The following is a 51,400-nucleotide window of genomic DNA, read 5'->3' as shown; positions in this document are numbered from 1 at the left end:
TGAGTATCTCTGAAAGCACTGCTAATCTTAGTGTTAGACTTTTGTTTTTTTGCTCTACTTTTCCTGAAGTTTGATGATAATGTTTTCGTTAGTAAAAGCCAAGGTTTTGCGAAGCTCATTAATTAGAGTCCCAGTGAAATGTGTGCCCTGTCTTTGAAGAGCTGGGTTAGATTTCCCCACATCAGAAACAAAAAGTCAAGATTTTTGCTACCACTAGAGCCTTTCTGCCCAGTCACAAAACGTCTCAATGCATCCTGAGAACAAGCAAACAAGGACCCAAAGATGCTTACTGCCCACTTGTGGGGGTGAAGAGGGTTGGAGGTATTCAAGGAGCTCCGAGGCTTTGATTCCCACCCATGTCTTATCGTGACAGTTCTGCCAGGGTTGTGTTGTTGGCAAATAAGACACACACTGGAAATACCCTTGGCAATACCTGTCACGCAGGGTGTCATGCGGGGTCTCTGGTCCCGCTCCCCACACCAGAACTCAGGACATGGTGAGGCCAAAAAAGAACACCAGTGGAGCCATAAATAGGGGAGTCATACCACTATATTCTCGCTGGCGGCTGGGTTGGAGACACAGGGAACAAACATCCACCAGTACCCCAACAAGGGGTTTTCCTGCACCCCAGTCTCTCTGGTGGCCGGGCGAGACACAGGATGTAGGACCCACATGATCCGCAATCCGTCGTCTGCTTCTCTGCCTGCCAACCAACCAGCATAGCCACGGCTGTTATAACAGTGGCTAATTGGCTAACTGGTTACAGCTGATGGCCAAACAGTCACAGCTGATGGCCATCTACTACCCGAGCCAGCACCCCTCCACAAGAGGCCAAGAGCCTGGAAACTGCTCTCTGGGACTCTGTCCCCACAATACCCTTAAAAGCACCCACTCACGGACAGCGAGGTGACCACCTGGGCAGGGCCTCTCGGTTTTGACTGCCAGTCAAAACTACCAGTTTCGGGGGCCTTCAGACACCTCTCAATAGTTCATGCCCTATTACCAAAGTTTCCATGGATGCCTGGGGGAGAGTGCCCAGGAATGCAGGGAATGAAAAGGTAATAGTTATATTGTTAGATGATATCAGTGTGATTTCTCCATAGAATAGTTACCAGGTCAGTGGTTGAATTTTTTAGAAGTTTGCTTAATGAACTTCCTCTTTCTCTTGGTCCAAGTTGCATGAATTGTCACCCCAATGCTTCCCTTCTAAGAACCAGACTAATAAACATTTCACCCTCAGCTTCCCCTTTTAGCTTCTATGTATGTCTTCATTCAGAAGGACACAAGAGGACATCTGTACTGTCAACTTTCCTAGCACTTCCTTTTAGAGCAACCCCTGCCATCAGCTTATTGCTAGGATTCTGATTTGACCCACTATTCTTACTTGAAATCCCCCAAATCTATATCTTAGAGACAGAAAAAAACAAAAAAAAAAAACAAGCAAAGCAAAGGACAAGACCCTCCAGTGGCCTGATGACAGTGGTGTAAGGAGCTAACAGTGGTGTGGGAGCTTAGGGCCCCCACTCGTGTTTCATGCAGCCAGAGAGGCTGGGACTCACCCCAAGAGCCCTGCCGGCTTCATCTGCTCCGTTTCGTTGTTTACTTATTTTACTTTTCTTAAGTGTAGTTGGCATACAATAATATACTAGTTATATTAGTTTTGGGTGTACAATATGGTGACTTTACATTTTTATACCTTCCAATGAAGGGGATGACCCCATTAATTCTAGTAATCGTCTGTCACTGCGCCAACTTTCTCCCATGTGACTATGTTCCCCCGTCACCTGTCATCCCTCCCTCCACCCGTCCCCTGCTCTCACTCTGCAAGGGCTGGCTTCTTGGGGAGGCCCCTGCTTGATCCCACATGGGACAGCACCTGGCAGCAGTGTCCTCTCTGATCAGGCCGCCCTGCTCCTTTTGTGTTGTTTGTGGCTTGTTCTTACTTGAAAGGATGGCGGGAGGCCGTGCTTCCATGCCTACATCAGCTCTGGCATTCATTAGTCCTCACTGCCGTCAGCTCTGGAAGCAGTGTTTTCAGTTCCACCCAGAGGTTTGCAAAACAACCGGTCCCTGTAAGCTTCACACAGTTTTTTGTAATGAGGCCGGCTCCTCGGCACCTCAGTGAGAACGAGTGGTCAGGACTTGTTTTCCGAGAGAAAATAGTCTTGACCTGGCGTGGAAGGTCTCAGCGCGCAGCTGAACGGAGACCAGATTTGTAGGCCAGGCTCTCCCGTGAGTGTTTTTACTGCAAATCGGTAAATGCTGTTTCTGAAGAAAAGCTTGTGTGAGTGTTTTTAATGACCGATGTGTTTGCAAGTTGGACCCATGTAAAGGAGTAGACGCCCCTGACCGTGATGTCCACCTTTTAAACCTGAAGTGTATGTTTGCAGGGAGTTTTGACCATTGAATGGAGGAGCTAAACAAGAAAAATAGTGTAGAAGAAAAGCTCTGAGTAGGGATCGAGGAACAACCTCTGCAACTCTCTGAATCAGCTGGGTGACCTGTGTCATCACTCCAAGACTGTCGGTTTAACTTGAAACTCAGTACGTTTCAGTAGACTACCTGACAGAGCTCTTCCAGGATTCATTACCTACAGCGGTCTATAGCTCCATGGCTTAATGACTTTCTAGAAATGACTCGGTATGGAGGGGTGAGATTGTTTCCCTTCATTTCTGCATTGTTAACGAGGTATGCTGCTCGTTTCCCATTGGAGCCCATCTGTTTCATAACATTGAGATTTATAGCCCTTGTTGCAGGCACCCACATTATCTAGATTGCAAATGTGGAGAGGGTCACAGAGTGTTTTTAATAAGTTCAGACTGAAATGGCGGGACCATTACATAAGCTTCTCAGAACAGGCATGTGTTAAAGAAACTAATCACAGAAACTCAAGTCGTAACATTAAGCAGACTCCAAAGAGGGGCACGCACGTACCATCTCCTGCCAACAGCCCCTTGTAGCTGGCCCCTGGCAGTGTCATGTTTGGGTAGCACACTGAAATGGTAGTCTCTGCCAGCTCCTGAAGCACAGCTTATTATTAATACACACTCTTGCTTCTTTTATCAAAGTGATAAATTCCCCACGGGTAATACGTGATACAGGCAATGGGAAGTCATTGAATTTTCACTGTTTCAAAAAGCATGTGCTTTCCAAGACCCCGTCCTAGCTGTGTTTTCCAGGGACTCCATTCTGGTTGACAAGTAGGCAAAGGTGGTGTGACAGGAAACTTGATTAAACTCATGTCAACAAAAAGAAAAAATTCGAAGGCTAAGGTTTTCTTATCTGAAAGCAGGTTTAGTTTCAATGCAATTTCCTCTTTTGATCCTGATGTCTGCAATGGTGTCAGCAACCTTGAGTTTATTTATGGCTCCCTGATATAATCTAGCTTGTGGAAGGCCTGGTACCAGCCTCCCTAAATGCCTTGTTGACAAAGGCCAGTCCAGAGCGGAAATATGAGGGAAACAGCTATCTTTACTCTGTTCTGTCTGACGTGGCAACAACACATCCAGGCAGTGTGAGAAGGGGGCTTCTCCCACAGAGGAAAATTTAGAGGTGGGTACACGGATGTGTATTTTTAGATCTCTACGTATGTACCTAAATAGGCACTCAACTATGGCCTGGTGAATTTGGAAAGAGATGGCCAAGGTCAAAAATAGTAAAAACCAAAAGGATTGCAGTGGCCCCAAAGCAGCAATTTTCAGTTGTACCTTTGGGGCTGCAATCAAGGCTCACGCCATAACCAAGGAAAGAAAGTCAGCAACGTGAGGGAGTTCCCGCATTCTTGAGTGTCTGGTGCTTAGATTCCACATCTAGAAGAAAACTCAACTGACTCCCTGAAAATTTTGAATTAACATTTGTAAAATTTTCTTACACAATAGTCTTTACCAAAACTTGAAGATCAAATATTAAATATAGCTGAAATATCACCCTTCAAAGGTTATTTTGTTTAGTAGCATCTTGAGATATTTGCTTGGGTTTCTGAATTCCATTTGCTCTGTTAAAACAGCACTGCAGCCAAAAGACCCTAATGAAATTTTCCCGGTGACAAACCTAAACAGTGATCCAATAGGAGTGAAAAACCAAGCTAATGAGAAAATGATGTAAAAGGCCAGCTTTCTGCTCTCCCCGCAAGGATTTTAATTACAGAGAAACCAGCGCTGTGCCAGGGGTAACACAGGAGTGCTGGCCGTGCAAAATAACACCTTGGATGGAATGAATTTAAAGTCAATGGGCTGGAAATATTGGCTTTCCAAGCAATCAACAACAACACACGAGGGGAAACAGAGCTCCAACGTGGTTACGTGGGCCGATCCCAGACTCCTCTGCAGCTCTGAGTCCCGTGAGTGTCAGGTCCTCGTGGTCCTGGATTAAGTGGGAATGTAATGTTTCACATCACCTGCCCGTCACACATCTGGGAAAGCAAGGTAACGTTCAGCCCAGGACCTCGTAAGCTGTCATATGCATTCCCACTTGTCAACATAAATGTTCTCTTAACTCCATGACTCGCCATCGGATTCCGATGTTATTCTTTACCGCAGTTGCCCTTTCGTACAGGTCAATTTACACAGAATATGTTAAGTACAATTTTTTTCCTCAGTTGAGGAGGGCTTCTATCTTTTCCTTTTCCTGCTTCTTTCCATGTGAAGGTCATAACATTAAATGTTACCTAAAATGTGCTCTGATTAACCAACCCACTAACGAGAAGTCCAGATATGCCACTGAGTGCCTGAAATACCATTGTGTCAACCAAGAATGTCACAGGTTTTCTCAAATGGGTTCCACGTAGTAAATGAATGCAAAATCCAAAGGAAAAGAGAAGCCGTTTTCAGCTTTTGTGGCTACACAGGAACCCTGCGCTTTTATTATTACTTTTATTTTTACATCACTAAGGTGACCTACAGAGCCACTGCTTGAATGATCTATTACGCGTTGCAAAGTCAAAGAGGATCACTCCTGTTGAGGGAAGGAAACAAGCACTTCAGTTCACCAGTAAGGAGTGTGGCAGGGTGTGGGCCTGCTCACGCACTCTGGGCCTTCCTTTCCTGGGGAAGGACAGCTGACTGTGCATGATGACACTGCCCAACGCCCCAGGGCTCTCTGCTCAGGAAGGCAGCTTTGAGAAGTCCAGAGGCTCCGGGCCTTGGAATCAGGCTTGAGTTCAGGGCTCAGCTATATGATTTAGGCGGTTTGCATAGAACCTTTCTGAGCCTCAGTTTGCTTCAGCAAGCGAGTTGTCCAAGGTGACCTTGATAATTGGTGGAGGGGCCGGCATTGGAATGTCTGACTGTAAGTGTGTGCTAATTTAAGTATTATTTTTCCTGGTGAAGATGCATGTTTCATGTGTATGTAAACAATATAAACAGTTTAAACATATATGGATTTCGTTAGAAGCTTCTACTTCCTGAATGCTTTGCCAAATTCTGGCTGCTGCTCACTCGTAGCAAGATGGCTCTGGGGCGCCACAGCCTCGGCTGTGAGTGTCTGTGGCTGCGCTGCCTGCAGCTCCCGTCTGCTGCCACGACCCAGGTGCTGCTCTGTGCCTAAGCTGATGCGAGAAGCACGACAGAGGAAGAACTCCTAACTTTTAACATGTGTGCAAACAAAGGGTCAGGGTTCCTGTCTCCTGATTCGTGAAAATAGGGCTACTGTTGTCAGGTATTTTTACTTTCTTTTCTTATTTCAACTTATACCTGAATGATTGAAACTGCTTCTAAAGAAGTGGATGGTTTCTTCTTCCTTTCCTCCCTAGGCTAAAATATTGGGGACTCAAAGAATGTTTGGGCTTCTCTCTGTCGGCTGTGCGTGGCTGTGGCTGGAGCTAGGAGGACCCCAAGAGGCATTCGCCTCACCTCATTGTCAGATAGCTTACTGTTCACTAGACTAGACTTTCTGGGAAGGCAGTGACCACGTCTGCTTTTTCCCTGTTCTATACCCAATACCTAGCGTGGCGCCTGATCCATGGAGAGCACTCAGGAAGTACTTGCTGAATGAATGTATGAGTGAAGAACCAGTAACTTTCGTTTCAGAAGGATTATACTTCTTCATTCATCAGCAGAGGCCCAGTAGCCTCATACGATGGTGGACACATTCAGTTAGATGCTTATGGCTGTGTTTATACCCAGAACATTCTGGTGGATTCACTAGAAAACTGTAGTTTTCAACACGACACATGTGCTGGCAGTGTTTTTGAGATATTTCTAAGGACATGAGGCAACATCTACTTCTTTGAATATACTGTATTTTTTAGAACAGCTCAAGATTTACCCCCAAATTGTGAAGACAGTATAGGGGGTTCCCACATACCTCACACCCAGTTTCTCTTACTATTGGCATCATATATTAGTATGGTACATTAGTTACAATAAAGGAACCAACTTGTATACATTATTAATCAAAGCCCATAGTTTTCTGATGTTTCTTTAGTTTTTTGCTTAATGTCCTTTTTCTTTCCCTGAATCCCTGCATAATATTAGCCAAGTTCTTGGGAAGATGTTAAGAAAATAAGACACAAATAATTTTAAAAAATAATAAAGGAACTAAAACAATAAATATGTAGATTCTTTGAAGAACACAATGTGATACTATGAACAACCTTGGAGCATTGCATTTGAAAATTTAAGTGTAATGACAAACTTTAAATGAAAATATGAATGAAAATTTTGACTCAAGAAGAATTAGGAAAACTGTATAGTATACAGTCAGTAAATAACTAGAATAAGTATCATAACGCTTCGAAGGCTAATATTCAAACACCAATAACCTCTAATATACAAATTGTTTCTGAGGGTAGAGAGAAAAAGGCGTCTCCCCAATTAAGTGTGTAAGGCAAAAATAGCCTTCATGAGGAAAGCAGGCAAAGGCAGAATGAGAAAGAAAAACTTAGAATGCATTCTCATTCAGGATCGTAAGAACACAATCCTAAGACTGGTATTTTACGGTTCTATGCTATACAATGGTTTTTGTAAATAACTATATCCTCTGTGTATTTACATAACGTACATGTAATCAGGACATGTACAACAAGCCAGATGTTGGCATTAACTGTATATTTTGATCTTACACAAAGTGCAGACGCAATAACCGTTTTCACTGGATACTCTTTAAAAATACTTTTCCATTCTTAGTTTAGTCCTCTAGAGGCCCCTTGAGAGTAGTTTCATTTTCCTTTTTTTATGGTCACTTCATTTAACCAGAATTTGGAATGAGCATGAAATGGGAACTTTAAAGGTAATTGGCTCAAGCGTTTGTCAGAGAGGATGTCACGACATTTAGCCCCCAGATGACCCACTGAGGCACTGGGCCAGCGTTTCTGCCCTCTTCTGGGCTTGCCGTGTGGGGCCTCTCCCTGAACACTGCAAAGGCATCTTGCAAAGGGAAAGCCTCAGGGTGGCTTGAAGTTGCTGTCATGTCGCTGCTGACAGAATTGTCTGAGAACACTGGGAGGAAAGGTGAGGCAGGTTGTAGTTTCAAACACGTGGAGAGTGAAGACCTGCTTCGAATGGACTCGGTCTCTTGCTCTCATTGGATTCAGTGGCTGTGGGGAGGTTTGTGTGGGGGATAGTAAGAGAAGCCAACCTGCCTTTGACCCAACCTCTGTGTCACATGGACTCGGGGACAACTTCTATGTAGAATGTCAGCTTTCCTTGCCAGATGTCAGCTCGATTCGTGTGGAGCGAAAACACGGGTCACCCCAAGCAGTGCTTATTATAAATGCTAATAGAGAAAACCACTTAAACTGGGCTTTAGAGAAGTTATCATCTTTGAACTGATATTCTAATATATGTGTCTGATTCTTAGAATATCATGTGCACTAACCCCTAAGCAAAAGTCTGTATTTCGGGGTGAACCCTCCCTGAAAGATACTGAGGAGGCAGAAGACACAGTCTGGAAGCATTTGACTATGTGAAAGGAAAGACGGTCTGACACTCGTTTCAATGGTGAGCTGACTTTAATTAGCACTGTTGCTGTGGGGGGGGACCACTGCAAGTGGGGGACAGAGAATAGGCTCAACTCCAGACACAGCAAAGGAAAGGGGTGAGTTATGCCCACGGAGCTAGCAGGGTGGGGGCAGGACAGTGGATGGAGGACAGTGGTCCTTGCTGAAATGACCTCACAGGTTTTAAGCTGAAGGCGGGCCAGGGTGAGAAGCGATTGCCTGAGGATGGGAAGCGACGCGAGTTTGGTCAGATATGAAGAGTTATCAGCTATCCAGGGTGGGGATTCTGGCTAACGGACTTACCAGGACTCCTGCTGAAACTGGGTGACGGCCTACCAACGAGGGCTGCTGAGCACCCAGGCCTGGGTGGTTTCGGGGGGCCTGACCGGAGTGAGGTCAAGTAGAGAAAGCTCACATGCAACCACGGATGCAGGAGAGACAGGTGATGGGCTGCGCTGAATTTGAGGATGGCTTCAGATGTAACTGTGCGTTTCTACTGACACATACTTTGCACATCGGAGGAGAATGTCTGGGAAGAACCAATGTTGAAAAAAAAATGAGATCAAGCTCTCATGGAATGTGGACTAAAATATCAAGTTCAATGGGGGGAAAAAGCCAGTTGCAAAACTGTATTTAGTATAATTCCTTTTCTGATAAAAATGAATGATAATAAATAATTAATTTATGTTCAGAGAAGGGAGAAACATTGGAATGTAAGCAGAATGGTTAAAAATAGTTTTCTTTGGGGGTTGGAATTAGAGTGAAGGTTCAAGTTTCATGTTACGTGTTATAACAACATTACTTTAGCAATTAGGAAAAGATATTTTTAAAGTGGAGGAGGTGGGCCAGAGCCCTCGTTCCTCCTTAGCACTGCCCAGGAAAATGTTCAAGAGAAGCCACGTCAGCTAGCTCAGTGGCCTCCACAGAGATACCTGAATCCGGCCATCAGCTGCTCCTGTGCCAGGCAAGGCACAAAGATGACCCGCTTTCAGCCTGGGACTCAGGCAGTGGCTGTATGAGCTTCGTAAAGGCCATGGAAGAATGTGTGTGGGGACACAGAGGGAGTAAAGGGAACCAGAACAGTATCAGTAACAAGTACTCAACGTGCCAGCAAAGCAAGTGCATCGAGTCAACACAGGTCAACAAACTGTGAAGCAAATCTGTGCCTGTAGATTCTATGACAAGTGAGAATCCTCCCTCCTAGCACTTCCTTTACCTCAAACCCTGGACTAGACACTGGGCTGCACGCCTTACTGGCTGTGTGATGCTGCGGAAGTTACTTAACCTCTCTGGTGTTTGGTTTCTTCATCAGTAACGTGGAAAATAATAGTATCTACCTCATGAGATTGTTGTGTGGCTTAACAACATAAGACCTCAGTTTAGAATGTAACTCTCAACTCAGGGCCTGATGTATAATGAAGGCCCGGTAACTATCCGCTGCTAAAACACACACACACACACACACACACACACACGCACGCACACACACACACACACACACAAACTATAAAAAAAGAATGCAAATACATATGCATGAGGGCAAAATTGCAACAAAACCAGAAACAACCACAAACAACTCTCTACATGCTAAAACACAAAAGCACTGAATAAAGGTTTATTGGCATCAGATTCCAGACACATTATATCACATAGAAACATCAGAGCAAAGTCTACACAGTAAGGGAGTACCAAGCATAGGTAATGTGTAGTGTAAGAACCAGGAAAACGGAGAAATTCGACGCAGTCAGAGCCTTAGCAGGACTTTGTGAATGGTTTCTCTTCTGTCTCTAGTCCATATTTATCCACGTCAAAGATAATTTGGCCAGGCCAAGCTTTGAGAATATTTTAATTCCCCTCCATTTGCATCAATCTACTCCTCACATATCCTATTGTGGTGAGATTTTGCTTCACGCGTAAGCACTAGAGCTCACAACCATCCCAGTGGAAGCTGGAGTCGAGTCAGATGCACCCACTTTGTACTCACTCGGTGACCTTGAGCACTTGTAATAACTTTGTTCTTTATGTTCCATGCTGTTCAATGAGAATAACATAATGTCTTCATCTCAGAGTCCTTAGGATTAAGCAGCTGTATTTCACATGCCTGGCACTCACTCTGTGCTTAAAGGTGATTAGTTCCCTTGCTTTTCCAAAAGGGTCTTAAAGATCATCACCCGTCTCATTTTACGCACAAGAACGAGAAGCTAGAAACACACGCCCAGAGTCCTGCTTCCACGCTCATTCTACGGCTGTCCGTTCTCTTATTAGTGTGTTTAACTTCAACAAAGAAGAGAAAACTCAGTGGAACCAGAAAGTATTCTTTTCCTCTTTTTAATATAGGTAACCCACCAAGAGACTTTTAAAGTAGGAGTGAGTTTTATGAAAGGTAATAAGTAGTCTAAGAACTGTTTTAAATCCTCAGAGATATTCAAAACAGAAGTTCTGTTCTTCCAAGATTTCCATAGCAGAACCTAAGTATTCTGTATGCTTTGGCACCAAAAACCCCACGACTGAGTATTTATCTGCACATTTCAACTCCGCGCTCCCGGAATGCTTGCTCTTGGACTTGGCAAAGGAACTGGTGCTCAGTGTTTCGAGCAGTCAAATTTGCTCAGCACACAGCTGTGTGTGAAGCACAGCTCCCTGCCATCAGGCGACGGAACTTGACACAAGTCATTGGAATGTAAATGCTGTGACTTTATCCTCGTTTCATATCTTTGTCATCTTTTTCCACACCTGAAGAGCATCCGTGGACAGCCCAAGAGAACCGTGGTCATGTGCATGAGGGAAACAAGAAAATTCGGCAACCTGTAATTGAGATGTTGGCCTCGTTATTTGAGGAAGAATGGCAAGCTTTCTTTAGAAGGAAGGACATTCAATACTACCATTTAGAAACAGCCAGCCACAAGAGTCTGTGATTGCTTTAAAAACATGTTTTCAAAATGACATTTTACCACAATAAAACTGGTTGAATTTTAGTTGGTTATTTAAAACAATATATATTTACTTCTATGTCTCTCCCATGTGTCTCACTGCCTCTTTACTCATCTCAACTAAAGTTCTTACTACATCCAGAAAAGGCTGGAAACATGAAATGGCGCTAAGCTACTTGTGGCTGCCATGATACATGGACACTCCACCATGGGGCCACATCTGGGACGACACCAGAGGCTCTGAGCAAATTGCTCATATAGCAAAGTATATGTGTAGTTACAACGTGCAGTGGGTAAGCCACAATCTCATTGTTTCAGCCATAGAAATCCATAGAAGAGCCGACTGGGTCAGACAGACGCAGAGGCCCGTGGGACATTTCTGTGGCTCCTGAGGGCAGCGTGCTGCTTCTAAAAACTGTTTGCTGATGGGGCGTTGGGCAACTCTTCCAGCCTGTGTGATCAAAGCAGCCAATATATTAGTCTAATTTAGTAGGTCTGAGTGTTTTCCAGGAAGGGATGTCACTGAACAAACCTCTAACCCTGCTACATACTAATGTACTTGGTCCTGTTTATTAGAAACAGTTTTTCTCGGAAGCAAAACCCTGTCCGAGTTATAATTACATATGGACGTTTTGGGATCTTCTCAAGCACATATATCTTAAACAACTGTTTATATTATCCTGTGCTACTCTGTGTACATGAGTTAGAAGGCCTGTCTGAAGAACTAACTTAGACAAGAAATGCGTATTTGCTTATTTCCAAGTTATGGCCATTTGATTGGATGTTAAGCTTGGCAAGTATTTACACAGGAAGAGAGAGACTGAAAATACTTTGAAAGTGCTGCTGAAAACTCACCAGTTGCCGACAATAATACCGGACTCAAAAACAAAGCAACACATTCATGCCACCTCTTAGTTGTAAGGTGGTTATTTTTTCTAGACTGTTCTGTCTGAATCTCATCACCCATAACAGGAACCTATCTGTTCTGATTTCTCTGTTTTATACCTCAGTCTCAATTCAAAAATGTTATTTCAAAATCTGAAGTCTTGGGACACGTCCACATCCTGAGAGCTGTGTAATGTGTTCCTGGCCCAAAGTCTCTAGACTCTACATTTCTCACAAGTTTCAGGAAAACCTCACACTTTCCTGAAAGTTCTCCCCTGAAGCATTATGACACATGAGTTAAATTCATTCTTATTTCTATTTTTAATGGGTGTTTTACTCGGACTCAGTGACCCCCCTGCACTACTCTCCTCCCGTCTAACACCCGTGGGACAGTTGATGCCAGTCCGTCTTTATCACTATCGGAGAGCAACGTAGCAATGGGGCTTTGCGTAAGGACTCGTCGTCCTCACTCTTGGAACCAATGACTTTTCTGTGGTGGAGACCAGTAACCTTTTATTTCTTCTACACTTTGGAAGCATATTTAAAATACCTTTAAAAGAGGTATAAGGAATATGAAAAGCCGTTCATCTCTAACTTTGATGACTTGAGGAAAAGAAACAAACAGAAATGAGGGAAATCTTGCCCAGATACACGACCCACGATTCCCAGGAAATGAGAATGTCTACCAGTGGGATACAATCTTAATACAGTGGATGGTGGCCAAGGTCACATTTTCAAGAGTAAGGATGCGTGTAGGACAGAATCCAAACCTTACTGCAATTCAGATCTATTGCATCTCTCTTCCCTTGATCTCAGGTCCCTTAGAGAAAGAAATGAGACAAAACTATACTTTCTCCAAGCTCCATCTCCCCTGCTCTCCTCTCTCCCACTTTCCACCTTCAAAACAACAAAAAAGGCCCAAGTCCCAAACAACTGTCTATTTTTCTGGCCGAAACTCTGGGAAAACACAACGATGAGTGTGGCCTGATGCCGCCCAGGTCCTGCAAACAGGAGAGCTGAGGTCTGCCAGCGGCCACGTCCCTCAGTCCTGGGGAGAGCCCCAAAGGCAAGCCTCTAGCCCACTTTATCTCTGTCACAGCCTATCAAAGAGGGGAAGGAAGTGGCTGCAGATACACCATGACCTTGTTCTTCAAGGTAGATGCTAGATTTTGTTTTGCTTTGACAACAGCCAGTGAACAGAGACAAAGAAGTAAACTGGATGAGTCGCTGTAGCTTTCTGGAGTGAAGGAGAGCTTGACATGAAGTCCAGAGTGAACGTAAAACTGGAAGCGCAGGAATCTGGGTTCTGATTGTAACCGGGCCTCAATTTCCTCACCTAGAAAATGAAGCAGGAGACTAGATGATCTCTAAGAGGGGCTGGTTAGTGTTGAAAGAGATCCTGACTGGTTACATGTCCACCAGAGCCCTTGAATTGCACAAAAACTGTGTGTGTGTGTGTGTGTGTGTGTGTGTGTGTGTGTTTTCATTGAAGGTGTCTGAACCTCCCAAACTATTAAGAACCATTAAGTGGATTTCAAACACTAACGTTCATCGAAATGACTTTTTGGAAGTCATTTCGCTAGGCCTTTCCGGATTCCCAAACCATCATTTTTTCAAATGTATTCTGAGTAACAAAAGTAGAGTGCATATGCCCATTCCATCTTTATCGGTATCTGAATAAGAACAACGGAGCAATGAAACTCTGCGTGAGGCCTGGTGCTCTTCAGTCTCGGAACCAATTAGTTTTCTGTGGTGAAGACCAATAGCTGTCTCTTTTATCTAATCCTTTAATGCAGGTTTAGAAAATTAATCTAGACATTGATTTAACCAAGAAAATCACCTGCTATAATTTTTATCGGTTCTGAAAAGTTTTAGATAAAACCATACAGGGCTTATCATTAAAACAATGACTAATGATTTTATGGCCTCAAGTTTGTGTGTGCATGCATAACAAGATAAGCATACTTTGTATCACTACATTAACTATAAATTGTTTTATGACAAGTTTGGAGTTGTCAGTGATAGGTTACACACATATCCTTAACAAAATCTGAAAATGGTTCTTTAAGAATAAGTTGCTTTGAAATCATAAATAAGACAAGTTTATTTCCTTTTGGAAAATGATTCACAAGTGACTTCTTCCCCCCCACCCCCACCCCCAAGAATTGGTGATTATATTCTGGTAAGGATTTTGGAGTCTGGGCAATTCCACTACATATCTGTTTCGACTAAGAGAACTTGATTTATCTTTCTCTGGTCTTTAATGTCTTTTGACACCTGAAAAATAAAGATAGTGAACGTGAATTAAATGTGACAGACTCCTCCCTCTCAGTGACAGTCGGGGTGTCCAGCAAGGATGCCAAATGCCGTGTTCTCAGCACGGCTACCTGTGGGCTCCATGGCTCGAGGTGGTGCTCTCTAGTAGCAACTTCCTCGTTCTTTTAAGAACAGATTTTTCTTTCTAGTTGTCAGTTCACCTGAATGCTCCTAAAATCTAAACACATTAGTAAACAAAGGAGTTTTACTTTTAATAGGTTTTTCTCTTTCTTTATGAGCGATAGAAGATTTACAATGTCTTTAATTTTCCTCTAATTTTTTCAAAGGCAAATTTCACTGAGGCTGTGCAGGAATTCTCGGCTTTATCCAGACTATGTAGAAACCACCATCACCGCCAGCTGAACAGTCAAATCTCCGTTACATTGACTTGGCCTGGTTCCCAGGGTTCCCCAGGCATAGCAGCATCTGAGTGAAGTTCATCTCCTTCAGAAGCTGCAATAACTCTGACTGCAGTGAATTTAGCACATTACCATGTAATAATATATTTGTGTGTAATATGAGAAAGTGGATTATCCTTCCAGAGGCACCACATTTATAACTTAGGATAGAACATCTCTGGGATGTTGTCAGTTTTAAAGTTTTCCTTTCAACCAACAAAGTGTCTTTGGTTGGTTACATGGCCATTGGTTATGTACCTGTTCTTTTACAAAGTTATTTCAGGTGACATTACTGTCGTGTACAGATGTGCTCCATTCTGATTTGGTATCTCACCACTGATGAGTTGGACGGTACATTTCTCCTAAGGCAGCCAGAGCACCTTTCCCAAGGAGTGGTGACTGACACTGCCTGAGCCACACTGACTCTGTACCCCTTGGGGACGCCACTCGTGCACGCCCACCATATGGAGGTAGTGCCAGCACGTGGGGGACAGTGGAGAGCTTAAGGGTTATACCTCTCTGCACTTGGAGTTCCAGAAACACTTGGCAATTTAGAATCACAGAATTCTACGAAAGACAATGTCTTATGATATAAGGTATCCTACAATGTCATTGTAGCCAAATCTGTCACCGCCTAATGTTATAAATGGGAAAGGGGGACAATGGGCAACAACAGATTTTTTTTCCAAAAATCCTGTTGCTTAGATGACTGTAAATTCCAAACTCTTCTGAGTCCTGTCCAGTGTTCTCATGACACCTCATATATGGAATCCGTGGGAAAATGAAATGATCTAAAACTGCCCTTTGCGAAGAGTCTTTGATACATGGTTGCTGTTAGAATTAGCCTAAATTTTATCTTCCACCTAAATTACTTTGTAAAAATTCATGAAAAATCAAGTTAAAGGTACCAGACTGTAAACGTTACAAAATAGCGGCTTCTGTGGTTTTTCTCGTTCCCAATTACAGTCCTATTGGTGAGTTGCTAAGTGGCTTCAGCTCGGAATTAAAATAACTATTTCACTATTACTCAAGCAGATGGAAAATATTTGGAATTACACCAATTTTGTACTTAAAATAGATGCTTACTTTTAAAATAAAGGTAATATAGTTTAGGGCGTTAAGGACGATTTGTTGAACACTTACAGGGCTACTGTTTGGCTTGTCTTTTCTTTCAAAACACGCCCATCGCAGTTCTCTCAATTCTCACAACAGCCAGCTCCTATTCAGGGTCAAAATACAAGCCGTAATAATAGTCTCCAATGCCATAGTAACTTTAGAGACACGCAGCATGTCTTTTCGACTATTAAAAAAGGGGCAATTCTGGTGCCAAAGTACATAGGCGTAGTTTGGGGGACAGAACAGAAACTGAATACACCAAAGTAGCTGCTTGGGAAAATGAGCAGTGTATAGTCTAATATCTTTAATTTTATGTACATGAATATAATGTATGTCAACTTTGTACATGAGATACATACAGCATTTAAACATTTTACTCAACAGATAAGAATTTACAATATAACTGACTAGAGGCTGTCCACTTCATATACTTAGATTAGATCTGTACTTTAACAGGAAAAGAATTTAATAGTTTACAATCATAGAAACACGGACATTTAAAACAAGACTTTATAAAATAATTTATATATATATATATATCCTAGCATCTGTAGAGAGGAACGATTTGCATTTTGTGGCTGTGTGCAATGAATGGCATATTTTAAATTTTTAGGTAATAAAATAATTTAGAAGCAGTTCATGCAGTGGTCAAAGCAAGGGATGGCCGTTCCTTCGAGATGTCCTCTGTCTTCAACACGAGTGGACATCGGACGCACGCTGGTACCACTGGGGCACATGAGAACAGTCTCCTCCGACAAGGACCCACGTTGGCATCCTTCCCTCCCCAAGCACAGGTACCGGGCACAGCTTCTCTCAGCTGCCGGAGTAGTCAGTTCACACTTCAGAGTGATTTGCGGTCTGTCCTGGCCTTCTCCGGAGTCGGTCTCTACATCAGGGGACTAACAGAACTTCCTGGTCTTCACGACTTTACTCTGATACTTCACAGAGTGCCCCCCATGTCCGATGACATAGACATCCAGCAGGTAAGCTTTTCCAGGCTGAAGACCTTTAATTGTTTCTGTGGTCACTGCTTTTTGCAGGTTTTGACTGTGGAAATATTTACAGAGGACCTTCTCTGATTTCTTCCTGGTATCTGGCCCCAGGCATTGGTTTTGTTCCCTTTTCTTCTGGTCTTCATTGTACTTGCCGTCTACTTCCTTCTTGTAGATGCAAAACTTGTTCCTCTCCTGCGTGCCCAGCCAAGCCACGGTGGCCGATGAGCAGGTGCGTAGCTTGTCGAAGGCTTTGATCCTCGTGTCCTCGGGAAGAGAGGGGAAGGACTGCTTACTGGGCCGCGTGGTCGCCAGGATTTTCAACAGGGACGCCCCTTTCTTGTTTCCTTTCAGTCGGAGGAGATACTTAGCTTTAGGTTTGCCTCGAAGCTGAAACTGCCGAATGCCTTCCACGTTCTGGGACAGAATGAGTTTCCCATCTCTTCTCACCTGGATTTGTACAGCGTCCAGACAAGAGTGAATGAAGAAGGTGACTTTCTGGTGAGAGGAGACCGGGGCAAACCGCAGCAACTTGGCTCCCTTCCGTTTCACAAACACGTCTGTCACTTTGCCATCTTTCAGCTCCACCATCTTCTGCCTGGCCTCCTCCTGGGTCCTGGCAAAGGTGCCCACGTAGGCCGTGCTCATGTTGCTCCGGCTGTTGGCCACGAAGACGTCGAAGTAGTACTGGGTGTCGGGCTTCAGGTCGGACACCGTGAAGATGTTCTTGTTCCCGATGCAGATTTTCTGCATGTCCGCCTTGGGCCGCGAGTACACCGGGCGCCCCACTTTTAGGGACGGCTTGCCCAGGAAGCTGCGCTCTTGACCCGCATTGTCCGAAGGGAAGCCAAAGTGGGCAAAGTCAAAAGGGCTGAAGTCCAGACCCGGCTTCGGCGCCGTCATGAACGCGTCGTCCATGCTCAGTTTGGCCTCTGCCGCGCAGAGACTTTTGAAGTTGTGCTCTCTGTTGACCACCACGCAGTACTGAATGGGCTGTCTGAGCAGGGAGGCGGTGGGACTCGGCTTCCAGGCCAGCGTGACCGTGGTGCGGCCCAGGGACGTCACGTCCACTCGGGGGTCGTACGGCAGCTCGGGGTACGGCTGGTCGGACTCGGGCGTGGTGGTGGCGTACAGTTTGAAGTGTGTGTCTTTCTCTGTCGACAGAAGCTCCAATTGATACAAACCAGAGGGAGAACTAGACGCTACGAAAGACTCCACATCGTTGCCTTTGTAGGAGAATAAGGCCGTGCCTTCCTCGTTGGTGATCTGCTGCTTCTGCTGCTCCAGCGGCTCCGGGTCACCTGGAAGACACAGAAGCACACGGGCCGCATCAGGGCACGTGCTGCGGACCAGCCGGCCTCACGCCCTACACTGTCTCCACTGTAAACACAGGGCGTGTTCCCACTAGAAAAGCGGGCAGTAGAGCAGAACAAGATAAAAAATCATCCATTCAGTCACGGTCCAGAGACGGTCCTTCATTAACATTTTGGTTTATGTCCATCCAGTCTTTTCTGGGACATGTTTTCATGCAATTGACATTATTCTCATTTCTCTCTGAAACTTAAGAACGTTCGTTTTCATGCATCTATATACCTAGATAAACCTCCGTTTTTGAATCCTGTTTTTCTCATTTAATATTATAGCATAAAAATAATACTCTTGGTTAATTTTTGACCCTTATAAATAGTGCTGTTGTATACATGTCAGCCTTTTCTGATTTTAAGTTATTTCTTCAAGATGGACTCCCATTAGTGGAATTTGTAGGTCCAAGACTGCAAAAATTTGGAGATTAACCCATCCTGTCAATCTGTTTACCACAAAGATTCTATCAGTTGCGCTCTGATAGTCAGCCATTTCACTAATTTCCCTCATGTTAGTGGGACTGAATAACGCATTGAAATATAGACTGGAAAGCACCAGGAAGAAAGAGTACCTCCTTTTCAATGCATAGAACACATGCCCAGGGAAAGTGGTGAAAACAATCTAATTCTTTCCATCTTTTGTTACTGGGCCTATCAGGTATCACGCAGGTATCCTCTGTGTGCAGAGAAGTTGAGAGGACCCGGAGAAGGACGGGTAGCCAGAGCGGGGACGCCCTTTTCCAGTTTATCCCTGCGGGTGGAGAGTGAGCTATGTGGGATTTTGATTTCCTAAACCATGAGATTGACATGACTGTCACACAACTATTCATTTCTCTCAGCCTCATCACTGCCCGTGTGCACTTTCACTATTTTCCTAATTACAAGGGTCCCTGTGACTGGAAGTGCTGCGGCTTGGCTAGCGTCCTCTGAGCTATGAGGAGTCACCCAAAGGAGCAACAGGCTGCAGGACCCCCTGCAGACTCTTCTCCTGTCCGTGCATCTCGTTACTCTTCTGCATTTTCAGCACATTCTTTAAATGCGTCACCAACCCCTCCTGTGCCTTTCTTTTCATCCTGCACTTGCAGCGGTGCCTGGCGCCCTCCTGCTTCTCTCTGTTCTCCAGAGCAGAGAGGTTCTCAACCTTGCTGCAGGTCAGACTCACTAGGGGAGGGAGAGCTTTTAACAGTCCCGAAGTCCACACCACAGCCTTGGGCAATTAAATCAGAACCTCTGAGGGTAGAATCCAGACATCCACAGTATTTAAAGGCCCAGTGGTGATTTCAACATCCAGGTAGGGTTGCAAACCACAAGCAGACAGGTGAGTCCAAACCTCTCTCTCTTTTTTTTTCTCGCTTCTTCAGTCCCCACACCTGCTTCTCCTAACCTTTGATTTTACCGAGCTCACTGTCATCTGAGGCCATCCCCCATTTCTCTCATATTCATCACAAACTGTCCGGCTTCCCCCGTGGATCCAGTGGCTTTTCCCTTCCAGTGGGTGGCTGTGCTTCACAAGCCTTCCAGCCCTCCCTGCAGAGGTCCGGCAGGAGGCCCTGTCGTGCTGCTCACCTGAACCCTCCCCGCTGGCATCCTCTGGCAGCTCCTGCAGGCTCAGCTGCCACTCCAGGGGTGCGTCGCAGGGGGTCACTGTGACGGACAGGGGCGTGTTATCTTCCTCAACCACAAAGAAGTACCTGTGCGAAAGGGGACCATTCAGACCCAGAGCATCACCACTCGAGAAATACTTTTAAAAAGGAAAGATCTCTGTGTGTCAGTCATGGAAAGACATATTTCTCTGTCACTAAGCTTTTCTGTTGAAATAAATGACCTAGTGATTTTAAAACAAATTAAAAAAAATCAAAACGTTCTGCTCTGTGCTTTTCCCTCAGATTTTTTCATGATGCCTCAGAAGACTCTTTAAGGGGAATAAGAATATTACCTACCTATAACAACGCTATACATTCTGACTCTGAACTTAGATGATTTCATGTAATTGTCTTTCAAAGCCTATAATCTTGCAAATGAGGGAACAGTGGCTTCAGTCCTAGCAAGCCCAGAGCTGCTCGCTGGTGCCTTGGCAAAGCAGCAGCAGGTTTTACCTCCTGCAGATGGTACCTCCCGGGCATCGCTTCCTGTTTCCTCCGTATCCACACAACACCCTCTCCAAACTGACCAGCATGGCTTTCTACTGACTCAGTCTCCTCTGTGGTTCATTCTCACCTCCCCAAGCTCTACCTCCCGCCGGGACTGACGCAGGGGCCTGTCCCTGCCCACCTCTTTTCAGCCGAGGCTCACACCTTGTGACCTCCCCCAAGCTCATGGCCTCCACCACTGATACGTTGATAACTCCCAGTCTACATCATCAGCCTGCCCTCTGCCCTAATTTTTACACACGACTATCTCTTTGCCATGCTCACTTAGATACTACTGAGAACTTAAAACTGCAGGTATCGAATCCAAACTTCTGATTCTTGCCCCCAAATCAGCTTCTCCTGCCGTCTGTCTCTTCTCAGTAAGTGACACCCCTACCTTGCAGTTGCTCAGGACAAGCATGTTAGAGTCATTCTTGACTTGTTCTTTCTCTTCCACTCCACCCTCGCTGAACCAGCCAACACGCTTAGCTCACCGTTCCAATACATCCAGAATCCATCACTGTGATCCACTGTTCGTTACCCTGGTCCAAGCCACCACTACTTCCTGCCTGAGCGTTGCAATAGCTTCCCGACTGGTCTCCTCATTTCCACGTGGACCGTAGTTTATTTCCCCAATTCCAGGGGGAGAGATGCTTGTATACCTAAGTCAGAACACAGCACTCTCCCTGCTCCAGATCCCTCCAAGAGTTTCTCATTTCATTCCGAGTAAGAGCCACAGAACTGGCAATATTTTGGGTCCCCAACCAAACCTCGAAGCTCACCCCACCGACTCCCCTCGGTTCCTTGCTGTCCTTGGAACGCACATGGCACAGTCCTGCCTCGGGGCCTCTGCACTGCTGTCCCCCCACCTGAGAGGCTCTTCCTGCAGCTGTTGACCTTGACCGTCTGTCACTTCAGCAGCTCTCTCCTCTGACCCCGTATGTAAATATAACTCCCGCCCATGAAGCTCTTTTTTACTCATCTTCATTTTTCTTCAAAGCACTTATCACTCTCTGGCAGATTACGTATTTCTTTGCTTACTTTTTAAAAATTTTTCCATCTCCCCCAACTAGAATGAAAGCTTTAAGAGGGCAGAGCATTTGGTTCACTGATGAAGACTTAGAAATGAAAAACATTCTCAATAAATATGTGTTGATGAATTAATGAATAGGTTTAGATTTAGCTTTGGGGGAAAAGTCCTTAACTGTTCGCAGAATCTGAAACTTCCCCGCTGGTGGGGCCGCCACCGACCTCACTGCCGTGTCACATCCGTTTTGCTTTCTGGGCTCGAACCACATGGAGCGTCCCTCGTTTCCCAGGGTCCATCCCATCTTAGGGCCACTGTGACGTTCTTTTCTCTGCCGAAAACACAGCCTTTGCCCTTAGATGTTTCAGTGCTGCTCCTGCAGGGGTGCCTGTTCTGACTCCTCTTTCTGGGTCAGGTTCTCTAATACACCCTCAGAGTGTCCCTGTGGGCACTTATTGCAATTTGTCACTATATATTTATATTATGATTTGATTAATGTCATTTCCGCACAAAGGCCACTTAGGGTTCATTTTCCATGTCATAGTATTCCCAGCACTTAGGACAGATTTCTGCATGTAGTAGGTACTTGACATTTTTTAATGCGTGAACTACCAAATGAATGATTAGAACCTGAGAATCCTAACACCAACCTTATTGTTCTAGCCTGAGGATAGCTTGTACCGGCGGCTGCCTCCACGTGAAGAAACAAATACGAATGGAAATACATGTACATGCCCACCCCTTACTATTCAAAGGTGAATTAGGAGGGGGAGGGTGGAGACAGGGCTCTGGGAGGACAAATAAAGTGAAGACTCCATAAAAGCCAAAAGAACTTGTTCATAAAACAGTGAAGTCAGACAATCACCCAGACAAAATAATTAGACGATTGAATTGTTTACTGTATGGAAACTTTATGTAACATAAGCACCCTTAAAGACGGGTGTCAGATGCTTAATTTTTCAATTCAGTCTAATTTTTGGAGAGGAGAATTTTGTTCCTTTGGCCAGGTTGCATGGGCGATATTAACCATATAAACACAAGAGAATCTCTACGAAGAAATAGCCACAACAAAATACTTGATTTGGAATCACGTAGGTTACGAAGTATGGAAAACGTTTTGTTTTATCCGTGGGTAGCAGAGCTAACCCACCCTGAAGCATCAATATGCAGGTCTATCTACTACCTTCTACTCTCATCTCAAACAAGAAAGTAGTTTCTTTTCCAAGGGAAGCAACTATGTCTCAGTAACTTAAATACAGGCCATAGGCGACTGGTAATAAATAAAACGATGCTTGCATTTCCACAAGTAATCATTACACATACAAAACAGCAGGGAGTCCCTCTAAGTCAACATTTTCCAAGGAAGCACGTAAGATTAGGGGGAAAAGATCATCTGAATAAACTTCAACAATCTGACAAGCATTTACTGTGCTCCGTGCACGGAGCACTTGGGAAGACAGCAGCGTCAGAGATGACAGGACGTGACCTCTGGGCCCCTCGTGGTCCCTGGCCAGTGAGGGAGACAGAAATGTGATGAACACGCTGCCCATCACCACCAATGCTGAAGGATACACACTCCACGGACCACTCAGACTTTGGGATTGATGGATAAACATAAGAATAATTAATGAATTTGTTGTCTTTTGCTATTCGCTGCTGCTAAACTTTTTCTGGAACTTCATCTTTGGTTGTAATCTCAACAATGTCCAAGTGTGCCTCCCCTAGAAATGATGTTTCTATTTTGGTTACAAATCTTAACTAAGTAACTTAAAATTTCATCCAAATGTAGGTATAAAATCCCCCAGTCATTATTTGTGGAAGAAGAGACAGAAAGAAAGAATAAACAAATGGAAAACATAAAAATGAAGGGAGGAAAGAGCATGTGCTGGGTGTTTTGAAATGTCTTGTAATGACAACGTGTTGTTTTAAAGAAAAAAATGTAATCTAATTTTGAAGACAACTCTTAGGCTCAAAACTTATTTAATTTTTAAGAGACTGAAAGATCAAGGCTGAACTACTTATTTGACTCAGTGCCATGAGTGCACAACATGGAATGCTGTATTTAAAGTATACTGCAAAGCAGCACACATGTGCATTTGGGAAATCACAATAATTTTTAAAGACAAATTTCAAGAGACAAAATAATATGAAAAGCAAGATGTGTCTGGTAAGAATTCAGCTGACATTTAAGACTGATTTGAATTACTGGGCTTGCCTCCTATGTCCTTTCCTGTTTTCATCGACTTATCCTCAGTAAATGGTAGGATATCAAGTTCTTCCAAGGTCATCATCCTTGCATTTTGTGCCTTCACTCCTAGTCTTCATTGAACGATTCATAATTATTTCATATATTACTGAAAAGTCAGTTCCTAATCTGTTACATGCATTCAAACAAATAATTTCATTCAGGCAGTGCTGAAATGATGGCCAAACCATAGGGCATGTCAGTCAAGACAGGAAAACCAATCCCCTCCTCTGCTTCACTGACCAGATGGTGACACACTAGGCCACGGAGTAGGAGGGAGCACCACCTTCCATTATCGCTGTCAAAACTGGAGTGACGAGAGAAGGATGACCTAAGGATCTGATGTACCTCAGTCTTGGGAAAAGGGATTATTGATGACGTGACATTGTTTTATCCTCCAGAATGTCAATGTGTCCCAGGTTAAAAGGAGAAATGGTTTTTGAAATATGGTAGAGAGGGGTTTGGGCACTGCAAAGTAAGTAACTTTAAATATAATTAGTTTCTATGATACATACATCATGTGCATAGTTATTTATTCATAGAATATATGCAATTTTTTAAAGTCATAAAATTTAGAAGCATCATGTGAGCCCAATTTGTTGATGTTAGCACGAAGGTTGATGAGCAGTGTCAGTTTTTATCACTGGTTTGATTCTCTCAGAATCTCATCACATGGGTCAAAGAAATTTTACCCTTAGAAGACTTAATGCAAACCCTTCAAGAATCATATGTATTCAATTAATATCATTTTAATCCTAGAGAGTCCTTAGAAATTTCCTACTGTCCTGAAGAAAAGAAACTAATCATTCCAAAATGTAAGAAATGCAAGGATCACCCTCTCCACCCCAAAGGAGGTCACCATCAGCAAGAACCACAGTGCCTGTATTTAAGGATTAGAAATTGTGCTGCCATTTTTTTCTCAACTTAGAGAAAATAGGCAATGCTACTCCAAGGTCGATTGCAAATTATCTAAACGCAGTGTAAAAGGTGACTTCCGTTTCTGGAGGCATCCTTTATGAGCTCATTGATAAAGAAAGTACCATAGGGAGAGTACCTTTTAGGTGTGTCTCTAAAGAGATAACTGCTAATTTCAGCTCCATCTGGAATTACCGATGAATCATGAAAAAACGCCTTGTCCCGGATCTGCATCTGAAAGAGTTCCTCATCTCGAGTGGGGAACTTCTGGGTCCATGAGCTGAGTGGAAAGAGCAGCCACAGCAGACACCACTGGAGAGGAACCATCCTGTGTGACAAACAATTGCTTATGTCAGTTCTGCAGGCAGACACGTGGGTAAGTTGCCAATTTTCTACACCATTGAGGTATTGACAGAAAGACCCATATTAGGTATTTTGGATACACGCACGTGATGTTGAAAACAACAACTTTTTTTTCAAAGCATTTCATGGAGTTGATAACGAATTCACTAGAATGTCAGATATTCAAAAGACTTTGGTATGAAAGGACTCCTGGTGCATTAACCTCCCTGGGTGTTGAGAGGAAATCCCACTTCTAATGGCGGAAGGCAATGTGGCCATTGTAGATACCTGTATATAAATGTCCCAGAGCTTGATCCATAACAGAAGTCACAGAGACCCACTGAGAGCCAGAAAATGACCACTGCACAATTTTGTTTTTATCCTCCCTTGAAATTTGACTAAGCATTATACATGAGTTGTGGTATTCTTATTTCCCAAATCATATTTCCATACATCAGAGATTTTTAGAGACTATGAAGTTTAAATTTTTCATAGGTTAAGCAATTTGTCCAAAGTCACAAGGTGAGTTATTTGTCGATGTCTAATTCTTATAGATTACCAGACTCTTCAACACACCCTTATACAGACGCCTTTGCTGCACTAGAAAACGGGCTTGGAGTCCCACTCTCAGATCAAGGGAGAGCACCGGACACTAGTGTGCAGTTGGGTCAGTTTGTGGCATTCGTCATTGCCTTTCATCAACGATCCTACATGTCATGGATCACTGTGTACATCGCTGTAGGGATGTTGTCAATGACACCACCTTCTACGTGTCACCACGTCCCCAACGGGGAGCCTCAGACAGGCGAGCGCTACTGAAAGGCTCTGCTTCCTCTGAGGCTTGGCTGCCTTTTTCCTCACAGAAAGAACCACATCAGTTGTTGCCCCTTATCTCTGACAACATACATCAGAGAATTCAAACATTTAAGGAAAGACAGTGTTTTCCCATTCAAGTACTTTAAATAGTGAGGAAGTCAAATGCCAGTGTTTGTGGTAATTTGAAATGAAGTGAAAGCCAGTTCCATTTCTCAGCAGTTATCACTATAGCTCTGAGGTCACTGCTACTTAAACCATCACTTGACTTTAATTTTATCTTTCTTTGAGTACTATCAGAAATAGATTCATACAACTAAAAATATTTTTGAAAGGCATAAGCTTTTCTTTTTTTTTTTATAATGAGGTATAAAAGGTAGTTTTTTTCACAGTGAGCTTGCTCAAAAAGTTCATTTAACTTTTTTCCAGTTTTTCCTTCTATGTGTTCTGCAGTTTTCCATACAAAGTATTTGTAGTGTTTGAGTTACTATGTGCAAAACATGGTGCTAAGTTCACTCACTGCATTACTGCATTTAGTCCTCACAATAACCTTGCGAAGTAGGTACAAGAATAAACCTCCTTTTACATGAGCAGAGAGAGGATATAAATCCAGGGGGATATGACTGCAGAGCCCAAACATTTATCCACTCTAATCCCTCTCAAGAAAGCCATAATAATTTCCCACCAAAGGCACTTGTTTCCCGTCTTTTCTCTCTACTGCATTGTAATTGAAAGAAAACATGACTGAGAGCTAAGAAACTTGACTTTTTAGGTTCAGCTCCTAACTAGATGTATAATCTTAGGCAATTCACTTAACCACTCTGGACCGTCATTTTCTGAAGAGTTTGGATAGATGATCTCTAAACTCTGAAAACGAATGATGACGCTGAGACTAATAATACTAATCTCCTCTTCCCAACTAGGTAATAGTTTGGGAATAAGACCAGGCTTCCTTCAATTTTCTTAAATAACCTGTCCCTCAGCTACCCGGATGATTGTCAAGGTGAAATCCAAGGGAAGTCGGGGCTGTAAGTGGGAGCGCATGTGACTCACCACCAGCAGACAAGGGTTACATCTACAAAAGATGGATCAAATTCAAAAGTCAGTGAACCTGGGAACAAATAGGACACACATGGTGGCTGACAGTGGGCGGGACCTCCACTCCGGTCCTTAATCCCTCCCCTCTGAGGCCCCCCACCTATAGCTCACAGAAATGGAAAATCTGAATAGGATTTGATATGCTGCTCCTGTTAAGAAATATTTATTATTTCACCACAATAAAACATACTCAGTTTACTTTGGAAGAGCATCCCTGAAACTTTGCCTCCTGAGAGCAGAGGAAGCCAGACAATAGAATATACCTTTTTAGGAAAGGTGAGATTTTGCCTTTCCACACTTATTAGGAACTTAAATTGAGCCACAGCAGAAAGTGTGAAATACGCAGGCGTATTTGCCCTAGAACCACTAAGTGCAGCCTTGCCTCATTAGGCCCCACGTTTGCCCATGGAGCTGTCAGTTGCATTGCACCACTGAGCAGGCCACGCTGCCCAGTGCCGCAGGATATCAGGGATATGTAGGTCAGCCCCAGAGCTAGAGCTAGCTAGTTCTGGGTGGTGGGAATTTTCCCGGCATCCTCTGCTGCCCATGGAAAGAACCTTCTCTTTATTAAGTCAGCTCATTATGAGATATGAATTTTGAGTTAATAACAACAATATGAATAAATTGTGCTGTGTACATGCTGCACGCCAGGCACTCTTCTAAGTGCTTTACGTACATTATCTCGTGGAATGCTAGAACAACACTATGGTGTGGGCACTTACTATTTTTCTCCTTTCAAAAATGATCAAACGGAGGCTTAGACAAGTACGATCACAGAGTGAATACAATACGAACTATTTACCATGAGTGACTTTAAAAAATATTGTAACTATGATTATTATATATGCCCCAATCAGCGACTTAGCAAGGTAGCATTTGGTAACACGCACATCAGATGTAAGTGTTGGGACAGTTCTCTATGGGTCTCTGTGCTGGTTTTGCATCTCTTGGGAGAAGAACTGACTACCTTTGGTTGAGGTTACCTTTCCAAGGATGTCTGTGTGGTGAACAGCCTTGGGCAATAAAGCCTCTGGAGCAAGAGCAGGCATGGTCACTACCCATTATAAAATATCTGGGTTCCCTAAGCTTGGGGCCCTTCTCTCGCAATAAGCTCCACTACATGAGCTACTGCCCTCTGGCCTCTTTGCATCACCCTGTGGAGTTGGGGGTCAGGGTGCCAGGGGGAGAAGATGATACTGTGGGTTCTGCCATTGCCCTGAGCTCCAAAGTCTTTTATCTTTGACCCACGAGTCTTGTGCCCTCGAGCATAGAAAATAATGGCAGACTGTCTTACTAGCTTGCAAGGAGGGTGAAATCCCAAACTTCTCACAGTTCTTGACACCAAGTGCTTACTTATTAAATGATTGTACTAGCTTATCTACATTACTGGTTCAGGTACATAGTTTGATTTAAATTACCATCAGTAGGGAACAGATTCAACTGTATCTTGTCCTTCTTTATAAAAAATATCAGATTTGCCAAGCTAAAATTCTATCAGGTCACTTTTGTCTCTGAAACCATTTTAACCATTTTAATTGCTGCATCAATTATGAGCAAAACAGACACTTTTCATAGAAGGCTTAAAATTAGTATGACCCCTTTTTTATTTTCTTCTAATAGTATTTATATGAAAAAATAGACGTTAGCTGAATCTATTGTAATCATTTCACAATATACATAAGTCAAACCATATAGTTTAAGGCTGTATGCCTTAAACTTATACAGTGATATATGTCAATTACATTTCAATAAAACTGGAAGAAAAATTAGTATAATCCCAATACACAGCACTTTATATTCTGTAGGACTATAGTTTCCAAAATGTTATCTAATAACATTCATTATTTGTTGGGGAAAATTTAGTTAGTTATTAGTGAAAGTTAATCATTGATTCAATTCGATCAGCTAACAGACCAGAATTTTCTTTAAGAAATGTATTTTTAAAGTATTATGTAGACATATTGTGCACAGTTTTACAACTTCTATTCAATGATCCAAATTTAAATCTTTACTTAGATATTGCTTAAAGGGTAGTTTTAAGATTTTATAGATTCTCTCCCTGCCAATAAAACATTCTGTTTCATTCAACTTAATAATCAGTCCTTTAAATAAATAACTAAAAATATGTCTTCTAAAGAATAAGCCTTGGGTAAGCCAGTCCATAAGAATAGAATTTTCTTCTAAGATTACAAAAGTGCCCTCTAATGGCATAACTTTTCCTCTCATTCTTTTTGTTACTTTTAGGTATCCAGAACTTATCTAGATGTAAAGTTTAAATTAAGTAACATTTCTCAGAACTTTCTTTCAGCATTGTTTCTTCTGTCTTGAGCATCTGGTGGATAAATCGGGAATCTGTACAGCAAGAAATCTTGCTGTCTTTTTACAATCAAGATCTACTTCCAACAGAAGTAGAAAGTTGCTAAGATGAATCCAATCATTTCATTTCTCTAGGCAGGTCAGTCAACTTGGTTGCACAATTATCCACAGTCAAGCAAAACTAGGCGGTGTTGTCCTAGTACTGAGAAAGTTGACTTTGACTGTTCCAACTGCAAAGTTCTGCTAAATCAGGTCTATAGACGCTAACCTGAAACCCTGGTAGCGTTCTCGTCATCAGGCGACTCCCTCATAGTTGCACATACCTTCAGACCCCATCAAGACGGAAGCGAGAAAAGGAAAATGGCTTCATACACCTCACTCTTTAATCTAGATGATCCATCATCTAGATTATTGGTGGATGTGAGTTAGTTGTATCCTTTGGAATGCCAATGTATCCTCGAGTAAAATGGAGAAATTGATTTTGAAATATAATTGTCCAAGGATTAACCACGTGTTCTACAGTTACGAAGAGAGAGGTTTGGGCACTGAGAATTAAATAATTTTAAATATGATTTGTTTATGTCACACACACACACACACACACACACACACACACACACACACTTAAAGCCAAACTACTTAGAAACATTACATGAATCCAATTCGTTGATGTGTTAGAATAAAGTTACATGAGCAGTGGTTCCAGAAGAAGACACTTTACGTGTACACTTTTATTTTCATATTTGCTGCGCCCTTTCTGGACAGCAGATAAACACTACCGCTCAAAAGGAGTGGACGGTGGTTTTGTTTTGCATGTTTGGGGACTGTGCTAATGGGGCTGTTTCTCCCACTCATCTCGTCACTTTCTCGGCTCACCTCTCTGCTCCCCACCCCACAGGGAAAGTGGGGGCATATGGAATGCAGGGGATAAATTAGGCCCGTGTTAGAGAAATGCCAGTGAAGCGTCTGGAAGCATTTGTCTTGTCCCGCAAGGGGGAGGGGCAGAGCAGCTGATACACAACTGAAAACACACAAACAATTCTAGGACTTTCAGCTTTAACTCGAGGTTTGTATTCTATGGAGCATTCAGTGCAGTTAAAATAGATAGTTTGACTGACCTGGCATAGCCTTTCCCCACAAACCTGTGGCAATGCTTGACAATTGTCAAATGGTACAATGGCAGGCAAGAAAAAAAAAAGAAAGGGAGCTTGAATAATGTACCAATGTATCGACTAACCCCCCAGGATGACCTCTAGGACCACGGAAAACACAATACTCCTGAAAGCAAATCACAGTTGCCCTGCAGTGTCTGCCGCAACCCCACTACTGGCCCACTTTGCCAAATGGACCTTCAATTACGTAAGATCGGCCGGCCAGTTTACCGTCTTGATTAATCCACTGCTACACTTAGGAAAATAAAAATGTATTATTTGAAATTCTGTGAACAATGATAATAGATAAATGAATATGGTTTACTTTTTACTTTTTAAAAATTATATTACACATTTTAAAATATATTAAATTTCAGTATATTAAATGAAAAATAAATTAAATTATATTCACCACAAGTCCTAACTGAGAATCTTAAGAGTAGGGAAGTATTTCAACTGCTAAAAAGCTTGCCTTTAATATTTACACACTGCTGTTTATTTATATTATCTCATTAATACAAGGAATTTGCAAATCTGGTAAATAAAAAGTTCTTTCAGATTCTCATGTAACTGTCCCAGGCTCTTTGAATAGGTGTCTCATGAATTCCAGGCTCTGTGACCTACCTCAGCGCTCTGCAGTCCTCAGCAGAGCAGCCAACAGCTCTCACCTACCTGGGAAGAATATGATCAAAGCTAATCCTGCCTTCCCTCTACAAACCCACCACCAAGGTCCTGCAAGATCCTTGCAGAAACATGTGAATATATTTACAAAAACTGTCATCAAGCTCTTCTAGACATTTCATGTTATATAACTCAATGTGATCAGTCATCAGTAAAAATATGCCACACAAAGTATACAATTAAAACAAAAGCATAGTGTCATTAAGATTCACTTACAAAATATCTAGTCAGTCATTTATAGGCTACAAACAGGAAATAGATTTATAATGACCAAAAAGAAGGATAGGCATTCCGAATTTACTTGAGGCAAATGCATCTGGAATAAATGAAATCTAATGTTTAATTACAGGGATTGGAAAATGCATGATTATAATTTGGTGAGGATCATTTCAAGGAATGGTTTGCCGCAGAGATTTCTGGTATTTTCTTTTCGTTTTTTAAGGGCAAATATTTAGTCTTTTAACTTCCATTTTTTTAAACTCGAGGGCACTTGTTACTGTTTGAATCGGCCATGCCACATCTGATTGTGAATCTGAAGCATCTGATCTAGTTGTAAGAGGAAAAGTGTAACCTTGATGCGAGGAACCCCCGTGTCTGCTGGGACCTGCTCTGCGAGTCTGGGATCTAGTACTAAAAATGCCCAGCTTGCGTGTACAGGGTCCCTTCCTCCAGGCAGAAACTCCACCACAGAAAAAGTGAATTCCAAGAAACTGTTGTGTTTTGTGGTCTTTTGCAAACAATGAAAATCTTAACTGAAATTAGTTGATCATTCTTATTGACACAGAAATATCATCTGCTGTGGTTGAAAATTTGAGGGAAATAGCGCATACTGTGATTAGGTAGGTTTCTATACTTGAAAAGGGTGGGTAAAGCAGCTGGCAGTAACGGGCTTCTGATAGATCTGCCCTAAGGAGGGGTCTCCCGCATATGCCTGGTGAACTCCTGCTCCACACTCACTGTGGAGTGCAGCTGCCATATGCCAACGCCTACAGCCCAACAAAGCAGAGCCAGCGGCAAGCACAGAACCCACAGGCCGAAGCTCTCCACGTGCTGGCCGTCTTTACAGAGGACCGCCATTATTAAGCGTTTGAGAGTTCATTATGCCAATAATCTATGGATTAAGGTCTTCACATGCATTGCAACTGCAATGGTTCTAACCTCCTCTACCACTTCTCTAAATGCTTGCCAACTCTCATCCTGGAAGGAAATGAAATTAGTAAGACAAATCAATGTAAAATTAAAATTAAAACATGCCAAAGATCTGAATAAACTTTCCATTCTGCGTCCCCTGCCCTCTGGCCCTCAGGGTGTGTGGTCCACCGTGGGGCGAAGGCGAGCGCACTGCAATTGTAAAAGATGCTCAAGCCTGCAGAATAAGAACCAGCGGAAAGAGGCCCGGACTTTAAGGTTAGTCACCCTGTATTCCCATCATCATTAATGCCAATAAAAAGAATAATGAACCACAGATACGGCCAAAGTAAATGTACTTGAGTCAGGGGTAGTCTTTGATCCAGGAAGCCAGACCTATTTATTAAAGGAAGGAGTAGATATCCTAAAATGTTGCTAGAATAATAAATTCAAAGGTGGTATAGAAGATACCGCAACGTAATCCTGGAACAAAATACTGCATGTCCTCCTCCTGTGAAAAGTTCCTCTGTCTGTGCACCTGAGTGGATAACTTCCACTGTCTTAGGGAAGCCAACGAGTCCTGGAAAAAGCAAAGCCCCCAGGGAGGAATAATATGCTTGGTTGCTTTTCTTACTTTAGTTCGGCAACTAAGCCTTATTTCCTGTTGATCTGCAACAAAATGAAAATGACTTCCTGTGCAGTGTCCCCCAAAGCAGTTAACAAACGGCACACCCCACCCTCTACTGAAATTTAGCTCAGATGGAGCGTGGCAGCACGCCAGTGGCACCTAGCAACCAACACATGTCAGCCTGGAAGGTGGGATGAGAAACGTCCTGGTCAACAAATAAAAGTCCTTGCTGTGTCTAGGAGCCTAAAAATACACTGAAAGTATAGATATTTAATATGGACTCTCATTGTTTACAGTCGAGTTCAGGGGACATTAACTACACATAAAAGTCCCCTGTAGTGTAAGGTAACACATACCAAGAGGAAAAGGTTAGCTCGGATATGTGCTTCACAGAGTCGAAGAATCACCAGGAGCCGGTGAGAACTGAGCAGGACTCTGAGAGGAAGCAGGAGGGGAGGAGGAAGAACTGGATTTGGGGAAGGGAGATGGAGGTGGGAGGCCGCACTGCATCCATGAGATAAACAAGGTGAAGTGAGCACCGCTGTGGAGCAGGCGCGGGCGGTGTGCCGCCGTACACGACACCCTGTCTCCTCAAGACATGTGTGCTCTAGGACGAAGTGAGGAAGGAAAACTCGCGTACCGAGATAAGAGACATCTGCAGGGAACTATTAATAATTGTCAAGGCTCAGAAAAGCAAAATCTACCTTTAACAGGATGGGGAAACTTAGAAAGCTCAAAGATGGTTGTCTAATGGTTTTGCCAGCTAGGTTTCCCAGCAATTCCTGGGCCCTAAAGTTTCAAGTCCTGCCCCATGACCACAGGGGAAGAACTACGGAGGCGAGAACAAGGATTTCCTACAGACAGATCTCTATGTCACTCCGTCTCTTTTCCCACCCCATGGCTCAGTGGGCAAATCACAGACTGAGAGTCAAGAACCCCTGCTGTGGTCAGGAGAACGATCTGCATGGGTGACTTCTTGCCCCCATGTTCTCCAATGTGCCCTGCAGTTGGGAACCTTGAGGGCAAGGGTTAGTTCATACTCGTATGTAGCACTTTTTCTAGAATGTGTTCGCGAACTTAATTGTTAGACCTCACATGTCTCTTATGAAAGCTGGTAGCATAAGATAGAAACTAATTTCCTCCAGGATACACACCATAATTTATCTAACACCCTCTCTATCTAGTTCTAAGACAAGAAACAACAGACTAAGAACAGAAGTGGTGAAAACCCAGCCTCCTTTTATGGAAAAGCGTCCACTCAGTTCTTCATGTTTTTAAAAGCTAATTCTTACTTGCAGAAGGTGTCAGAAAAGAGGAAGGCAATCCTGGGAGAAGTTGTAGGTAATCCTGGGAGAAGCTTTGCCACACTGGTGAGAGCACCGAAGAAAACCAACATGACTTTCGGTAAGTGAGTAAACCCAGTTCTAATCCCCTTGGAAATAATCATTGAGACTCTAGTGGTGAGCTGTAGACTTGCTGGGGGTTAAGACTATAGCATGTCAGCTATTGCTTTCATATTTTCATAGTTATTTTAGCCAGGAAGGGAAATTTTCAGTAAGATATTCCATAGAGTCCTTAAGATACCAAAAGACTAAATAAGGTCAAAAGAGCTGAATATCGAGAGAATAAGGATTTTCCAAGCACTGACCGTACACTCCAAATTGAACTGGGTGACGTGAAGGCTAAAAAGAAATACCCTAGCAATTTATAATCTACTTATAAAGACAAAAATTACATACCCAGGCAACAGACTCCAATAATGTCAGTATATTCACTCATTCACTGATTTTTTTATTCCACATATAAGGTGTCCTTGCTACATACCAGGGACTCTTCTAAGGCCCATGGAGATGTCATGAAGCAACGTTCCAGTGGGGATGACAGACCGTGCACAGATAGGTACACACAAGAAAACACCACTGGCGGCTATCCACTGCTGTGCAGAGAATCAAATCAGGCCTGTTTGAAAGTGTGGTTACTGTAGATGGAACATTTCGAGAAGGCTTCTTGGAGGAAATGACATTGACTCTGAGATATGAACAAGAGGAAGCCAGTGAAACAAACGCCAGGGGAAGAGCGTTCCAGACAGAGAAGCAGCTTGTGGCCCTAGGCTTGGGTATGATGACCAGAAAGGATGTTAGCCTAGAGCAGAGTGGGGAAAAGGCACATCCGTGGAGCTCTACACACCACACGAAGGAGTTTGCGTTCTCTTCTGAGTGGGATGGAAAGCCCTCTCAGCAGCCCAGGACCACGTCTTCATCCATGTTTTCGAGGAATAACTCTATTGTGTAGAAAATGGATTTTAGGAAAGGGATAACATAAAAGCAAGAATTAATCTCATCTCTGCAAAGGTGAAAAGATTAGATGAAGGCTACTGTGGTTGCCCACGGCAGACAAGCGATGCTTCCAGTCCGTGGAAGGGATGGAGAGGAAAGCAGATTTCAGGTGTGTTTTACACTCACCAGAATGCGCAGGTGGGTTAGAGGCAGGAAGTGAGGAAAATAGAGGTGTCAGAGATCACACCTTGATTATAGGAACACTGGTACAATAAAATGACAAAACGTAAGTAACGAAGAGACAGAGGAATCTGAGAGAAATGGAATTAGTCAAGTAGACTTTCCAGGTGGCATCAAGGAATTTATAAATTGCTGGCCATCTTAGATGCAGTTTTTAAAAGCTAATTCTTACTTACATAAGGTATTGGAACAGAGGAAGGCATTCCCTTCGTGTTACGAGAAATGTAAAGGAGTACACACTATGGTGGGAAATAGAAAGGCATGTGGGTTGAAAAACAAAACTATTGATTTCAGTTGTCATGGTGGGAAATGAGATCTGCTGGATATAGGGAAGGTAGATGAGATATGCTGGGGAAAGGTGATAAATGCACACACACTCACTCACACACACACACACACACACACACACACGGAGTTGTTTCGTGGAACTTCTATTTCAAGTGAAAGATGCATAATATCTGAGGCCTGCTCATTTGTTGAAAGTACCTGGAGGAGGAAGAAGTCTGAAGCCATATGCGTATTTTAGTTCGGGTCAGGGTTTGCTTATGGTGAGCAGGGAGCCAAGAGAGACAGACATGGCAGTAATGAAGAAAATCTGAAAAGAAAGCATTGTCATCTGATAGAAGTGACCAGGACTCTTCCTAAGCTGTGTCCAGAAGGATAGGCCACGTGAAATTTACGAACGCCCTGTGAACCCACGTCTGCCCAGAACTGGCGCTACCAGGCTCTGTACTGGAGAGCAGCCCTGTCGAGGGAGGGATCGTGAAGGAGTGGCTGATGTGACAATGACGTGGGCTCTCAGGCGTGGGCAAGGCGAGGGGCAGTGAGCTCAGTGCCGGGCAAGGAACACAGGCTAGAGGACGGGGTCATCGGGACAGTCACCAAGCTGCGAAGTCTAATACTCTAAAGGAGAAAAATCAGCCATCTTTTCAGACATTTTGTAATCATCATGGTCACTAAATACTGACTGATCAACGGACCGACCTGAATAACCAGCACATCTTCTGAACTGAGATCATTACTGGTCTTGTGATAGCGAGGCTAAAACTAAGGTTTAAACAGAATACTGTAGCCGCAGCACAAGATTCTAAAGAACGATCAGTGTCTCTGCTTATCCATCAGCAACAACCGTGAACTTGCATTGACTTCCCATCTGTCTCAGGTAATACCTACTACCTTCTTAAAGGGACCTCAAAATTCAAGAGGTTTTTATTGTTCTACTCACAAACTAACAAAACCACATATGAACAACACCAGTACTTAAATTATTCAGATTCAAAGATAGTCCTGTTCTTATGACAGATCTGGTTTTAAAAATTGCTTTGAAAAAAAAATTGCTTTGATAATTCTGCCATCTGTGTCTGCTGAACACATGGGCTGCGGCTTCCACCAAATCTTGTTCGAAGAAATCTTTCGTAATCCAGCTTCTAGTGATGCAGTAAAGGCGGCACTCATCAACAGGCAGTGACAACAGAAACGTCTGCTAAAACGGCAGGTGTGAAGGATTGCAGAGGTCATTGGCTGGTTCCAGAGAGATTTACAGGGCGCGCTGCCTGGGGCCTGGAAACATGGCAGCAAACAGGCAGTCGGGGTGGTGCTGTGCTTGGGAAGCGCAAACTTCCATGGGTAAGAGATGGCGAGTGCGTGAACACTGTAGGGATTCCAGAGAACATTCCTTATGAAGCTGAAACAGGCAGAGGTAGAAGGAGATTGGGGTAAAGGAGCCCTTCCAGCTTAGGGGCAGGAGGGCCCCTCTGAGGAAGTGCCAATTCAGCAGGGACTTGCATGGAGAGCCACAGAGTATTGGGATTGGAAGGGGCTCTTCACAGATGAGGAAACTGAGGGAAGACCGCGAGGAAGTACCCATTTGGTCTACCTGGCTTCGCATCTGGGCATCTGACTCACCTGGGTGTTCACTGTGACCCTCAGCCACCAAGGGGGACACCCTGGCAAGCCAAGGGGAATGAAGACAGGCCCTGACTCACTGAGGCCGTGACATTCCATCAGGTGAGGAACAAGTGGCCAGTGCTGAGCCCAGGGGTGCTGGGTGGGCAGTGACAGTGGTGCTTGGAGGCCCCTTAGCAGACAGAAAGGGGGTGGAGGCTGCAGCCTGGCTACTGGCTGGCACCACACTACAGAGAAGGCGGTGGGACCTCAGGAAATGAAGGTTTCCTGACAAAACCTTTGCACTGGAAGGAGCAGGTTTAAAAGTAGGAGGTGTTCTGCCAGAGGAAAGAGGCTTTCTGGAGTGAGATACCAAAAAAAAAAAAAAAAAAAAGCAAAAGAAAAGAAAAAGGCGCTCTAAAATCTCGGGGCGATGCTTTAATAGGATTGCAGCAGTGTGGTGCTTCCTGAGGGGGTTTGTACCCGTTCCCTCTGTACACCGCCAGGACGTGAACCCGTGTGCTAATGCCACTGCAAGTGCCCTGGGGACCTCAGAGGCAGATAAGGCAGAATCACAGTCCTCTGGTGAAACCAGACACTTTGATGTTTATGGTCCTTTCTTACCTCACTTGAATTACAACTATTTTTATACTTTTCTTGTCCTTAAAAAAAGCTCTTCCTAAGGCTTACATAACATGAGTTTATGCAAGTAAGTGTCTCTAAGACAAAAATTATCTTTTCCTCATCTTCACTTCCCCTACGAAGACTTTTTCAGTTCTTGCACAAAGTAGGCACTAAATAATCTGCTTAAATATATTGCTTTCAAGAAGCTTATAGCCGAGATTAAGGTCATCAGAAATCTCTCCCATCAGAAAAATCCCTAAAATGTCTGGACTATGCAGGGCAGTGGGCCTTGTTGGCCAAGGTTCGGAGCTGGTTCTTGGCTCCAGACCCACTTCCCTCCGGTGCCCAGGCACACGGAGACGTCGGTGGTGTGTCGTGGCTCCGCTGTGCCAGACGCAGGACCAGGCTGGAATCCGAGGCCGGCCCGGTCCTTCCTCTGCCAGAACGCCTCCGTACCACTGCGATGCGGGCAGACCCCTACCTGGCTGAGCCTCAGGCCCATGTTTGCTGACAGAAAACCATCACTGGTCCTGGCAAGGCTGCGGCAAGGTTCCGTGAGACGCTGCCTGAGAATCGGCTCTCACCCAGCACCAGTGCGGCCAGGTACCGACCTAGGAACCCCAGCGTTCTCTGCTTTCCGTGCCATGTCATGTCCTATTAACCATCCAATCCTGCCCCCGACCTGCCGCGCGATCTCCCGAATTTGTTCTCTTCTCAGTCCGCACTGCCAATGCCTCCAACCCACATGGTGCATCTCACTAGCTGCTCTCACACCCATTTCCTACATCTCCCCTCCACCATTTTGCACAGTGCTGACACTATCTTAACAGACGAAAATCACTTTGCTGGAAAAAAAAGTCAGACAGCGCCCCCTGACCTGGAGAACCCCGAGAACCTATACCCTCCAGCTGCTACTCTGTGAAACTCATCCTCCAAGGACCCCGCTCTGCCCCATGTTCCCAGCAGCGCGGCCTCCAGGCCAAGCCTCTGCAGCTTCTCCGGGTGGCAAACTCCTATTCATTCCTCAGGACTCGAGCATCTCCGACACCTGGAAATCTACTTGTGCCTTTTTCCATGCTCACACTTCTGCTGTAGACCATTCACAATTGTTTGTCCATATTCGTGAGATGTCACCAGGGTAGGAAGGAAACCCTCTTTATCTCCACAGCAGTTATGATGTGAGTGACACAGCCCAATACCGAGCAGATGCCCGCGACATCTGTGGGTGTGTAATAAATAAATGAACATGGAAATAATAAAATCGACTCTTGTTGCTGATTTATGGAATGTGTTTCCCAAGAGATAACATAAGCTAAATTGGAAATAAGTCCTAGATGCTTTTGATAATTTTAGAGGTGCACTTTTTTTTAAGGGTGTTTTTCCAGGCCCCATCAGCTCCAAGTCAAGTAGTTGTCTCAATCTAGTTGTGGAGGGCGCAGCCCACAGTGGCCCATGTGGGGATGGACCCCGCAACCTTGTTGTTAAGAGCACCACGCTCTAACCAACTGAGCCATCCTGTCGCCCCTAGAGGTGCTGAACTTTACCAGGCTATGGTGTGAAACCTTAAATTGGGAAGTGGATAACATGGATATCCGTTGGCCCAGCTGCCATAGTCAGTGCGTGCTGGCCGACCCAGGCAGCTGCTATAACGACACATCTTTTCTGTCCTTAAGAACCCAAAAATGTCCTGGTAAGAATACAGGGACTCTTTCTTCTGAAAACACGTACAATCTGGTTTGGCTGGGGTACATTCTGATCAGAGAACACAAATGATGTAATTCAGTGCTCCTCAGCATTTCAGGTGAACACAGACCCCCACCCCCACCCCCGATTTCCTGCTGAAATGTACATTCTGACTCAGTAGGTCTGGGTGGCCATGAGCCTTCTAAAAAGCTCCTCCAAGATGATGCTGACAGTTCAGGGGCTGCACTAGGAGTCACGGTGTCTTCCAATCCTGTAACCTGTCATCTGCTCAGAGAGCACCCTGGTTTTCATCTCGTAATTTAAGAATAACTGTAATCGATGTAACAGAGACCCTAAATAGTTGAAAGGGTTAAACCCTAAATTATTGTATGTTGTCTTGTTTCTACAAAAAGTTAAAGTAACAGCTTTTGAATATCATGTTTCCTTGAAAATAAGACCTAGCCGGATAATCAGCTCTAATGCGTCTTTTGGAGCGAAGATTAATTAAGACCCAGACTTATATTAATTTTTGCTCCAAAAGACGCATTAGAGCTGATAGTCCAGCTAGGTCTTATTTTCGGGGAAATACGGTATGTATTTCCCCTATCATCCCGTTTATAAAATCCAACTCCAAAACAAACTACAAACTTAGAGGCACCTTGTCTTTGCAGAGATGAGATAACATTCTCCAAGGACACAGGTTCCTGGCAATCCGGTAGTGTAGGGAACTTAGGAGAAAGGATAGTTAATGTATCAGTCCCCTTACCGTTTTTTCCCTAGATCTTGACTTTTCTCCTATCTTGTGTCTCAGTTGAGCTCTTCCCACGTCTTGGGTTCCTGTCAATTCAGGACTGGATTTTCTTACAAACACGAATTTAATTTTTGGCCTGTTCTTAATTCTTTTCCATCTGCCACTGTCGTGTAATTTTTATGTAGGTATGCATGTATGTGTGTATGCATGCATGCATTCATTCATTCATTCGGGGACAGTTAAAAGGCTGCCAAATTAAAACAGGAAATGATTACTGGACTTGGAGTAAGAAGATCTGAGTTGAAGAAGTTCTGACTAAATGCATTATTGGCTTTTGTGCTTTAAGCAAGTCTCTTAATCTCTTTGAGTCCGAGTTTCCTCATCTACAAAATGGAGACAATTATTCCCAGGATTGTTGTGAGATTAGAAATAATGGATGTGAATACTCTTTTAAAATTTAAAAAAGGTTCTATTTATTTACAAATAGTAAAAATCAGCTTCTCAAAGTAGTTGTAAAATTTTATTTACCAGCAAAGGACACACGTTTTGACTTGCTCTTAGAACAGAGATATGGGAAGGAGTTTCAGCATCAGATTATTTACCCAATCTATCAGGTAAAAGCTTAGGTTCTTATTCAATTAGAGACTGACTAGAAACACAGAGAAAAGGCCACAATGTTGGGTTTTTAAAAATAATCACCCAAACAGCAGGAAACTCTTAATATTCTCTTCCTTAGCCTTGATATGCCATATCTGAAAACATCAATATTATTTAATAAACAAACTGGATTAAAACTGGTTCAAAGGTGAGTGTGCTCATGCTTTTTAGGCAGTGGATCTAGCATAGGATTTAAGAGGCACGTGTTGAGACTCGAGAGCTGAGGATTAGGCTCGGTTCCTGGGATGTTCTGCATTATTATTTCTGGATTAAAAGATGATTAAAGAACAGGACATCCAAAATGCAGAGGCCATGGACAGACCCCACAGTCACTTTTAATGCTGAGTCTATAGAAAATTATAATGAAATAATACGTTCATATAAACCTACGACAAACAGAGAGAGAACAAACCACAAAATTCAGACTCAATTTTCTTTTTCATCCCTTTCCCCCCAAAAGTAAGATATACAGTTAGGTGTAGTTTTCTTTAAAAAAAAAAAAAAAAAAGTTTTAAGGAAATTGCTAAGAAAAGGCTGCAGCTGGTGAGCACTGGAGGTCAACAACGTTCAGTGGTCATTACACAAGACAGAGCTTGCCAAGAGAAAACGGTTTCGAAACTGCTTCTTTCTCATTGCTTTTAAGTGTGAATGAACTTTAAATGTAGAGTTTCTCAATTACAGATTGAATTTGGCAGCTGAAGTGTTAATGAGTGTGTGAGTGTGTGTGTGTGTGTGTGTATAAGCACTTTCACTATATGTACTTACTTAACCTATCTCTTAAAGGGTTTTAAATTCTCAGAATATTTAAAATATCATATCGTATGTATCTCTAATAACCCTCATTATTCTATTGAAATGTACAATTTCATCCATTTTGGGAGGAAATCATTTATTTAAAAAAAATCTTAGACCTGATTTAACTTCAAATCTTACCTTTCAAAAACGCTACATTATTAATAGAATAACTGTAGAGCTGAATTATTACTGTTTTAAAAAGGTATTCTGTACCTTGATTCTTTTAGTGTTGTACCTACTATACATAATTGGAATGCTTCAAAATAACAATGAGTTACACATCTCTAATAACGTTATAACTCATTTTTCTAATCTTTAATTTTCTTATTAAACTCTACTAACTGAAGAAAATATGTTTTATTTTCCAGACAATTTATCTCCAAAGTACGTTAATGGTTTTGTCTATGACACACACAAACACACACACATACACACAATCGGATTCAACAAATGGCGTATCTTAGGGCATTTTAACACCCAGATTTGAATGGCTGGTCAGTTGGACTATTAAGAGGAGGGCTGAAGGAAGGAAAGGAGATGCACCTTCAAGACCTGATTCCATGACTATCTGGAGATTTAATAAAGCAAAGTGATAAACTAGTTTACCTTTTGTGATTGGGGTAGAATTTGTGTGAACAGTAATTGGGGATGTGGGGAGCTGAGAGAGGTTTACACCAGAACTTAGAAATATTCAGAAATTGATACCCCTTTCACTTTCAACAATGTCCCCAATTAAACACCTTTTCAATCTTCTAGAAGGACAGGTATGGGCATTAGTTATCTATTTATCACTGTTAGCACTTTGTTATTCTGAACCAAAATATTCTTACTCTCAAAGACAAGTTGTTTAGGCATGACTTTACTGATTTAAAAGTGGAAAAGTATAATCATTTTCCTCTAAAAAAATTCGCTAAGTTAACTATCACTCTTAAAAAGAGTATCCTGTATCTTTCACTTTAAAACAATAAACAAACATTTAGCACACAAGCAACCTACAATTAAGACCTTGTGAATTTAGACTAAATTAGTATTTTGAATCATCAAATTATAAAAAAATACCTAAGCAAACTGTGTCCTTGTAAATTAATTTGGCAATTAATCTCAATTTAAAGTTTTTAGATATTTCCATTAAGTCTCTGAATTGAAACTGGTCTTGGATTTCTCAGTAGGAGGATATAAGATCTTCCTCAGTGGGTTCCTATGAAGATGACGGATGTGGAAGTGCCTTATTATATGTTATATATGTTACTATATAACATATATAATAATTATATGTTATTAACAAATAATTGTATTCACATTGTGAAATTCAAAGCACAGAAACATCTTCAACATATGTGAATAACAGACTTTACTGAAAATCAGTAAAATTTCAAATAAAAATTCCAAAATGTAATACAATATATATTTTTATGAGCATTAAGAAGGTTGGATAACATTTAATTCTTAGAACACTGAAATTTTCAGAAGATAATGGACTGTAATATCTATGTATTGGTAACAGAGGACTTACTGAAATGCTGATACAAATAACTAAGAATACTTGAAGACAGTGGTGACTAATTTATCTGAGAACTCTCTCAGCGTCCTGTCTACCTCCTCGTAAGACCTCTGGCTCTGTAATTCATTGTCTGTAAATCTCTTAATAGTTGTGATTAAAATACATATACTTAATATATATTTAAAAAAACTTATGGCACTCTATACTGGGATGAGTATCAGCTTATTCTAGTGGATAAATTGCGTATTTCCAATCTTTTTCTGGTGAATTTGTGTCAGAGATGATTAGAACGTCATTACTGTCATCCTGTATTTTTACTCTATAGAAGCTGTCACTTCTGCCATTTTTTTGTTCAATGACCATCTGATATGATGAGGAGAGCCTTTGCTGATATATTAAACATTTGCCAAGCTTATTTTCCTTCTTTATACATGAAAGGAAATAGAAGTAGACCTCCTGATGTTTTCTCCCTTCATCATAATGAGACATCTGTACACCATAATGAGGTACAGAGGACAGTCCCTTTTGGAGATCTCTGCTTTACAAGACTGAACGATTAGAAAGCTGGCTACCTGTTCAGTATGATTTTAGAGGCAATGGGAAACCTCTACCTCAATTGGTTAAAAACAGTATCCTGTATCGTTCACTTTACTTAAAAGACAAGTTTTTAAATACTAATATTCACTGGATCTAACCTTGCAAAGATAATCTCAAAGGTCCTTTCTAATTCCTTGATGTCAAGATTCTATGTTTTAAAATCACACGAAGGTAGAATGAAGGTGAGTTACATAATTTGTGGGACCCAGTGTAAAATGAAAATTTGTGGGGCCCAGTGCAAGACCTCTTGTGCAAAATTAAGAATTTCAAGATGGTAAAGCAGAGTATTCAACGAGGAACGGGACTGCTCACTGCTGCCCCCTAAAGCTGGCCCTGGGGATAATTTGCACTGGCGTATAGAAACTGAGAATTATCACTGGAAGAGAATAAAGAGCAGGTATATACTAGACGTAGGTTGTCCAAAGAAGGGAGAGGCTAAACGATCCCAAGGTATCTATCACCCCTCTCTCAAACTGTCTTAAGGTAGCCTCACTCCAGCCTGGCTTTATCTAGCTATTAACATCTTGATGTTAGTAATATGTCAGCTGACATCAGCTTACCCTTCTTCCCCTCCAATGGGTATTTTCATATTTCTAGGGAACACTGAAAAAAATTACCTTACAAACGAAAACTCATCTTTTTGCAGGCAGTGTTTGAGTACCAGCAGAGGCCTTGGTGATAGCTGGGGGCAGGGTGGCTTCCCCATCTCTCACAGGACCTGCCTATTAGTTCGTCTACTAGTGTGGCCAATCCTGACACCACCATCGTTAAGGCTGTTAAATTTTTATCTCTCATTTAAGAGGCAGTTTTATGTTTTCCATAAATAAGTACCATGTTTTCATAGCACAATGAAGTAAACTTTGAAGGACCCCTCGGAACTGACCTATGCGAGAGTCAGGAAGGGAAGAGATAAAGGGTTGCTGTCTCTTCTGTTTGCTAGGTGTGTCAGCCAGCACTGCTGCATCTGATCTCTGTCACCACTGTTGGCAACAGATAGCTCTTCAATTACAGGATCCAGTTACTTCTGAATCCAACCCAACGTGAAGCTTTTGATAATATCAGTGAACTTTAGTGACTGTTGTAATTTAATATGAAATTACAACATTTATTGAGCACTATTAACATACGAATAATATTTAGATTTTAATCAAGTGTGTCCCTCTGAGTAAAATTTATTTATTATTTGTTTTTCAATGTATTTTAAACAAGATAACTCAAATGGATCAAGTACATTTCTGTTTGAGTGTGTGTGTTGGGATTTGTTTTGGTATGACCAATAATTTAATCAGAAACACATTTTATTATTGGAATAAAATGCATAATGTTACACTTGGCAATGCCTGTGGGCTTAGAGGACATCTGACCTGAATAAAGGGGGTAATCAAAGCCATCCCCAGGTTCACGTGGATCACTATGGTTTCCTTTGCACTACAACGTGCTATAAATCGTGACCACCTATATTCCAGGAGGCACCTGACACACGTAGCACCTCAATCGGAGAAACTAATCCTAAGTAAATCAAGCCCTTTTACACTAGCTTTTCCCTTTTAGACATAATATTTTCAAGTAAGTACCGCAATGTTACCCCTCATTTTGTTTGTGAACTATCCAGATATGGTATTATTTATCTTTGCTCATAAACACTTGTTCATAGTTTCTATATTATAACTTAGAAAATACTCATGGCAGTTTCAAATACAAGGTAGCACACTTTATAAATCTTTCTGGGTTTAGTTTTTACTGCATATTTTATAAAACGCTACATTTCAGTCTCATTTATCTACATGTGTGTATATTAAGATATTGCCTCAGAGAACAAGATGTGATTATGGTGATTTTTAGTTGTGATGAAACACCTATCTGACTATAGTGCGTATTTCTGGATATGCCTTTACACTGTAGAATACATGCTCCCTGAGCACACAGCTGGGAGGAAAAGGTGTTGACCTTGATTTAATATTAGGGAGAAAAAAACATTCAGAGAGAAATTTGTACAGTTGCCCCCTCCTTCACTCAGTCACCACTGTGTGTGATAACGGCTGAAATCATTCCAACTAGAAGACAGACGTGCTGCCTGCTGCTAACTCGATGTCTGTTATTCGGTGCTTACATTTAACCTCACATGGCAGAGGCAGGGGCTAAGAGCTCCGCTCAAATGACTTGACTTCCAATCAGGCATAATCATGTTGTTACTGAGTTCCTTCCAAACTTTATGTAACCCCATTATTTCTAAAAATGCTTTTTTTTTTCTTTTCTCATAACTATATAGAAGGCAGCAAATTCTTTCAAAAGACTAAAGGAGACATTTGATAAGTTAAATGTATACATTCTGCCAATTTTCCTTTTTAAAGAAAAGATTCACTTCAGAGCTTTCACAAGTGAAACTAAACATAAATACTTCAGAGAAATACATGAAGCATTAAATACATGTCATGTTCAAATCTGCTTCAGGAAGAAATTAACAAATGAAAACCAAAAACTATTCAGCAACTTACTAAAACAAATTCATTTCCAAAGGCTCTGGGAATTATTGAAGGAACAAGGACGTGTAACCTGGGAAGTTTCTACACTGAAAAACCTGAGGTCTGTGGACTCTATAGGAAAGTCTAAATCAAATCTAGCTCAGTGAGTTCTTTAAAAGAATTGATGTTGTAATAAGACCCAATATCCAGCTGTTCTGTGGTCAAATCTGTCTTTTTATCTCAAAGGGAAAAATCTAAGAAACATATTGTCAGTTCATTTTTATCCCCTACTGAGCAGATACCTTACTCTTAATTTTTAAAATGCAATACAAGCACCGTCTTTTATCTTGGGTGAATTAACGTTATATATTTCATATTTTCCAAATATTTCATAATGACTAAAATGTATGGATTTGTTAGTTTGCACTTGTTAGTAAACTACCAAAAGGAACGGAGAAGGTATGGATAGAGGGTCTTTAGGTTTGGGAAGTGTCCTTAAGAAGAAGTAGCCAAGAATACAACCTCCTTTTGGCACTGGCTTAGGCACTGGTGGGCGAATGAACGGCAAATGGCAGGTGCCAGCTCAGAAGTGGCCAGACACTTGAATCTGTTCCCATACCAAACAGGCTCGCACTAGGATGGTGTGGTTTTTCCCAGAAATATAACTGCCTGTATAGTCAACATACCACTGCATGCAATAAAATACTAGCAGTTTTGTTTTTCCATGTCATATTATGTGATTCTTTTTAACAATGATAACAGCAAAGTATTTATGTTTTTCATAGGTGGAAATTAACATATAGAAGCATGATTGCCCCAATTTGCGTTTATAATCTAGGGGAAAAATAAAGCAGAATCTAGCCTAACTTCAGGGTATAACTTTGCAGAGTATTCTGAAATGGAGTAAATATTGGAGGACTTCAATTTTGAAATCAGATTTCAAAGTAAAGATTTGGTGTGATTTACTATTCAACTATAACTTGCTTAACTGTTGCTTCTATTAAATGATTGTGAGCCAATAGGGGAAGAATAAATTCTGTTCTTCAGAATAATGTTTCCAAAATAAATATTTACAGGTAATAGACATTGTTTTAAGGTCAAATGAATAATATGAGTGGTTTTTGTAGGTTACTCTTGCCTTTGACCCAATACAGATGACTACGGGATATGCTTCCTGGAGACGGACTGATGGCAACTGACACTGGCAAGGTTCATTCATTACCAGGCTGCTACTGTGGGTACATGGCCCCCCCAAAAGCAAATGAGAAGACAGGGAGAGAAACAAAGTGGGACAGAAGGCACTTCTTAGTCACTAGAATCAACTACTTTACCACTGGGAAAACTAAGGAAGAGCAATTAATATAATTTTTATCAGTGCAAATAACGTGGAATTCACACCACTCCTATGCTGTTAATTCAGGCATAATTGTTCCATTTCCATCTATTCATGCATCAGCAAAATGAAAAATTAAGCTCTGTCCTAACAACCATGACAAGAAAAACACAATCAGTTTTAAAATAAAAATTCTGACCTCTTGATAGACTGAAGAAAACTATTATAGAAATGAATATAGGAAGATAACAGATACATTTTAATTCTACCTTTCACCCTTTCATTTCAAATAATTTAAGAGTTTTATAACACATTTTCCCCCTACATCATACAGTCTGGTCAGTAAATCCAGGTGAAAAAAGTAAAACTAACTAACTAACTAACTAACTAACTAACTAACTAACTAAATAAATAAATAAATAAAACCTGAACTGCCAGGTTCAGGACACCAACTGAAAAAGTCGCTCCATTAAATTTTCTGAAGTCTGACCCACTGTGGCTATTTCGAAGGCAGCATTCCCTCAGCTCAGTCGGGATTGCCAGGTTATAACATTACTCTTTAGTCTTTCACAGTCATAATTTACCACATGAATGTTCAACAGACCCAGGACAAATAAACTGATGGTGGGGGCTGCCCTCGTTCTTAGGAGGATATTTTTCAATTATATATTTTGTTACATCTTGGAGATAAAAGCTGTATCTGCAAGTGATTAAAGATGTTTTATATTCATGGTTTCATTTCTGCTGAAATAAACGCGTAATTTAAACCACACATAATTCATAGCAATTTAGGCCCATTACAGAGTTCTAGCTTCTTTTTTATGATAGTTACTAATTAAAACAGAGTGTTACTGCCACGCTGTGCCTGCGACTTCCACATACAGGTTTAATGAATAAAACGTCCTGACATAAAAATGAAAACAATAATACAGACAAAGCTGCAAGCTGTTATGTTTCCAGCGTGTGGTAAAGATTAAGGACATTCACTGAAGTTAAGAATTGTGCAGAGAAAGCACTTGTAATTTCTTTAAAAAAAGAGTTTTGAGAGGAATCTGAAATATTACTAATTTAACTTCTGAGCCCCTCATTCCCAGCTGACCCATCCCCAAGAATTCAACCTCATCAGAATCACTTTTAAAGGATAAATGATGGGATATTTTAATATAATCCTGAATATAGGTTTAGATTGAAAATGGGAATTGGGACCGTAATTAATTATGGTGCCAAGTTTTCCGAACTTTCAGAAGCCAGATGGAGGCAAATGAGGGCATTTCACAAGACTGCAACCTTCTCAAAGTTCATCGGTTAAAACTTTGGGTAAAATAACAGTATCTTTTTGACATTTGATTAATTCCACATGCAGAGTAAGTGTGAGGAATTAATACTTTTATGGGGTTCCCACTTTCTGAAACCACTGTAACGAGAGACTGACAGAAAAAAACATATAAAAACACGCTTCAGCCAGGATTCGGGCCTTATCCTCACCTTAATAAACAATGCCTGATAATAACGAGCAACCGCCCTCAGCACCGAGCTGTGCGCTATCCGCTCTCGCTCCATCCATCACATCGTCGGGGCTGAGGGCACCACTCAGTCCCGGCAGCCTCACAAGTGCCCCCCGGAGGACGGCCGCTCCCCTTCTGCAGCCCGGGAGCTCTCCGCTCGTGAGAAGGGGGCGGAGAACCGAGCGGGTCCTATTTATTTCCATTGACGACTCCCTGGTTCTCACAGGCGCTCGGGGCCCGGGTGGGAGGAGGCGAGGAGGCGGTGCGGCGAGTCCCTCCTTCGGGAAAGAAAAGGGTCAGGGAACGAGGCGCGAGGAGGAGGGGCGGACGGGGTCGAGGGGCAGCGGGTGTGCACGGCCCAGCAGCCAAATGAAGAAACAAATTCTTTTTTGTGGTTCAGCTAGATCGAAAGATGAGAGGGAAACAAATTTCACCAACCCAACTAACTTGCTCCCAAGAACTCAGTTGGGAAAAAAAAAAAAAAAAAAATCAAACCCGGAGACGTTTGCTCAGGTTCATCGCCCGCTCAGGGTCTTGGTTTCAGGGAGCCCCTCGTACCCAGCGCAGGGGACGGACAGCGCCCCGAATGGGACCCGGAGGGGAGCGGCGACCGGCCCAGGGGCAGCTCGGCCCGGCGCAGGGGCCTCGGCGCCCACGGCGGGGAGCGGGCGCGGGGGCCGCGGGTGCAGGGAGGGGGGCGCGAAGGAAACCTGGCCGCCCCCCAGAAGCAGCAGCTGCGAACTGCCGCGGCGGAGCAGCTGGGACCCGAACCCCGCGTCGGGACTCCTGGGCGTCGGGCCGCGCTCCGCTCCGGCCCATAGGTGCGCGGACCGACTGCGACGCCGGCGGCTCCGTCCCGCGGCGGCGCCGCTCTCCCCGCAAGCGCAGGAGCGGTCCCGGGCCAGGCTGCGCAGCGCTGGGAAGTTTCTCTGACGCCGCTCGCCCGCCACGCAGGGGACGAATGAGGAGCCGGAGCGGCGGGGGCCGCGGGCGAGGCCGCCCCACACGCCAGCGCCCGCCGCCCGGAACCCGCGCCCGCCGCGCCCGCCGCGCCCCGCGCCGGCCGGACCCCTTTGCGACGCACACGCGCGCCCGGCCGGACCCCGGCCCGCAGACGTGCTCGGGCGGCGCGCGAGGGCGGGAGCCTGAGGGAGCCGCTGCCCGGTCAGTGTCCGGGCCGAGCCGGGGCCGCCGGACCGCGGGTCTCGGCGGGTCCACGGGCTGTGCACCGCGAGCCGCCCCTCACGAAGCAGCCGGGCCCGCCGCCGAGACCTGCCCACGCCCCTCGCGCCCGCCGCGCCCGGGAGCGGTCGCCCCCGCCGGCGGGGACCCGAGTGAGGGGACGCGCCTGCGCCCCGCCCCGCCGGGCAGCGCCCCGCGCGCTGGGCTCGGGTGCGGGCTGAGGCGCGGGGCGTCGGGGCGGCGTCCCCCTCACACTCACCTGAGGGAAATCTGCTCTTCCCGGGGCGAGGAAGCGCCCTCCCCGCGGCGTGGGTGCCAACGTCCACGTCCCCGCTGCGCCGGGCCGCTGAGCCGCGGGGACGGGGCGAGGCGGCCGCGGACGGGGGGAGAGCAGTCGGCTCGAGCGTCCCAACTTCGCGCGCGGCGCTGCGAACTTCAAAGGCGGCCGAGGCTGCGGCGCGCGGCCGCCGAAGTTGCCACGAAGTGCGGCGGGCGGAGCGGGCCGCGGCGGGAGGTCGTCGGCCCCGGGGGCGCGTGCGGGTCGGACGCAGGCTTGGCGGGCGCGGTGAGCCGGCCCCACGGGCGGCGGCGGCGGCGGCGGCTCGGCTCGCTCCGCTCTCTCGCGGCCCCGAGCGAGGAGTGTGTGCTGGCTCCCGAGTGTCACCGCTGCGGCGCGGAGCCCTCCCGCCGCCGCTGCCCGCCGCCCCGCCCCTCCCCCCTGCCCGCTGCCGCCCCGTCCCTCCCCCTCCCTCCCGCCGCGCGCCGCCGCGCGCGCGCACTCACGCTCACACTCTCACGCCCGGCGACCCGGCGCTGCCCAGACCTGGACCCTCGCGGGCGGCGTCGTGCGGGCGGCCCGCCGGCCTTGCCTCCCGCCAGCCAGGCGAACGGGGGAGAGGCCCATCGGGACCCCCTCCGAGCCGCGAACCCAGGGGGGCGCGTACGCGGGACCGTCGCCCCGTCAGGGAGACCCGGGTGCACAATAAAGGGTCTCGGGGTTGATTTGGGGCCGGGGCGGGGGAGACGAGCCAACTGGAGAAGGTCGGAGGCTCAAGGCAGCGCGTGCACACTGTCCCTCCGTGTCCCCCTGTCCCCCACCCGTCTGCCCCCCTCACGGCGCCGCCTGCACGCGGGGAGCGAGGCCCGCGCACCCGGCTGCTTCGGGGCTGGGACTCAGCAGATGTTTCCACCATTGAAAGGCGGCCCTGCAGGACCAGCGAGAGCCGAGCGGTGTGGGCGAAGCCATTGAGGCTGACTAGGTGGTGATGATACGAAGTTACCTAGTTAGCACCCTGGCCTGGGCTTAGCAAAACCGGCGGAAAAGTGATTCCGTGATCTCATTTTCGCAACTGCGAACCCGGTTTCCGGCGAACCTGGTTTTCAGACGCTCAGATTTTAAGTTTTCAGAATATACAGTTTGTTAAGACATAGTGTCAGTATTGTAAGCGTGAAAAATAACTCTTCTCATTGCCACCGCGAAATGAAGATAACGATGAAAATCAA

The 51,400-nt window shown here is 43.8% G+C and overlaps 1 protein-coding gene across 3 annotated transcripts; it reads right to left on the bottom strand.

Moving 5' to 3' along the window:
• Nucleotides 1-9,517: 9,517 nt before the first annotated feature.
• NDNF (neuron derived neurotrophic factor) lies at nt 9,518-50,522 on the bottom strand. 3 transcript variants are annotated; one of them, XR_012498250.2, is made up of 5 exons: nt 50,157-50,522; nt 24,390-24,578; nt 19,501-19,625; nt 15,609-17,874; nt 9,518-10,741 (listed from the first exon to the last, which is right to left on the bottom strand). XR_012498250.2 is itself a non-coding variant. In XM_074338554.2 (4 exons), exons 2-4 carry the CDS (start codon nt 24,575-24,577, stop codon nt 16,481-16,483), a joined length of 1,707 nt encoding a protein of 568 aa, XP_074194655.1. In that variant the 5' UTR covers nt 24,578; nt 50,157-50,522; the 3' UTR covers nt 9,518-16,480. The 3 variants fall into 3 exon arrangements, 2 of the variants coding, with proteins under 2 accessions (XP_074194655.1, XP_074194656.1); XM_074338554.2 differs by having other exon boundaries at nt 9,518-17,874; XM_074338555.2 differs by lacking the exon at nt 50,157-50,522 and adding an exon at nt 48,696-48,832 and having other exon boundaries at nt 9,518-17,874.
• Between the last annotated feature and the right edge of the window lie 878 nt (nt 50,523-51,400).

This window comes from Rhinolophus sinicus, chromosome 15 (genome assembly GCF_057876585.1).
Source record: "Rhinolophus sinicus isolate RSI-liver-muscle chromosome 15, RSI-T2T, whole genome shotgun sequence".
Classification (NCBI taxonomy): Eukaryota; Metazoa; Chordata; class Mammalia; order Chiroptera; family Rhinolophidae; genus Rhinolophus; species Rhinolophus sinicus.
This window is presented reverse-complemented; position numbering and strand designations above follow the sequence as displayed.

Coding starts and splice junctions, on each gene's coding strand:
- NDNF (XM_074338554.2), bottom strand. CDS start 24,577: ATGGTTCCTCTCCAGTGGTGTCTGCTGTGGCTGCTCTTTCCACTCAGC. Junction 19,626..24,389: donor TTTAGAGACACACCTAAAAG/GTACTCTCCCTA, acceptor CCTTTCGCACAG/GTACTTCTTTGTGGTTGAGG. Junction 17,875..19,500: donor TGCCAGCGGGGAGGGTTCAG/GTGAGCAGCACG, acceptor TGTGTCTTCCAG/GTGACCCGGAGCCGCTGGAG.